We start from the raw sequence: 72,089 nt of genomic DNA, 5'->3' as shown, positions 1-72,089 counted from the left end.
TATGATCAATTATAAACCTGTTTCCTAAGGGATGTGCTTGACCAGTTACAAGATCCACTCAAATGACAGAATCTTGGAGCTGCAAGTAGACATGGTTTTTAGACCAATCATGCATGGTTTTTAGACCAATCATGCACCATTTTTGCTTTCCTCATGAAAGGATGTCCTAAGATCACCTCCGATGCCATAGTGTGCTTTGAGGAATCCATAACAATGAAGGTAATTCTTATTTTATGTCCAAAGACCTTGATCTTGAGATCTTCTAGCATCCCAATAGGTTTAACAATAGACCCATTGGCCATCTTCACTACTATGGTTGTGGTCGCAAGGTGAGGTCTTCCCATAGTTTCCTAGCAATTTTTAGTCACAATGCTAACCCCAACACCACCATCAAGGATTCCCTTCACAGTTAATCCCTTAGTAGTGATTGGTATGGTTGCATTGGATTCATCACCCTCAAAGTATTGTCCCAACTTGTTAACAGGTATTTCTACCACAAGGTTCTCATCTAGGTTGGGTTGTGGATCTAAGTGTTCCTCCTTTATTGGCATCTCCCAAACTCCATCCATCTGTGAAAATTTTGGTAGCCCAAACTTCAGTCCCCCATTGAGGAAAGCTCGAAAAGCTGAGACTAGCTCAGGGTCTTTATATAGTTTGGACATGATGGTGGTTCGAACTTCTGAAGACATGAAATCCATCAATTTGGCAATGTTTAACGGCACCTTTTGGGCTTTAGTACCTTGACGTGGGGAAGATGGGATCTCCATTTCTTCAAAAGGATCAGGTAGTCCCTCTGTAAACATTCTTTCCATCAAGAAGTGAATACGTCCACTTTCCCATGACTTTGAGTCACTTTCTTCTTGGATGACACTAGGTATGGCTAAGGGTCTATGGACTTGGTGATGTTGTTGTTGCGTAGGGAACACGGTGTTTGTAATCTAGATCTGCCTAGGTGCTGGTTCTAGATCCCTTTGGGTATCTTCTATCAAACTCCTTAATTGCTTGACTCGCTCGATCTCCTGTGTAGGGTTTGGATAAGTTCCTATCTCCTTCTTGGATCCTAGCCATTGTGGCTCATGAAGATCTTCCTTGTTGGTTTCTATCTTAGTGGTCGTTTTGGTCTCCATGGTTTTACCTGAATCAAAATCCTCTTCAGCGTCGTTCATATATACGGGGTCGTCACCAGTCCCTACGTTGGTCGTCACCAGTCCCTACGTTGGTCTTTTGAACTGAAGTCTGACTTTGCTGCTTTTTGTGATCTCTTCCTTCGTGTTTTCTTCTTTTTTTGAGATTGGGCAATTGATGCAGTGTTAGCAGCAAGCTAACGTGGACACCATTTTTCGGAGTTCTCCTTGTAAAAACAATTATTATTTTGATAAATCGGGAATATTGTAACTCTTGTTTACTTGATAAACCTTGTAATTAATGAGCCGGGGCTACAAGCTTCCAGATTGTATCAGCCATTCAATTCCTAGCTTTGGTAGAACTCCAGATTATTACTTTTGACCACCCAAAAACCTTGGCTAAGGTATAAAAGCCAATTTTTGTAAGTTTTTTATAAGTTTTTGGATCAGAAATACACAGCGTGAGTTAACGACGCTCACTTCTCTCCTTCTCGTGCTTCCTACTCACTCTTCGGTTGTCACATTGCGAATGCGTTTGTTGCATTTCAACCGCAGATAAGAGCTCTACGGATTGACGTAAGCCATTCACAGTATTTCGTAGCTTTTGGCGTCGCCGACCCGCAGCCTAATTTCATCATAACTAGGAATTTACACTTTTAAAATGAAAACTAAGCATAGCCGGGATATTGGGGCATCATTGCTAAGCATTTAGATGCAATTTGGGTCGGAAACGACTAGGTCAAAAATCCACTGCTGTTAATCATCGCGATTTTGGAACTTGACCTAAAGTGGGGTTTGAGGGCATAGGCATGTGTGCTTAGGTCTTATAAACTTGTCCTAGAAGTTTCGTTACGTTTGGATGTCATTTGATGCTGTAACGGATGTGATTTGCTTGCCGATGAGCGATTGGCTTTTGGTGATTTCAATCACTTGAGTGTAGCTTGAGTTAGATGCGAGTTAGTTGTTTTCCAAGAGATTGAAAACCTCTTGTAGCCTCTATACACTAGTCGAGTCAGCTTCATCCCATGGTTTGACAAATTAATCGTGGTTCTCGCTAATACTGCAATAAGATAGGATGGTGAGGTTAGACATGCGTCCCACATGCCGTGTCTCTTTACTCAAGAATATAATTTTCTTTTTGGATCATCGATCGTGTGAGTACGTTTATTGGTACCACAGGTGTACTTTGTGATGGCTCCTTGGTAACCTCAATCAAGTTTAATGGCGTGATCTTCAATGCATTTGGATTATTTGGACATTGGGCAATCAAATGATCTATGCCACATCGATTACACATGAGTATCAGCATTCTAGATATGCTCGCTTGATTGGTTTGCATTAGTGTGGTGTTCTTCTATAGCCTAATAGGACACTTAACCACACGATGTGGACCTCCACACTCATAGCATTGAAGAGGTGGTCTCTTAGCAGTGTAATTGATATTTTGGCTTCTTGTAGCAAGAGCAGCTGCTTGATAGACAGGTTTGACTTGTCCCCAATAGTCCTCCGTGTAGTATTGTGGATTTTCTTCAAGCGCATCCATCCCATAGGCAATATTAGGATCTATATCTTCCTCACAGCCTTCCAAGCAATAGATGACTCACAACCCACTTGATTCACATAAGTGATTCTCGGATATGGTGGTTGCGGTCCTAGCACTGGAGGTGGTAAGGATGTTGTTTGAACAACATTTTGGTCCATAGGGACCATGTGTTGTGACGTTTGTTCAAGAGGTGGGGCCGGCATCAATGCAAGCACTCGAGGTGTGTCTGTCCATGCTAAGGTTGGTTTATTGGCCATCGCGCACTTAAATACTATGCAATCCTTAGCTTGATGACCATACCTCCCACAGGCATTGCAGTTCCCATTGAATTTTACTCTAAAAGTAGGGCATTCACTGGTACTATGCGGTCCATAGCATACTAAACACCATTGTTGCTCCCTTCTTGGATACATATGACTGTTTTGCGGAGCACGATTGTCTCTAAGACTCTCTTGAATGGCCTTGGTGAGATCTGCTAAAGTCATCTCAGATATCCTTGGCTCCTTAGCAATAGACTTTAGGGTCATTGGTTGATGCCCCGATGCTTGCGAGCTAATAGATTTAGGCTCAACAGACACTCTTTTTCCTTGAATCATTAAATTATCCTCCAATTGGATCGCATTGGTGGTGACTGCTTCCCACGTGGTGATACCTCTAATGACTAGGCCATTGTAGATACTCTCATGTCATAATCCCCTAATGAATCTATCAAGCAATTGATTATTAGTGAAGCGCTCATTTGGATTACAACGAGAATTCAAATGCTTCAAGCGACTAATAAAGTCTCTCACCGACTCTCCTTCCTCTCGTTGGGCTTTTTGGAGCTGAGAGGCTACACCCCAAAGGACTCCCTCTTGTATGTATTTTTTCAAGAACATTCTCCTAAGAGTAGGGTGAATTGTTTTTTCTTCCACCCTTAGGGTTCTATACCAATCCCCTGCCTTCCCACTTAAGGTTAGGCTTAAATCATTACTCTTATGCAGGTCATTGTGTTCTCCTAGAGAATCGCATATTTGTTCAAACACTTTGATATGCTTTCTCACATCCCCGTCTCCACTAAATTTTTTTGTGTGAGCTTGGCTATTTGTACTGCTTTACTTCTAGGTTCTCTATCAGGCGTATTACGCATATTCTCAGCAATAGATCGATCAATAGCTTGAGCAAAGGTTGCCAAGTCACCTAAGTGAGCAGGAACCGTGGGTGGAGGTGCTCCAGAGACTACATGTGGAGTAGGTATTGGCATTGGGCTTGGCGCATAGGAAGCCCTTTGGTTCCACGTTTGGTACGGTGTTGTGCAATGTGGTGGTCCAAAGTTCATATGTGTGGCCCTAGGCATAGCAGACGTCGGATGTGACATGCTAATGCTAGCCAGTATGGTCCCATGGAAATAAGAGCTTGGGTGTTGTGGTTGTGGAGCATAGGTTGTTGAGACAATGGGAGGGCTAGGGGCTACATGAGTGCGATGACCCGTAGGTGCATACGATTGGTACACACTTGTAGGGGTCATTGTCGGTATTGAACTACCGTGTAGTGGTGCTTTACTAACAAATGAGGTCCATGGCATGTTTCTTGGCATGCCCATCACTGGGGTAGGCATGGTAGCCATGGTGTCATCAAGGGAAATATGAGCTAGACTTGGAAAAGTAAAGCTATCACTTGTAGGCTCAGATTGCACTGAGATCCCTGGCGAAACAACATATGGGAGATCCATCGGACTTACCAAGGGAGTCTCCATTTGCGATAAGGTTGGTTGTTTAGCCTTCGCTGTATCCAAGAATCTCATGAGACCCATTGAAGTCATATGGATCCACTTGTTCTGTCTCTTTAGCTCAATAACCCTATGGATGACCTCACAAACTCTTTGTTGTTGATCCTCCATGCTAGTAGCACCCGTTGTGGATTGTAGGACATCTAATCAACCCATGTGATAGGTGTGACCTGTGTATAGGTCGGTTAGAGTTTCCGTTTGTATTTTGTACTCCCAGATTCCGTTTAGGAACGCTCCATCTAGGCTTGAGGTGCTAGGGGTGTCCTTTGAACTAGATGCAATGTGGCTCTCTATGGGTTGACCCTTAGTGGTCGCTAATTCAAGAGCACTCGATTGCTCTCCTAGCAAAGATATTGACATAGGGGCTTTGTCTTTGAACTCTCTTCGTTGCTCCGCCTTGCGTAAGCTCTCAATTTCCTTTTCCCTAGCCACGATGATATATCGCTCAACCTCTTGCACTTCGGCAAGGCTTCTACCATCACGTAATATGACCTCGAAGCGGAATAGCTCTGAAGAGTCAGGGGGTGCGGTGAATGGAGTATTCATGTGCACACTCTCTAAGAGCATAGGGTCTACGTTGATCATGAATGGAGAATTTACTTTTCCACCCCCCTCATTTACAACATTAGCTCCATGTTCGAAGTGAGTGGCTCTAATAAAGGTTTTCTGCAAGCGGCTAAGCATGCTCGGCCCGGATTGTGGACCCATGGCCTGCATGTCTTGGCTTGAGCTATCGGGATTAGGCATTGGGTAACCCTCCATGACGTCGTAGTTAGAGAAAGAGTCACTAAACGCTATATGCGGGTCTTGAGTGGTACTACCTTGGGTTCCCGTTGAGGGCCCGGAACCTACGGTAGGTGGATATTGAGAACTCGCGTAAATCAAAATGCTCTCTAGTTGCTCAGCCTTTAACACACGACCAGAGCGCAGATGCATGTGTCTTTGGCACCCTACAAGCGTCGGCAAATAACCTCGAAGGTTAACCGCTTACTTTTTTAAGCGTCCGTTTTCAATCATTTTTTGATGTTTTTTAATGATCGGTTTTTTGATTAGAGCATGTGATAGCTCGAAACAAGCGTATCACTCAAGGGGTCGTGGTGTGATTTACAGCACCACGTTCCGTTATCTGAAGCTCCGTTGGTCCTCAAAAAGGTCGATTTTTACCTACGCGTGAGGCTAAAATACGTAATTTTAAAGGGGGATTGAGGCTTGAGCCTGAGCATGAGCTTGGGCTTGGATCTGGGGGATATTCCCAGTCCTACCTTCAATTTGTTTTTCATTTTTTTCATTTTTTTTTTTGGGGATAAGATCGTTGCGGCTGCGCTGTGCACGAGAGCACACACACACCTAACCTACCTACTTACAACTAATACAGCTATTGTTACACACTAACACACTACTACAGTAACTCATTAGGTAACAAATCTACTTAGTGTACTTTACACAGAACTAATATTATGGATCTACTACTTTAATTCTAACACCTTATCACAGAGAGAGAAAACACAGTACCTTTCAACACCTTATTAACAAAGAAAACACAATGCCTTTCAACACCTTATTAACAAAACAATACACAACAACAAAACAAACTCCTTCTCAACACACACACCTTCCTTCTCTACCTTTCCTACATATCAAATGCACCACAAAGTAGCATAGAGTGCTATCAAGCTTAATGCAAGGCATTTCCCCGGCAATGGCGCCAAAATGTGCGCGTCTATCGCACGTGTCAATGCAAGAGACTTGCCCATACACTGTGTGCGAGCCATAGATGGCTCCAAGCACGCAACCAGCTAAACTAGTAAGCTCAAAGATGACGATGGTGTGTCACTCACCGCTCTACGCTTGCTGCCGTGGAGGATTCCTCGCCGCGAAGAAGAAAGAGTTGCCACTACGCCGCGCTCAACTGCTTCACCGCTGTCGTGCCGTCGTTGCAATGCTCGATCACTCTCTCTCTCTCTCTCTCTCTCTCTCTCTCTCTCTCTCTCTCTCTCTCTTGCTCTCTCTCTCTCTCTCACGCATACACACACACACAAGGAGATGAAGAAGACAAAGATGGAGATGGAGTAAGAGCACTCTTCAATTGCACAAATGAAAGAATGAGGTATTTTAGGTTTAAATTGACTTTTATATGGGCTTGCCCGTTCACATTTGGGCGCCCACACTTAGCCAATATTACCCAAACATTATAGGTTCCAGTTTTAGAGTGCGCCTCTTATCGGTGATCACTTTTAACCATTCTTATTGGACCGACAAGCCCGATACCTAACTCTACCAAATAAATAATACGACGTCTATCGTAGGTGATAGGAATGTGCGTGAGGGTTAACAACTTTCTATTTTCATTAATAAGAATATTTTTAGATTTGGTTCCCTTTTCCCTTTTGCATGTTAATTAAACCCTCCCTCCCCCCTTGGCATGGTGAAGATGATTCTTGCAACCCTTGGATCGCAAGCTCATCGCGTGAGACTGATGCCTATGACTCCTACCCTCTCCCTTCTTGTGTAGTGCTTGGCTCTCAACAGGGAGTTTGAGACAGATATAGAGACATGGGGAGGGGGGGGGGGGGAGAGAGAGAGAGAGAGAGAGAGAGAGAGAGAGAGAGGCCCCTTTCCTGCCTAATCCTCTCCCTCGAAAGCCCCTTACTTGCAATTTGGAGGTGAACAGTGATAGAATGAGGGTGCGTCAAGGTGTGCTTTGCACGACAAAGAGACGTACAAGGACTCCTATCTCGTTGTGTGTGCGTGTGTGCGTGTGTGCGTGTGTGGGTGTGTGTGTGTGTGTGTGTGTGTGTGTGTGTGTGTGTGTGTGTGTGTGTGTGTGTGTCAGAGAGAGAGAGAGAGGTCCCTTCGAGGAAATTTGATAAAATTGGAACGATACAGAGAAGATGGTACTCATCAGATAAATCAGAGAAATCAGTGCCATTATCCCCAACATCACTAATGAGGATACCAGAGAAAGGAGGGAATGGTGGGAAGGATCACCTTCTATCATGAGAAGATTTATGGAGATGCATGGGAAGAAGCTTAGGAATGACCCTCTGGTGAGACAAAAGAAGAAGGGCATGATGCAGGGTGCCCCCATGTTCACTCTATCACCACCCTCTAACCCCATGAGCAACCTAATACCTGACGAATTGGATGAGGAGGAACAAGCAGCAGTCAAGGAGGAATTTGCTGTTACAGGGGCAGCTCTAGAAAGAGCTTCAAAACCTATGGAAGCATACACTGATCCTTTCATTCCACATAGACGATTGGAACCAATGTTACATGGTACTCATCAGAAAGTTTGGGGTTTTGGCAATTATGCCCAACTTTCCCCCATCAATGAGAAACTCCTACTTTCCCTTCTCAATGATAAGGACAAAGAGGCAGCAAGAATTGGCCTGCAGAGCAAATCCTCATGAAGAATTCTTCAAATATCATTGAGCCCTATCTTATTGGATGCCCCTTCACCATGGCACAATTTGAGACAGAGAGATGCCCCATCAACCTCGGGTGTGTCTTAGGAGTTAAAGGTGTTATATCCCTAACCGGGAGGGACCCTAGCTATACTACACAGCTATGGAACATTCACCGCCCCTTCATGAGTTGTGGGTGTGATTTCAATGGTGAAGGAGACCAATGCAGAGACGAAAATGTTCTTTGGTTTGATCATGCTCTATGGCTAATAATGTTTTAAGTTGCTTCATTTTTTCCAATTGACTCCTTGAAGAAATCCACCCTCAAATTCCTGAAATGGGTATCCACTGAAGGGCAAGAAGGAATCAAAGCACTTCTCATTCACAAATGTACAGAGAAAGACTCAAAGTATACATCAAGCAAGCTGCCTTATTCCAACAAACCCCTCTTGATGCTCCAAATAATGAAATGGAAGCCTTCCTTCAAAAAGTTGTGCTGCCTACCCGAGAGTCTAGCTCTGACTCTAGGCATGCCAAGAGAGGACGAGTTGACCAAGGCCGAGGTAGACAGAGGAAGGGTCAAAACCCGAGATACTTGACTCAACCACCTACTACCCCCCCTTGGAACCTAGTCTTCTCTCCCTCTGAATCCTCTGCTAGTTATTCTACTATTAGCTACCCTGTGGCACAAGCTACCATACCATCCCCTACTACCCCTTGCTTTACCCCTACCCCTACTGCTACTTCTCGTGCTCGCTCTGCTATCACCCCAGGATGTGCCCCAAGTGCTAAGAATCTGATGTATTTCTACTGATTGCAGGATGTTATCAAGGTTGAAGTTGGTAGATTTTGTATGGTATCAAATCAACCGCCAAGTGTTGTACCTTCGTGCATCTTACCTATAGAAATGCATTTATGGATGTAAGGTCTATCCATGCCTTTTTTGGCCTTTTTTTGTATGGAGTAGATATTCCAACTAATGAGCTATGGGACAAACTATGTTTTGCATGGTCTTTTATGGACCCCATTAAACTACAGATATGCAATGCAAAGGAAGTTTTTTCTACTACTGAACTTCACCCATGTCAGTGCAATGATGCTACACCCGGTTATTTGAGCAGTCTAAAGCATGTACTATTTTTTGATCTCAAGTACATTGAAGATCAGAATATGAGAAACATTCTCATGAAAGGGCTTAATCATATTCCATCCCAACTGTTGTGCAAACATATTGCCATAAATGAACTATGGATGTGTCTTTCTAACATAATTAAAAGTGGCATCTTACCCCTACCTCCCCATCTTCAAGAAGATAGGATCAAAAACCTATTTTGGGCATACTGTGAAACTACACTGCCATCCAAACACTCTACAAAAATGATTGCCTCTATGGATCGACATATTGATGCCCTCAAAAGCAAGTATTTCATTACATGCTTAGACAAAGCTGCCAATAACCCTGTATTCATATGCCCAACCTTCATGACTCAAGAAGAGGCTAGCAGAATCTGATTTTTTGCCCATTCATATGCCCCAAACTAACATTTTGCAAGCAATTGGTGATTTCCTCACCAAGTATCAGTTAAAAAACCTATCTCCTTTACCCTACCTAATGGCTATTTATAAAGCCCATAAAAACGCCTTTACATTAGGAGAAAATTGAACTCATTTTCGGGCCTTTTAGCTCTAGTGAGAGAATGCTCCTTAGCCAATAGGAAGAAGGCTAACGTTACGTTGAAAAAGCCTTTGTTCTTATTTTTGAAAATGTCCATGAAAACCTTTTGGGTGAAATTATCCGTATCACTAGAAAAAGAAGGCGCTTGATGGTGACATCTTGCACAAGCGCCGAATGCCTTTTTATGACACGATGTTGCTATCCTATAAAGTTTTGTACTTGTATGTGTGCAACTCGCACACGCATTAATCACCTTTTCATGAGCTACTTGCAATTTGAATTTGAATGGATCGTATTGGATAACGATTGATAGGTACTATCAAAAACTAAGAAGAAGTCAGAACCAAGTGAATAGAGGCCCCTGAGGGGTCTCTGGGGTCTCTACTCGCTTGTTTCTGACCTCATAAGGCCCCGAGGCTTAAAAATGCCATATCTTGAGCTAGAGACATCGGATTTCAGCATTCTAAAGTGCTATCCTAAGGTTTTTTGACGTTTTCGATGCATTCATGGTATTCTTTTTGTATTTTTAAAACTTCTTTGATGTGTTTTATCTCATTGTACATCACATCACTCATTAAGGTTCAGGAACATAGATTTTCGTGCACACTTAAGTTGGGCTCTCAAAAAGCATTATGTACGAGCATACATTCAAGTGATTGAGCAAACTTTTACGTATGTACTATGCAAAATAGAATTCTAAAAAACTACTTTCATATTTTCCAAGATTACCTCTCTCTATGCTGAGTTGGCGTTTCTTACAGGGCCCAAAATTGAGTCCAACTTTCTCCTGATGGGTGGATCACATTTGGGTCTAATTGTTGTTTTTCGGAGGTTTCTTTGCTCTTAGCATGTATTCTCAAAACATGTGTCCCTTGCCTAAAAATTAGGGCACACTCATTCAACCAAAAAGCCTTATTATGTTGCAATATCAAGATACAATCTTGGTGGGTTGTGGATTCACTATATGAGGTTATCCTAAATCTACCAAGAAAAAGTAGACTCTGTATTTTCAGGTGATGTCAAAAAGTGCTATGAGAACATCCCCCATCAGGGCAGCATTGGAATCATTACCATTATGAACTCCCTCATTAGCTATGTCGTTGATTAGTATGGACCTTTCATCTCATTAAAGAATTTCCCAAGTAAATGTACAAGTGGAAGCTGGTCGCAACAACCTTACAATAATCAGTTATCCTTTGACAAACGACAAGTCCTAGAACTAAAATCCTGGCTGATTAACAATATGTACATCGAATGTAATGGGAAGGTCTACAGGCATATCAATGGAATCCCCATGGGACTGGCGTGCTCTCCCATTTGGTGTAATCTTTACCTACATGCATTGGACTACAATTACATCAAATCAGTCTTAAAAGATCCTCTGCATCGGCATCATCTTCTCCATCTAAAAACTCCCTTCAGGTTTTTTGATGATATTTTTTGGGTTAATAATGAGCAACCCATGTATTTCACTATCTACCAACCCCATTTATCCCCCTTGCCTATCCATAGATGACAGTAATACCATTTTTTTTGAAGGCAAAGGTATCAGCACAACTTTTCTTAGCATGAAGCTTGAAGTACATCATGGGGAATTGCATAGATCCAGGATAGACAAAAGTATGGTGGTACCTGCCCATGTTCTAAAGTTTATCCACAGAGGCAGCAATAGACCATCTAATTGGTCTCACAAAGTCATATTATCCCAAATCAAACCCATCATCTTTTGTAACCACTTTATAGAACAAGCCTGCTTTGATATGAAAACCCTTGTACAAGCCTTTTGTCTGAATGGCTTTGAGAGAATTAGACTATGGGGAATCATCTACCAATACTTAGAAACCACAAAAAATCTGCAATCATGTACAAAATTCAAAAAAGTCAACTTATGCCTCAAAGGGTGGGCACTAGGTCCCTATTGGGGGCCTAGTGCCCCCATTAGTGGACTCTCCTACGAAAAATTGGACCTAGTGTAAAGAGGAGGGTTTTTTTTACACACACCTTGGATTTGTTTTTCCTATGGAAACTAAGGCTTAATGTGAGTGGTTTTAATATCATAAGGGTGATATTTGTGTGCCAGATAGGAAGTACAACAAATCACTTTTACACACTTCCACTAGACCACTACACTGACATGCAACCTTGCATGACGGGTACTGAAGCAAGACTATATCAAAGAAGGTGACCCTACCACCTCTCCCACGTCGCCCCTTACTCCCACCACCCCACTATGCATGAGAAAACCACTCCTGCCTACTTTTTCAAAAATGGAAACTCTACAGATCTATATGAAGGTTGCAGTGTGGGATGTTGAGAGCTTAAGTCTGCAAGACTTTGTGATTGGACCATACTTCCCTAACCAATTCAATATGGAGCTCCCCAATCAAGTCTAGGCTTTCATCATAGGATTACTTCCCCGTTAAATTTCTTGCCTTAAGCTATGGTGGACATCAATAACAAGCCTTCATTAATGACACCAGCCTACCACTTCTAACTCCTTTTTTGTTGTTGTCTTTGATAGTGGCAGGTAACATTTGAAGGACTTACCATATCTTGCATGCAAGTGGTGTAATGAGAGTGTTTTTTCTTCCTTGATTGTACATTGCCCAAGTTACATGATAAATATACAATTGCTGGACTTTTTTATCTATAGATGATTGGTTGTTTTATGCTGTGATGGTTAAATTCATCCTACACACACATGCACACCCCTTGGATGTCTCAAACCAAGGGCATGTTATAGGTCTATTTTGTTTGCTTCTTCTGCAAACTTCTCACCAATGTGATGCTTGTTATTCAAGCATTCCTTCACTAGAATAATTGGTAACCTTGCTCTTATGTGCCTTGTTGACATTGGGAATTTCCAACCATCAAGAGAATTAATCAATAAGCCCTATGTGTTATTTCAATATCAAATATCATAACAATGATAGCTAGAGTTGATTGGTTGTATTTGGTTGAGCTACTATTCTCAAAACTATAAGCACCAGAGGTAGCCATTGATTGAAAGTGAGAGGGAGGGAGGGTGGGAGAGGGGGGGGGGAGTTGGCTAACTGGCTAGGGTTCGAAATTCTTTTCCTGTAAGGGTCAATGACGACATCAAATCCATAGATTTGACCAAATCCATTCTTCAATTGTTCATTGTTATCTACATGATTTCAGGCCCCACCAATGTGCAAAATCGTCATGTGACATATAGAGTACAGAGTTCTCCCTGCTCAATTTGTTGCTATTTGAGTTTGTTCATGTAAATACAACTATCTATGTTGAGTGTATGGTTTGCACATGTGATCCTTTTGGTATTGATTTATGGAAAGTGACACCAAAATGTGCTAGCCTCAGATTCCTCTATCAACATTCAACCCCGCAAATTAACATGGAATGTCTATGGTAATCCTTTTGAATTGTTAATGTGCTATGCTCACAATATGAGGTTTTGAACAAAGGTTTGGTACCATTAGATTTCTATCATATGTGTCTTTTGGTTTTCTTGTGACATTGTTTTTTGACACTATTTTAGTACATAGGAAGTGGTCATTGACTTTTCTCTGTCTTTTTTGTGGTTTTGTGTTCAATACAAGTTGGAGAAAGGATACATACTTTAATTCCTCAATTTGGAAATGTATGTCAATAGCTAGAGTTTAAGATTCCTTTTGAAATTTTGGCTGCAACAGCATGGTGAGCAATTTTTGGTTCCCTATAAGAATCACTCCTTGCAAGCCTAACGATAGTGGCATTGAAGTTTCATTTGAGCAAAGAGCTTATCTAGTCCTATGTTTATTCACAACAAACAACTGAAAATGAATGCGGAGCTCAAGAGACACAACACATGAGAGTCTCCTTGGATTCTAGTCTATAACACAGGGTATGATTGCACTAAATTTCTAAAGGATCACCCTAGTGGCTTTGATAGCATTTTTATTAGTGCAAGCATGGATAACATCAAAGAGTTATATGCTATTCACTCTGCAAAAGCAAAGGCCATGATTGAAGACTTCAAAATAGGAGAGCTTGTTTCATTGGGAACCATATATTAGGAAATGAGAAAGAGATTGCTTCACTAGGAACCATATTTTAGGAAATGAGAAAGTGATTGCTTCATTGGGAACCATATTTTCGGAAATGAGAAAAAGACATGTATTAAAGAGCTAATACCTCCATAGTTCACATGTATGCCTGCTCATACGTGTTGGGATCGAAGAGCACACACACACAGAGCCAACATGAAGAAGGAGATAGACACAGTGTGTGGCGGGGCGGTACTCACACTACAATGTGTAGTTGGGAGTATAGTTATTATGAATGAGTAAATGAATGGCTGTACATGGGCGGGTCTTATTGTTTTGGTTTTGTATGTGGATGACATGCTGATCGCAGGGAAGTGTATTTCTGATGTGGATGCCTTGAAACATAGGCTACATGAGACCTTTTCCATGAAGGATCTTGGGGATGCCAGTCATATTTTGGGTATGCGGATCACTCGTGATCGTTCTCGCAAGATGCTCTTTCTTAGTCAGAAAGAGTACATTGACAGGGTGCTTGAGCGTTTTCATATGAAAGGGGGGAAGGCCATTAGTACCCCATTGCCTCCATATGTAAAACTCAGCCATGATGATTGCCCTCAGACAGATTTGGAGACTACAGAGATGTCTCAGATTCCCTATGCGTCAGCTGTTGGTTCCTTGATGTATGCCATGGTGGCTACGCGTCCAGATCTTGCTCGTGCAGTTGGTGTGGTTAGCAGGTACATGTCTAACCCGGGCAAGCGTCATTGGGATGCAGTGAGAGGTATTCTCAGATACTTGAGAGGGACTTCAGAGTTGTCCCTATGTTATGGTGAGAAGGATATGTCTGTTTGCGGATATACAAATTCAGACTATGCAGGGTCAGTGGACTCGAGGAAGTCTACTAGCGGCTATGTGTTCACAGTTGCAGGTGGACCGGTTTCGTGGGCATCACGTTTACAGCCATCCGTTGCTTTGAGCACTACAGAGGCTGAATATATGGCTGCCATTGAGGCTGCCAAGGAGGCCGTATGGCTCTCACGACTAGTGGGAGATCTTGGTATGGCTGGTGATGCTCCGATTCTACATTGTGATAGTCAGAGTGCCATAGCGTTGGCACGGAATCCTGTCTTCCATGCGAAGACAAAGCACATTGAGGTGAGGTATCACTTCATACGAGAGGTGCTAGAGGACAAGCGCATAGAGCTTGTCAAGGTACACACTGACGATAACCCTGTTGATCTACTCACGAAGTCGTTAGCCTCACAGCGGTTTGCACACTGCAGATCGCTGATGGGTATGGCTTGACTTCTTTTGCTGTACTTTGGCCACTTTAAAGGCACACTGCCTTTAAGTGGGAGATTGTTGGGTTAAAGGCCCGTGTGCCCGGCTGCCCGTTGTTCAGCCGCCCATGTACAACCACTCATTTACTCATTCATAATAACTATACTCCCAACTACACATTGTAGTGTGAGTACCGCCCCGCCACACACTGTGTCTATCTCCTTCTTCATGTTGACTCTCTGTGTGTGTGCTCTTCGATCCCAACAATACGAGCTTTTTGGAAGACAACAATCGTGTACGCCTTGCTAATGTTTGAGCGTTTTTAGCGCATTGTTATTATGTTTGATGCAAAAGCAATATGAACTTTGTAAATCTTGTCGCATTTGGGGTTGGCACTCCGAGCATTTAGAGGGGCTTATTTTCTTGTAGCAACAATCTTTTTGTACCGAGCTCTTGCAATAGGCTACCTTTAAGTTGGGCCTTAAACAAGAACTTTTGTAATACTCCTACATTTTATACCTCCTGCCTTTTAACTATTGCTATAGATCCAGATCCTTCTCTATAAGAATGCATCTTTGCAAATTTGTTCGATTCAATGCTTGGCTTTTCTCTTCTGAGACAAGGATTGTTCTCTCTCTCATTTTCTAAAACATGGTTCCCAGCGAGGCAAGCTCTTTCTCATTTCCTTAAATTGTTTTGAATATTTAGACATTGCACCATAATCTTCATGAAAAGCGAATTAGATTATACCAAGATCAATATCTCTATATTTTTTTTCAATGCCCCATTGGTGGCAAACTACACTTTTGAGGCTTTTTGAAGCATTAGAGACACTGAAGGCCCTTTTCCAAAAAACATTGGTCTCTAAATTGAGGGTGGATGCATCTCTAACTTTGGGGTCAATTTTTTTTCTCTCTAAATTGGCTTCTTTTTATCCTAATGCCCCAAGAAGCCTCAAAAAGTGAATGCAAATAGAGCATCGAGTTTATTTTTAAAAATTATCAATCTTTGTATTGTTTAATTCATCTTTCATGACAAATCCAAGAATGACTAGATTTGCAACTAAACTAATTTGCAACGGTGTCTCTAATATGGTTCCACTACCTTAGATCAATGAGAGGTCAAAGATAGATGTTCCAAATTTGTTTGAATTTGCTAAGCCAAAAGGTTAACCATGATAGCTCATTCAACCAACATAGGGTGAGTGGCAAGACATAAAACATCTCTATTACAAAATCGGCTAAGGATCACTGCCACCGGCAACCATATAAAATAACCATATCCACACAGAGCACAAAAATGGAATGGTGGCGAAGGGAGGTAAAATGGTGAAGAATTGCCATTCCCTACTAGTGACTAAAAACTTATGAAACCTACATATGGAAAGTATTGAGAGGAGGTAAATTTGCTATAATATTCAGTGGAAGATTTTATACTGAAATCTCCCGAATTTTAAAGGTTTTCTTACTCTCTAGTCTGAACCTTAGAGGTAAATCTCATATTTTGTAGGTGGGATTGCCCAATGGGGAGGTCGAAAAAACTGCAAGAATCCAAAACACCAAGAAGGAAATGGCACTGAGAAAAATTACTCGGATAGAAGCATGAACCATGCAATGAGCCAAAATTTACAGCAACCATATTTGAACGAATGTGTTCAATAAGGAAGATTGCAGAGGTAGGGCAAGGGGCTAATTGCAGGAAGGGCATCCTGAGTCAGTGGCTAGCATCCTCAAGTTCCAATTTGCAAGGCTACTTCAAAGAAACAATTGAAAAGCGTGTTTTCAAAACCAGTCTTAACGTTGATGAGACAAGAGGCTTGTTGTACATATTACAATGATGCCGCAACATAGGGCACTGACGAAAAGTAACCAAATTTTTACACTCATAATATAATCAGGGACATCAATAACATGATCATTGCTAATCAACATATTGAAAATGATGTAATACATTGGGTGTGCTTGCATGTAGGATATGTACATTAAAGTTGCAGTTTGCAAGCCCAAAAAGAGTAAAAGGAAGCTGGTTGCTCGTCCAGGGTCCCTCGATGACTCTATCGCCTGGCGATACACTAACTCTGGGACTTGGAATATTTTTAGGGTCATGTAAGGAGGTTTGAGATTTTGAACCCTCCATTTCTTTGTGATAATTTTATATATACGACCCTTTTGCATTGAGGTGTTGGTCGAATCTAGCATGACATGATTATTTCTTCGATATACCTTGCACTTCCATCAATTTGTCAAGGGTGTTGCTCATATTTTCTTGGAAATTGGCTTCGCTCGGTTTTCTTTGCTCGTTAATTGGAAAGCCTCTCTTAGATGGGAAAATAATCAAAAATTGGATTAATGGATGTCACTTAAGAAAGTACCATTTGCCATTGACTAATGATCTCTTGCAAAGAATGCACGTAGAAAAGGAACGACAACAAGTGATGGAGTAAGCTCAAGAGGAGGTGTGTATTCAAATATTGAATGGAAAAGCCGCAATCTCAATATGTTTGTGCACGGACTTTTGTGTCCACACATGTTTATCTGCATTCCTAGGGATGAGCATATGAACGAAGATATCGTACTGGGAGTTTCGTGGATGAGAACATATAAACCTCTCTAGGATTTGGATGACAACATTCTTGAGTTAACAATAAAAGGGGGATAGTTGAGAGTACCATTTTCTCATAGCCACAAAGAGTGGAAGGCCGCTCTCAAAACTTCTAAGTTTCCAGAAAGCACGGTCAAGTCACCAACAATGTCAACTATTCGACATTGAATTCATCCTCATAAGCAGGCATGCAAGGAACCAGACAATTTTGGGTACCAAAAGCTTAGCTATACAACAATCCTAAGCAGATTTGGGTATCCAAGCAATTGTTGATCACCACAAAGCAATCACCAGCACCTCCACAACCCCCGCCAAAAGGTCACTATAATTACATCAGCCTAAGTGGATGTGGATACCAAAGAGGTAGCCAGAAGCCAAGTCCCAACCCAAGATAGTGTACGAATGGAAACCTAATTTTGTTTTGAAGTCATTTCCACCCAGACAGGTGACTTACAAAGTGGGTACCAAAGCTTCAACCACCACCAACACAACAATCAACATCATTGCACAATGATTCCATGAAAGAAGATGGTTGTTTGTCTCGAACTATCAAAGAAAACGCGCAATTGCTCCAAGATCTACTCTTCAAGTGAGTTAACCAACAGTATGCTTCGTCGTCGAAAACCCTTGAGCTCTCAGCTCAAGACCCTCCACTTGCACAACATAATGTTTTGCACTGCATTGACATTGTTGGCATGGTAGAGCCAATCGTGGGTAAGCATAGACACGATTTGACTACTAATGCACTGCACTATCCAAGCTACACCGTGTCGTCCCGGAGGACTCCGACAACGAGGGGAGAGGCATTCTAAATGCGGACCTAGATAGATGAAATATACCAGGAAAAGGGCATTGTTTTGAAGTGCTTATATATTAAGTGTGTGAGTTTTTGCAATCCAAACAAGATACCCTTATAAGTAAAGAGAATGGGGACAATGTAATATGATAACTCTATGGTGAGTGTAAATAATGTAAATGTCATCAAAAAACAAAAAATATATATCAATTTTCACTCTTTTTGCGTGTTTTTCGACCAAAATAGTGATAAAACCAAGAAATCCACAAAAATATGAGGAAGTCTAGTGTTTCCTTGTGTTTAGGTGATTTTTGGATTAGTTTTTTAGTTTTTGGATTATTTTTGTATTTTCTTTCTTACATTTTTAATATAAAAAATTAGCAAACATGCTCCGATGGAGAAATGGAAGATACCCTAGTTATCAGGAAGGGAAGATGGACAAGCATGTCAAATCTTGTTTAATTCTGACAACGATGATAAAAAGCCTAAATTGAGCCCGCAACGGCCGATTTGGTGAAATTCTCAGAAAGAAGCAATCGATGTTAAAATGAGAAAATTTTTGAAACTAACCGAGGAATTTGAGAGAAAATGAGTTGGGAAGTCGAGGTATGTAAAGCTTAAGTAGGCCAAAATTAGTCTCAATTCTACTTTGCCTTCTTGGAGAAAACCTTCAAAACCTTGTTTCGTGCGAGCTTTCGACTGCTTCTACCGATTTTCGCACTACACAATTTTGCATGAGACATGAGGGGTAAGTTCCTAACCTACTAATGAGCATGTTTGAACTTACTTTCGAGGTCGGGGTAACTCAGAAAACCCTAGGTTAGCAAAACCTTCCTAGAAAAAAACAAAGTGTGGAAAAAATTTGACCAAACTTAAAGAGGGGAATAGTGAGGACTGATAGAACATTCCCATTGACTCATATGACGATTTAATTCAGGACTAGGGGATCTGTAGATATAATAAGCTGAAATTTGCCCCGAAGACAGAATCACAATCTGACTTCATAAAAGGCCACCACATGGGTTTCATAATCAATGTACCTAGGTGGAACCAAATGGAAAGCCTAGTTAGTGCCTTGAATAAAAGGAATCGACTCGAACTACCATAAAGTGTCATTTTTGAGTCAGAGCTTCAAAACCATTCCAAACTGGACCAAATTTGATGGGATCACTCCTCAAGGCATATAGGACACCATCCCAAACTTGGATGCAAGAAAAGTGACGTATATTAAGTGCAAGGAGAAAAACAGCCAAAGTCAGAAGACCAAATGCAGAATAACTCAAGGAGACGATAATGAGTTCAAATTAGGGCTTAAAGTTACTCATTACACCTGTAGGACAAGAAGTTGAAAAGGCTAAATTTTTGTAAGGTTAGATAATAAGCGCGCTTATTATTTTCTGACCCCAAAATGGTCCAACTTGACATTTGCTTGTCGTGCACTGTATCCTCATGATGCATTAAAGCCCTAAACGCCCTCACATGTCAAAAATAACTCATATCATGATCACACCATTAAAAAAACGCACCAAAGCTTCCAAATTCCAAAATTTAGCCCAAGGAACCCCCTTCCAACCCTGGAAAGAGTAAAACTACATTTAGGGCAACGAAACATCAAGTCCAAGCTGCCCAAGCTAAGAAGATGAAAAATGGCACGGTAAATAATAAGCATGCTTAATAGCTGATGTTACCAAAGTCCAAATTTGCAAATTTTTGTTTCCATCAGCTTTATCATGTCCTCACAAGCATTATCAATTTTTGGACACTCCAAAATTTTGTACCAACAATCAAGTCGATTTCAGAGCCTTCCAGTCAAAAAGTGATCCCCACTAGACATTCATGCATCCAAGTTTCCCTAAAGTTTAAAATCCTATATGTTTTCAATGCCTACAACCCCTCTGCACAACTTATTGATGCAAAAATCATGCGCTTATTATAATCATGCCCTTTATAATAAGCACACTTATTATCTCTGATGCAATTTTTTTGGCAGATTAGCTTTTAAATGCTTGCACTTTGTTTTAATGGGTCAAAGTAGTAATTATTTGGCTTTAATTGTGAAATTGTCTGTAAAATCTCAATTCCAACTTAACAACATATTTTTCGCTATCAAACCAACCTAATGTCAGTGTATGATGTGCTCACTTCAGGATCAATGCCGAGCTAAACGTCAACACCAAAAAGAAGACCCAAAGACAAAGACTTCTCGACCTTCGAGAATGCCAGTCGAACGAGGAGTCAATCAAAGAGGCTAAGAAAACTTTTGCAGGGGATCTCTTGGACAAAAACCATGTGGCCATCTTCCATGGCTGGTACAAAGCAGCAATCTTGAATTGCAAATGATGCCCAAGGAAATGTATAATGTGGTTCAGGCACGAGAGCTTCAAGAAGCCCACATGAAGCATGGTCTCCAATCCTTTTACCAAATGGAACCCTGATGAGTGGATTAACAGAGAGCCTACAAACTGCTCAACTGCATACATGAAGATGGTATAGAGTATAGAGTATAGAGTTCTCCCTGGTCAATTTGTTGCTATTTGAGTTTGTTCATGTAAATACAACTATCTATGTTGAGTGTATGGTTTACACATGTGATCCTTTCTGTATTGATTTATGGAAAGTGACACCAAAATGTGCTAGCCTCAGATTCCTCTATCAACATTCAACGCCGCAAATTAACATGGAATGTCTATGGTAATCCATTTGAATTGTTAATGTGCTATACTCACAGTATGAGGTTTTGAACAAAGGTTTGGTCCCATTAGATTGCTATCATATGTGTCTTTTGGTTTTCTTGTGCCATTGTTTTTTACTCTATTTTAGTACATAGGAAGTGGTCATTGACTTTTCTCTGTCTTTTTTGTGGTTTTGTGTTCAATACAAGTTGGAGAAAGGATACATACTTTAATTCCTCAATTTGGAAATGTATGTCAGTAGCTAGAGTTTAAGATTCCTTTTGAAATTTTGGCTACAAAAGCATGGTGAGCAATTTTTGGTTCCCTATAAGACTCACTCCTTGCAAGCCTAACAATAGTGGCATTGAAGTTTCCTTTGAGCAAAGAGCTTATCTAGTCCTATGTTGATTCACAGCATACCCGGGAGATTCACTCTATATACAAAATGGGACGCCACCTGCGAGCGAATAACTTTAATAAAACCCCTATATACGACTCATATTAGGGAATATGACCCCTTTTTTTACACTTATACGACAATCAATGAAGAAAACTATCATATCCCTATCTTAAATATAAAATGTAGGTCTCACATTATCTAATTTAGTAAAACTAGTCAAATAATATGTAGCATAGTTGCTAGCAATGTACTAAGGAACCACTTATGTTGATAAATAGATGTACCCTCAATGTGTCTTAGTTTGACTTTCAAACTATGTGCCCTATTAGCAGGCACTCTAGCTGCTCTTCCAATTTTGACCCATCCAAAGATGATGTAAATCAATCCTTTACTTGTTCCAAATCAGCCCTTATCTATGACCGGATTCATCCAAAATTTAAATCAACCTGAGTCACTTCCCCCCTCCCCCCCCAAATATGATACCCCCCCTCCCTTAATTTTAAGCTTGCGAGATAAATTATTGGGGGCCTATCCCTAACTTATACGCTTATGTAACTTGTACAAAAAAACCCCCTCCCCTGCCCTTACGTGGTGCGGTAAGTTTTTCGTGGTGAATACCCCGAGACAGCATACAACTGAAAATGAATGCGGAGCTCAAGCGACACAACACAGGAGAGTCTCCTTGGATTCTAGTCCATAACACAGGGTATGATTGCACTAAATTTCTAAAGGATCACCCTAGTGGCTTTGATAGCATTTTTATTAATGCAAGCACGGATCACATTAAAGAGTTTGATGCTATTCACTCTCCAAAAGCAAAGGCCATGCTTGAAGACTTCAAAATATGAGAGCTTGTTTCATTGGGAACCATATTTTAGGAAATGAGAAAGAGCTTTCTTCACTAGGAACCATATTTTAGGAAATGAGAAAGTGATTGCTTCATTGGGAACCATATTTTAGGAAATGAGAAAAAGACATGTATTAAAGAAATAATACCTCCGTAGTTCACATGTATGCCTGCTCATACGAGCTTTTTGAAGACAACAATCGCGAAGGCCTTGCTAATGTTTGAGCGTTTTTAGCGCATTGTTATTATTTTTGATGCAAAAGCAATACGAACTTTGTAAATCTTGTCGCATTTGGGGTTGGCATTCCGAGCATTTAGAGGGGCTTATTTTCTTGTAGCAACAATCTTTTTGTACCGAGCTCTTGCAATAGGCTACCTTTAAGTTGGGCCTGAAACAAGAACTTTTGTAATACTCCTGCATTTTATACCTCCTGCCTTTTAACTATTGCTATAGATCCAGATCCTTCTCTATAAGAATGCATCTTTGCAAATTTGTTCGATTCAATGCTTGGCTTTTCTCTTCTGAGACAAGGATTGTTCTCTCTCTCATTTTCTAAAATATGGTTCCCAGCGAGGCAAGCTCTTTCTCATTTTCTAAAATCGTTTTGAATATTTGGACATTGCACCATAATCTTCAGGAAAAGCGAATTAGATTATACCATGTCAATATCTCTATATATTTTCAATGCCCCATTGGTGGGAAACTTCACTTTTGAGGTTTTTTGAAGCATTAGAGACACTGAAGGCCCTTTTCCAAAAAAAAATTGGTCTCTAAATTGAGGGTGGATGCATCTCTAACTTTGGGGTCAATTTTTTTTCTCTCTAAATTGGCTTCTTTTTATCCTAATGCCCCAAGAAGCCTCAAAAAGTGAATGCAAATAGAGCATCGAGTTTATTTTTAAAAATTATCAATCTTTGTATTGTTTAATTCATCTTTCATGACAAATCCAAGAATGACTAGATTTGCAACTAAACTAATTTGCAACGGTGTCTCTAATATGGTTCCACTACCTTAGATCAATGAGAGGTCAAAGATAGATGTTCCAAATTTGTTTGAATTTGCTAAGCCAAAAGGTTAACCATGATAGCTCATTCAACCAACATAGGGTGAGTGGCAAGACATAAAACATCTCTATTACAAAATCGGCTAAGGATCACTGCCACCGGCAACCATATAAAATAACCATATCCACACAGAGCACAAAAATGGAATGGTGGCGAAGGGAGGTAAAATGGTGAAGAATTGCCATTCCCTACTAGTGACTAAAAACTTATGAAACCTACATATGGAAAGTATTGAGAGGAGGTAAATTTGCTATAATATTCAGTGGAAGATTTTATACTGAAATCTCCCGAATTTTAAAGGTTTTCTTACTCTCTAGTCTGAACCTTAGAGGTAAATCTCATATTTTGTAGGTGGGATTGCCCAATGGGGAGGTCGAAAAAACTGCAAGAATCCAAAACACCAAGAAGGAAATGGCACTGAGAAAAATTACTCGGATAGAAGCATGAACCATGCAATGAGCCAAAATTTACAGCAACCATATTTGAACGAATGTGTTCAATAAGGAAGATTGCAAAGGTAGGGCAAGGGGCTAATTGCAGGAAGGGCATCCTGAGTCAGTGGCTAGCATCCTCAAGTTCCAATTTGCAAGGCTACTTCAAAGAAACAATTGAAAAGCGTGTTTTCAAAACCAGTCTTAACGTTGATGAGACAAGAGGCTTGTTGTACATATTACAATGATGCCGCAACATAGGGCACTGACGAAAAGTAACCAAATTTTTACACTCATAATATAATCAGGGACATCAATAACATGATCATTGCTAATCAACATATTGAAAATGATGTAATACATTGGGTGTGCTTGCATGTAGGATATGTACATTAAAGTTGCAGTTTGCAAGCCCAAAAAGAGTAAAAGGAAGCTGGTTGCTCGTCCAGGGTCCCTCGATGACTCTATCGCCTGGCGATACACTAACTCTGGGACTTGGAATATTTTTAGGGTCATGTAAGGAGGTTTGAGATTTTGAACCCTCCATTTCTTTGTGATAATTTTATATATACGACCCTTTTGCATTGAGGTGTTGGTCGAATCTAGCATGACATGATTATTTCTTCGATATACCTTGCACTTCCATCAATTTGTCAAGGGTGTTGCTCATATTTTCTTGGAAATTGGCTTCGCTCGGTTTTCTTTGCTCGTTAATTGGAAAGCCTCTCTTAGATGGGAAAATAATCAAAAATTGGATTAATGGATGTCACTTAAGAAAGTACCATTTGCCATTGACTAATGATCTCTTGCAAAGAATGCACGTAGAAAAGGAACGACAACAAGTGATGGAGTAAGCTCAAGAGGAGGTGTGTATTCAAATATTGAATGGAAAAGCCGCAATCTCAATATGTTTGTGCACGGACTTTTGTGTCCACACATGTTTATCTGCATTCCTAGGGATGAGCATATGAACGAAGATATCGTACTGGGAGTTTCGTGGATGAGAACATATAAACCTCTCTAGGATTTGGATGACAACATTCTTGAGTTAACAATAAAAGGGGGATAGTTGAGAGTACCATTTTCTCATAGCCACAAAGAGTGGAAGGCCGCTCTCAAAACTTCTAAGTTTCCAGAAAGCACGGTCAAGTCACCAACAATGTCAACTATTCGACATTGAATTCATCCTCATAAGCAGGCATGCAAGGAACCAGACAATTTTGGGTACCAAAAGCTTAGCTATACAACAATCCTAAGCAGATTTGGGTATCCAAGCAATTGTTGATCACCACAAAGCAATCACCAGCACCTCCACAACCCCCGCCAAAAGGTCACTATAATTACATCAGCCTAAGTGGATGTGGATACCAAAGAGGTAGCCAGAAGCCAAGTCCCAACCCAAGATAGTGTACGAATGGAAACCTAATTTTGTTTTGAAGTCATTTCCACCCAGACAGGTGACTTACAAAGTGGGTACCAAAGCTTCAACCACCACCAACACAACAATCAACATCATTGCACAATGATTCCATGAAAGAAGATGGTTGTTTGTCTCGAACTATCAAAGAAAACGCGCAATTGCTCCAAGATCTACTCTTCAAGTGAGTTAACCAACAGTATGCTTCGTCGTCGAAAACCCTTGAGCTCTCAGCTCAAGACCCTCCACTTGCACAACATAATGTTTTGCACTGCATTGACATTGTTGGCATGGTAGAGCCAATCGTGGGTAAGCATAGACACGATTTGACTACTAATGCACTGCACTATCCAAGCTACACCGTGTCGTCCAGGAGGACTCCGACAACGAGGGGAGAGGCATTCTAAATGCGGACCTAGATAGATGAAATATACCACGAAAAGGGCAATGTTTTGAAGTGCTTATATATTAAGTGTGTGAGTTTTTGCAATCCAAACAAGATACCCTTATAAGTAAAGAGAATGGGGACAATGTAATATGATAACTCTATGGTGAGTGTAAATAATGTAAATGTCATCAAAAAACAAAAAAAATATATCAATTTTCACTCTTTTTGCGTGTTGTTCGACCAAAATAGTGATAAAACGAAGAAATCCACAAAAATATGAGGAAGTCTAGTGTTTACGTGTTTAGGTGATTTTTGGATTAGTTTTTTAGTTTTTGGATTTTTTTTGTATTTTTTTCTTACTTTTTTAATATAAAAATCTAGCAAACATGCTCCGATGGAGAAATGGAAGATACCCTAGTTATCAGGAAGGGAAGATGGACAAGCATGTCAAATATGTTTAATTCCGACAACGGTGATAAAAAGCCTTAATTGAGCCCGCAACAGTTGATTTGGTGAAATTCTCGAATAGAAGCAATCGATGTCAAAATGAGGAAATTTTTGAAACTAACCGAGGAATTTGAGAGAAAATGAGTCGGGTAGTCGAGGTATGTAAAGCCTAAGTAGGCCAAAGCTAGTCTCAATTCTACTTTGCCTTCTTGAAGAGAGCCTTCAAAACCTTGTTTCGTGCGTGCTTTCGACTGCTTCTACCGACTTTCACACTACACAGTTTTTCACGAGACATGAGGGGTAAGTTCCTAACCTACTAATGAGCATGTTTGAACTTACTTTTGAGGTCGGGGAAACTCAGAAAACCCTAGGTTAGCAAAACCTTCCCTGAAAAAAACAAAGTGTGGACAAAATTTGACCAAACTTAAAGAGGGGTATAGTGAGTACTAATAGAACATTCCCATTGACTCATATGACCATTTGATTCAGGACTAGGGGATCTGTAGATATAATAAGCTGAAATTTGCCCCGGAGACAGAATCACAATCTGACTTCATAAAAGGCCTCCACATGGGTTTCACAACCAATGTACCTAGGTGGAACCAAATGGAAAGCCTAGTTAGTGCCTTGAATAAAAGGAATTGGCTCGAACTACCATAAAGAGTCAATTTTGAGTCAAAGCTTCAAAACCATTCCAAACTGAACCAAATTTGATGGGATCACTCCTCAAGGCATATGGGACACCATCCCAAACTTGGATGCAAAAAAAGTGACGTATATTAAGTGCCAGGAGAAAAATAGCCAAAGTCAAAAGACCAAGTGCAGAAACAACTCAAGGAGACCATAATCGGTTCAAATTAGGGCTCAAAGTTACTCACTACACCTGTAGGACAAGAAGTTGAAAAAGGCTAAATTTTTGTAAGGTTAGATAATAAGCGTGCTTATTATTTTCTGACCCCAAAATGCTCCAACTTGACATTTTCTCGTCTTGCACTGTATCCTCATGATGCATTAAAGCCCTAACCCCCTCACATGTCAAAAATAACTCATATCATGATCACACCATTAAAAAATGCACCAGAGCTTCCAAATTCCAAAATTTAGCCCAAGGAACCTCCTTTCAACCTTGGAAAGAGTAAAACTACATTTAGGGCAACGAAACATCAAGTCCATCCTGCCCAAGCTAAGAAAAAGCAAAAAAGATGAAAAAATGGCACAATAAATAATAAGCATGCTTAATAGCTGATGTTACCAAATGAGTCCAAATTTACAAATTTTTGTTTCCATCAGCTTTATCATGTCCTCACAAGCATGTATATCAATTTTTGGACAGTACAAAATTTTGTACCAACAATCAAGTCGATTTCAGAGCCTTCCAATCAAAAAGTGATCCCCACTAGACATTCATGCATCCAAATTTTCCTAAACTTTAAAATCCTATATGTTTTCAATGCCTACAATCCATCTGCACAACTTAAATCCATTTTTGGTGCGAAAATCATGCACTTATTATAATCATGCCCTTAATAATAAGCGTGCTTATTATCTCTAATGCAATTTTTTTGGCAAATTAGCTTTTAAATGCTTGCACTTTGTTTTAATGGGTCAAAGTAGTAATTATTTGACTTTAATTGTGAAATTGATCCGCAAAATCTCAATTCCAGCTTAACAAGAGATTTTTCGCTCTTAAATGGACCTAATGTCAGTGTATGATGTGCTCACTTCAGGATCAAAGCCAAGCCAAACGTCAACACTAAAAAAAGAAGACCCAAAGACAAAGACCTCTCGACCTTCGATAATACCAGTCGGAAGAGGAGTCGATCAAAGAGGCTAAGAAAACTTTTGCAAGGGATCTCCCGGACAAAAACCATGTGGCCATCTTCCATGGCTGGTACAGAGCAGCAATCTCGAATTGCAAATGATGCCCAAGGAAATGTATAATGTGGTTCAGGCACGAGAGCTTCAAGAAGCCCACATGAAGCATGGTCTCCAATCCTTTTACCAAATGGAACCCTGATGAGTGGATTAACAGAGAGCCTACAAACTGCTCAACTCCATACATGAAGATGGTACAACCCATATATCAGATTCAGCAGGCCAGCCAACATTTTCATGCCTCACAGATTACCTTTGGCACACAATGTTATCAGTAGTGAAGTCTCAATTCAAGATGCAGGTTAAAATGATTGCATCTGGAAAGCAACCTTCACTTTGCATCTATGTGAATAGCCCACAGCTTCCTAGCCCGCAAGCACATCGTTTATAATCCATGCACTCCAAGGCAAAATAATCTGGACAGGAAGCTTGTTCAGCACCTTTTATGCTTTTGATCAATCACCACCACATCTGGCATAAACATCGCCCAAAGCACTGCCAAGCTCATATTACTTTACTAGAGCCCCCCACTCATAATTTCACCATGCATTTCTTCACCAACAGCTGTTCTTGAAAGATGTGCATGTTGTGGAAAGAGTCCCTAATTGACCCTCACCTCCTCTCTGGTCCCTCTATGCATGCCAGTGGTGTCGAGATGCCAAAGGCTAATGTTCAATCTTCTACAGTGGTCACAGAGAACGACGACACTCTATCTACCCATTGAAGAAAGGTGATACCCATACCAAGGCATGCATAAAACACAAGGCATGCTTGGTACACATCCTTGTGGTCAGGGGTTGTTGCCAAAACATTTTGTGCTTCGCAATGCTTTCGTGGTCATGTCTGCCTACTGCGGCATCCTCACAAAGCATAAAAAGCTCTTGATGAGTGCTCTCGGCCATTTCTATTGTATGCAAACGTGAGGTTCTCCCAAGATGCAATCACCAATCCTTTGCACCTTTAAGGCCTAATCCGACCTATTCCGAAATCTTAAAAAGGATCTTTGCCATGAGACACCACTTCCTGCATTCTTGTTGGTGTTACAATCATATCAAATAAACCATAGTCCATAGAATGCAAAAACGCAAACAAGGCAAATGGGAACCGGACTGGTCAAGGATTGCCATTCACTATAACTACATACGGCTATCATAAAGAAGCTGGACCGGAACCAGTGCTTGAAAAAGCTCTCCTAGAAATTTAGAAAACCTACAAATGGAAAGTTTAATGGGCAAATTTACTGTATTTGAAGGAAGAGTCGAGTTGATTATGATATGACAAAGAAAATGATCATGGGCCGGCTCATGCTCAGGAAACCACCTACAAACAAGCATAGTTTGTGAGTATTATGTCGAATATACACCAACAGAAAGCAAGCTATATTCCAACTCTTTATGCAGTAGGCCAAGCAACCTTTACCATACATACATAGATTTGTGACAGAACTCCATATTTATATTGCGCAAACACAAGGCAAGCTGTATAATGGATTCTCTACTTTTCACCCTTAAGTGCGATAGCCCAAGCAAGCTTTGGAGCAATTCCCTTCCCTTCTTGGACAACGTTGTAGCCCATGTGGCCAGCAAACATGAGAGTCTTATGCTCTTCCCCATTGTCATCCACAATGACATTCACGGTTATGTAGCCTGGAGGTATGTCAGACGTGTCAATGACAGGAAAATCCAATTTCTGTTGCTGGCCATAACTTGAAAATTGAGATCCAGGAATGGAGAACTTGGTTGCCTGCCAATTGCCTTCTCCATCAAATACACAAAATGTGGTGATCCATCCACTTAGATAGCTTGGCCCAGATTCCCCCGACATGTAATGGCAAATTTGAGACCAAAACTCAGTGTCAATGCTGTTCCTACTCGTCTCAATGAATTGCCCAGTAATCTTCTTGAGCATCGAAGCCCAATCTGAACAGACCTTGCCATAACCCCCTGTCTCAAGCCTGTTAATGCGCGCATGGATCTCTTCCCAGTCCTGCACTGTTCCTGCCAGAGTGACTTGAGGAATTCCACAAGGCAAATCTTGTAGTCAAAATACTTCTTCATGGTTGCCATGAGGGCAACGCTGGCAACGATGGTGTCGTTGTGAGTGGTGGTGGAGAAGCAAGGAAGGACCCAATCGCAGAAAGTGAGATCCGTGATGTTGGCCCGTAGCTGGGAGACCATGCCATGGGCGAGACGTGCATAATCTGCTGTGTGAAGTGACGCAGCCTGACAGACTGTAAGCTCCTTCTTGCCTTCATGAGCGACGAAAAGGGAGACATCGTCGGGGCGGATGACAAGATTGTGATGAGAGCAATAAGCCTTGACAACGGCTCTGGCGAATCCATGAGCGGAGGGCTGGAAAGTGGGGGTCGAAACAGGAGAAGCCTGCAGAACAGTGTGGCAAGCCTCCTGCTTGTACTCACGTAAGCCGGAGCGCATACCGTCAGAATGAGATGCAGGGCGGAATCCAGGAGGAGTGAAGGGTTGAGCAGGATGTGCGGAAACTGTGAATGTGATTCCTGCGGGGGAAGCCATCGCTATGATGAGTCTCGCTGCGGAGTTTTCAAGCAAATTTCCCGACCCCGGGGATCCCAGTTTTATACGGCGATGCACTGACCAAACTGGGCGATAATGACCCTAAGGCGGGTGGGATCGACGGTGTTGAGTGTTTAGGGCGACGAGAGCTTGGAAACCATTGATTGATCCACCCCACCCACGCCTGAGATCAACAGTGCTGAGATCGACAGTGCTGAGTGTTTTGTGCGAATCTCGAGGAAGACGAGAGCTTGGAAAAAGTGAACATGTTGATCCACCCCACCCACGCCTGAGACTCAATCCCAAGATCTTGCCGCTTAGTGAGTCCTGACCCATCACTTTAACCACGTGCCCCTTACCCAAGCCACTTCCCCCATCACTTTAACCACGTGCCCCTTACCCAAGCTACAGTCCCCTTCTTGGTAAAGTGAAGTCGGCAAAGAGAAAAGTAACTAGAGTGCTTCGTCAACCTTAATAACCGGAAGTGGATAACAAACTGGTATACAAATACAAGCCTTCAAGGCGATTGCAATTAGAGAGAGCAAGCACTGAATAAGAGTATAGATCCGTAAAGAAGATTGTCGAAATGAAAGGTGAGAGAGAGAGAGAGAGAGCACGTATTATTTGTTTTGCACAAATCTTCTTACGCCAAGTGAGTGTAAGTGACTGAAACGATTTGATGAAAATAGTATGCCAAAAAGTTGAGGAATTATGAACGGAACATTGTATGTAGCATGCAATGATTTCTTTACAATGAAATGGACAAATCTTCTGTGGAGAAGAGGAGGAGGACTATATCGGTAAGATGCTCTTCAGAGTTGCGCGTGTGGGAAACTGGTTGACAGAAAAATAGCGCGAAACGAATTGTTTAGCTGACTGAAGGTGGCTGGGGACCACGTTAGAGTAATTTAATTCTATAATCTCGAGTAGGCCGAACACGTCTGCAATCTGTACGAACAACATACAATGGTGTTTTGGAGCAACTAGCGAGCACGCCGATGTCAATGGTGATTTGTCGACTGAGTGTATCCCAAGTGATGTAATGTGAATGCCATGGGGTAGGTGGTTGAACTAGCCATGGAATGAACTCGCTCCATTTATGCATGTAGTGTTTGAGCACCCGCTCTTGCAAATGTGGGTAAAGACAGTATTGGAACTTGTACATTGCAGTCTCAAATTCTCGCTGCTGCTCAATCAGATCAGCTGGAATTGGCCTACCCATTCTAAACTGAAAAGAAAAGGCATTTAAATCAAAACAGTTGATAAGTTGTCATGTCTGCCATAGTTTGAATGGAAACAAAAAGACATTGTTGTAGGCAATGATCAAAGTTATGTGACAAAGACAGTGAACAAAACAATGAAATGAAGACGGCAGAAGTTCACAGCTATACCTTCTTGTTTTTTTGCAAAAAATAATATTTTCTCAACCTTGGTGGATGTCCACAACAAACGTTATAACCTAATGCAGTTGTTGTCTTGTGTTGTTTAATATAGAAATATTCTAAGTTTCTAGCTTTATGGATATTGGTACCGGTTGCTAAAGTGGTAATTTCAAAATTGTCCTCGAAAGGAATGTGTTCTGCATGTCCGCTCGCATTCTCTTCGAAGGATTGCGCTTGTGCTGGCCAATGCGTTTATGGATGTTATTCGTAACTCCGATATATCTCCTATCGTTCTTCGTGCAGCGTATACTGTAGACTATGTATTCTTCCCGCGACGCTGCTTTTTCTGGGGTGGAAGGCCGATGCTTGTCTGTGGTTGTTGATGAGTGTCTAAATCTGTAGTACATCCAGATTGGTTAGGTCAATAAGAAAATGACATTGCTACGGAGAAGTGAATGGAAGCTAGTGATACTTGTTATCCATACTTGCCTTGGTCTGTTGCAACTGGCTCGTATGGGGAGGCTGGTTGTCCATAATTTATTGCCTTGTGTTCGTTGTAGTGCCATGCTACCTTCTGGATTGTGATAGGTGGATTGATTGCGTCGTGCGTGTGGTTTGCCGAAGTCATGAAATTTGTCAAGATAGCGGCACATTTTTCTTGAGTAGCTTTTGAAAGTTCAGCCAAGTCAATGTTGTAACCAAACCGCAGCTGCTCCATCGCGTACAATGTAATTCCTTCAGTTTTTGTGTCGAGGAGTTGTTGTGCTTCAACATTACGCAACATACTCTCATCATCCTCGTACTAGATATCAAGCTCTTCAAGTATTTGCTTCATGAGACCTGCAGGATGTAGGAGCAAGCTTGTTAGCACGACAGATAGAAGGCATTATATTTTCCTTTTCTAATAGTACCTGTTGTCATCCTTTCTGTGTTTGGTGTGGCCATCGTTTGGTCTAGAGCTTTATATCTTGCATTGCACTTATTCATGAAGTTGCGACGTTCTTGAAAAGTATGGAACCCCTCAATATACGCATGGGGTTCTCACCTGCTGAGTTTGCCAATCTCATTTGCTTAGTCGTGAGGTAAAATCTCTTAGGTTGTATCGCTGGTTGCGTTTCCTTTGCGTTGTTCGTGTATTGCTTGAAGAGCTGCACAGTAAAACGAGTGATTGATTTGCATGTGTATACACAGGTAGATGCAAGATCAAAGAAGCATGCAAAATGTACCGTGTTGTGATCCATTGTTTGATTCAGTTTCCTGCACATAAAAAAATTTATTTTGATGACCTCTTGCAGTATTTCTGAAGCATAAGATCTGACAAACGTTTAAACACAAATGAATGAAGTGAAAAAGGGAAGAGCATTAAATTTACAAAAGGTGGATAAGAGTGAGCAGGGGTGATAGGGAAGGTGTCTCAGCAGTGCAACATATTGAACATGAGAAGTCCACAAAAGAGAAGACAAGCAGTTAAACAAAACTTCCTGCTTTATATAGAAGGCAGTTACGACGATTTCATCTGTTTAATAGAAACAGGAATTGATACTGAAGAGGGCGTAGGAAACATTCCCGGCTAGAAGTTCAAAAATCTAGATGGTGTGAACATCTCTGGCGTAGGTAGCTCTAGTAAATGTAGTCGAGTTCGCTCAGTGACGCGTGATAACATCACGTATAGAAGGCCAGGGGCGAAAACTTCTTTTACAATGAGCAAGACGTTGGAGTTGATTGTTGGGCCTTGGGACTTGTGTCCAGTCATAGCGTAGGCGAGAGCTAGTGGGAATGTGGATTTATGGTACCAGTGCCCATCGAATGTCCGTCTACTATGCTTTGATCGTCGAAGTGTAAGTTCCTGTTTGGATGTGTCGAGTGTGACTTTGATTGCTTTGACGCCTCCTTCATCTTGGAGGATTTCATCTACGCGACATAGTGATCCATTGGCTGCTCCAATTGTTAAGTCTATGTTCTCTGTTATCAGCGCCTTTGCTCCTTCTACTATTCTGTCAATTGCGTGGAAGTCGGGATCTTCAAGCCATGCTTGGAGCTCAGGGACGTTGTGTGCGTTTGTCTTGAGGCCGATTTGGATGATGTGACTATGGCGATTGAAGTGTTCGAAGAGAAGGTTATTATAATATCGAGCATCACTCTTGTGTGTGCAAATGATTGTCATATTCCTATCCATGTGTTGCTCTATTTGATCCTGCGTTATGATGTGATCACCGAGCGCATCGTGGATCTCTTTCTTTGTGGGGAGCCTGACTCTTATTGTATTGAGGAACTCTATGAAAGAGATATCTTTTGCATGGCGCACTGAGCAAGACATAATGTACGTAGTAGGAGTGGACCAATAAGTGGATCTTGTGATGTGGCATGAGTAGCAATGATCACTTTGATGCCTGCATACCGGCGACAACTGTGCCAAATCACCGAACAAGAAGAGCTTTTTATCTTTGAATGGGTCTAGCAGTGTGCCGTTGGTGACATTCACAATTTGTCGTACTATGAGATCAAAAGTTTTCTTTGTCAACATAGAAATCTCATCTATGATAATCGTGTCTGCTTCTTTGATACTGACGTATCTGTCATCAGTTTCGGAGATTGACAGGGGATACTGCTGTGTGCGCACTGGTATCTTGAATTGGTAATGGACAATTGTTGCGATGCTGCTTAACCTCGTGGCCGCTGCACCAGTCGAAGCAGCGAGTGTGACATTTTTCCCTTGCATTATGAGTTGGCTTGTGATATATCTTATGAGGAAGCTTTTGCCACTGCCAGGAGTGCCTGTGATCACATGCAGACCACCCTTTGTTGTTGTGAGCTTCTTGTAGATCTCTGCTTGTTCAGATGTCAGTGACACGTTCTGGACGTTTTGAAGCTCGTTTAGAAGGGCAGAGATTCGAGAAGTCGTGTCCTGTTGCTCGTAGTCTGTTTGCACATCTGGAGATTGAAATGAGGTAGCCTTTGTTGAGGATGTCTTCTGTAGTATCATGTTGTGAAATTGGTGTGTTTGATCTGTCGTGAGCATATTTCGTTGTGTATACTCTGTGATGTACATCTCAAGGTCCTCATCTGTCAGTATCAAATTTCTAAGTTTGCACTCAAGATAGTATGACCTGGACGTGTTCTCCGGTGAGAGCAGCTGGGATTCGTTTCTAAAGGTGATCCTCTTTAGCAGCACGTTGTAAAAGAAAGCCTCCAGATGATGCCCTGGGTGGAAGTCTGTGAAACTGACCAGTCGGTGTTGCCGCTCCAGCGATTGGCCGTAGGTGTTCGCCTCTGAAATACTTTTTTTTTCTCCTTTTTTCCCCTTCGTCACTGTGTAATTCTTGTGGAAGTCGTAGAACGTAAGATTCTCTAGACTTTGTGGTCGTCCGCCGTACAGATCGACAGGGTGCAGCACGACATCATTGTTGTGAGAAATGATCCGTTGTCGTAGTGCCGGGGGTGATGAGTAGACGTATTGGACAGTGTCACTCTTTGAAATGATTGGGATTTGCAAACAATTTAATGCCACTTCTGTTGCTGAGATAGGCTTCGACAGTAAAGAGGTTGAGATCAGCTTCAATTTCACAGTGTCAAGGCCACCTAGGCCTAAGCGCTCTGCATCTTCTGGGCGGATGTTGAGATGGCCCATTGGTTCAGTTTTGAGTGCATACTTCAGGAGGTAATAGGACAATGATGAATTGGTGACCCGCTGTATATTCAAATGTGCACCCCATAGCAGAAGCAGTGTAGGGTGGTATGGTACGACATTTCTGTCTTCATGCCGGGGCCTGAAGTATTGCCATCTGTGATTTTGTTCGTTGAAGACTGGGTTCGGATTTGGCTGCGCATGAAATGGAAAACCGTGTTTACATACTCCATCTCTTTGACCGTGGTAACAACTTGTACGACACTTGTGAAGTTGTTTCCTGAGCATGAGTTGTCGGAGGCGGCTCACTTCTGGCAAAACCATAGTGCTGGTTTCTGGCGGGATGTATGCAGTTATCTCAGTAGATAGTTGCTCTTTGTCTTCTTCATGCATCCACAGTATGACATGAGCATGCAGTGATCCTCTATTTTGGACCTCATATCTAACCAAGTGGTGTTGCACACGGCCCAACACACCTTTCGCAAGTATATATTTGGACATAATCATTTGGAAGGTGAGGGCGCATTCAACCGGGCAGTCTGTCCAAGTGAAGGAGGCGTTCAAATGACGTGCAATTAGCTCGATCGTGTCAATCTCAGGCCATCTTGTTTCTGTGACCTCATCGGCAGTGAAAGTCAAGAAGAAATCAGGCATTCCCCATTCGTCCACCATTGCTATCAAGTCATTTAGGTTCTTGCGGTGCCATGAGCAGGAGCCTGGCATGCTGAAAGGGGTGCTGTACCAAAGCACATGTCTCACAGTGTCCTCGTCAGTTGCTGTACGATTGGACTTCTTGTAGTTGTCATGTCCCTTTGCAACAAGATCGTGTGTGTATTGTTAGCCAACATAAGAGCCTGCTTTACTTGGTACATTATGAGCAAGTATGGCTTGTACAGGGTGTAAACGGAGAACAAAGTCGATGCACGTATCTTTACATATATACTGAAGTTGATTTTACCATCATATTGGCCTTTCCCGAAAGGAAATAGGAATGGAAACGCTGCCGTCTCTATTGTGATGTCGTTCACGGAGCTTGATGCGGCAGGCATGCCGTTGGGCTTGAAAGTAATTGTTCTCTCAAGCAATTGTTGACGGCCATGGAGCTGCAGAGAAGCAAATTCGTAAGTATCGCTAGCATTGAATGCTCTTCTCCTGGCTGGTTCAACGATGTTTTCGATGATACCAAACATCATGTAATGGAATTTGCCTATTCAATTTGAGTGTAGCGGAATTTAATGAGAGTACTTTCAAGAAATGATTTTGTGAGCATAGCGGGTTGACATAATTGAAGATAGCAACATAATCATAGTAATTAGTTAACTTGGCATAGACAATACTTTTGCAAGAGAGAGAATTTAGAGAACATGACAACAGTTGAGGACCGGATTTATGTGGAGCCGGTCCCCCCTCCAATAGGCATTTGTATTATGATTTCTCCCATAAAGAGAGACTTGTTACAATACATTCTTTGTGTTCCTTGTGACCTAGGTGAAGCAATGAAGATGGAAAGCTTCATGCATCACCATCATAGCATAACCTAAACTTGAAGAAAGCTTTAACTATACCAAGCCTCAGTCCCAAGACCTCAAACACCTTCGAAGGTGGAGAGAGCTAGCAGGGAATGAGGGTAGGGAAGAGGAAGAAGAAACATTTCATACGAGAAAGAGCTAGTTCCTCACTTATCATAACTCTTGTGCTAGCATACATAATAGCATAGTAATGAAGAAGAAATAGATGGCAAGCTCAAGCATTGAAGCATGGCTCTTGGATGGATTTGCACTCCATAGCCAAGAGTGTTGGTGTAGGCTCTCGACCTCTACTTGCTTGGAGAAGGAGAGGGAGTTCTTGCACTTTGCATAGTACACAATGAGAGTGTTTGTGAGTGTGTGTGGGTGAGTATACCCCCTAAGCACCCCCCTAGCTTGCTTGGGTCGACCCCCCCTTGTAGCTCATGCTTGAAGCTCATTGGACCCCTCCAGGTCTAGCCAATCACAAGCAGGAGCCATTACAAGCAACATGGGTAGCCTTGGGACAAGTGTCCCCCTTTCCCCTTTGAGAGAGAGGACTTGATAAATGCAAAGTCAATTAATTAAATATCCTAAATTATCATTGGACCCCTTGGGTGGCCAACCAATAGGCTTCAGGCACACCATGAGGGCAACATGAGGAGGAACTTGACAAGTGTCCTTGCTGCCTCTTCAAGCTGGGGCTTCCATTGTGAGTGTCAGTGTGTGTTCTCTCTCTAATCCCTAGGAAAAGGGATCGCCCCCCCTCTTGTAGGGATGCTTTTGACTTTAGGAGCTCAAGCACCTTAGTCATCAATCATGACAAAGCACTTGGACTAGGGGGTATTCCCACAAGCATCTCAGGCAAGCATGTCAAGGCACCTCAAGCACCTTAACCAAGCGGCAAGTCAAGCACCTCAAGCATGGAGTAAGTCAAGCACCTCAAGCACCTCAAGCAGGACAAACACCTCGAGCTTGGGCCGGGTTCCCACCTCAAGCTCAGCCCTAGCTTACCTAAGGTCAAAGGACTTTTACACACATTATTGGAGGTCTTCAATGAAGCTAACCCTAAGGTCTTATGCTCCATTGGTTAGCCTTGCTCTTGATAGACCATCTCCCATTTGGGCCCCTTTACTATTGGCCCCGTGTTGAGATAGATCTATAAGCACATATCTATATCTTAACACTTGTTCCCGATTATTCTCCCACATTAAGTGATCAATTTAATATGAGAAAATCATTTGGGTTGGTTAGATATTAGATTTTATGACATTACCTCTCTCTTGAAATCATAGTCGTCCTTGACTATGAGGTAGAAGAGATAAAGGCTTAGTCATTAGTCAATCGTACTTAGCGGGTAGAGGATCCCTTTTTTACCCTACGACATCTTTCCAAGATGGATGACTAATCCATTTGGTTCTTGGGAGACATAGCTGCCGCAAGCATGTCTGCTCTTTAGTCCATTTCATTCTCCCAAAGTAGAGTGACAAATTCTACTTGGTGTTTGAGAGACGTCGTCATCACAAACATGATTCTAAGCATGCATACTAGTTAAATTTGTGCACAATTAAAAAGAGGATTAGTCTTATAAGACAAAAACATGAGTCATTTAAAAGAGAGTTGTACATTTGCTTACTCTAATGTAGCATTGTAAGCATTGACAAGGTTCATACTATCCTTAAGTTGTACTCCTTGCATCCATTTAGCATCTTCAAAAGGATAATTTTTGAACTTAATAAGATACCGTCGGATTATCTTACCATGTCGTAGTACCTTGTCTTCATGCCGAAGGACAGCTTCGGGTTGTAGTATCTCTTCTTGGTCTTCAACTTCGGGAGGGTCTTCAATAATTGGTTCAGTTGGTGGCTCTCCTTTGTAGGGCTTAAGTAGTCTTACATGAAAGGCATTGTGTTTAAGCCAATGGTTGGGCAACTTGAGTTGATAAGCCGTCTCATTGATGGGCTTCAAGATTTGGAAAGGACCATAGTATCTTTTTGCTAGTTTAGCATAATACTTTTGATGGCCCGTAGTATTTTTGCCCGTCGTTTGCCTTAATCGAGCCTTAGGAAACTTGAGTAAGACCCAATCATTTTCTTTGAACATTAAGGCTCTTCTGTGCTTATCAGCAGCAGCTTTTTGCCTTTGTTGAGATATGGCTATAGCCTCCCTAATCTTTTGAAAAGATTCTTGTAGGTCACGGCTATACTCATCGGCGGCGAAGATCTTCCCATGTACTTTGAGTAGCAAGGGACTTTTAGGTCTTCCCTCTATGATCTCGAAAGGTGCTTTCCCCATAGAAGTATGTACAGTATTATTGTAGGCATACTCTACTAGAGGTAAATACTTTTCCCATTGTGAGCGTTGATCTACTTCGGTAACATAAGTCTTGAGTAGATCGAGTATCGTAAGATTGGCTATCTCACTTTGGCCATCCGTTTGTGGGTGATAGGCCGAAGAGAAATTCAATCTTGTTCCTGGATTTTCAAAGAGACCTTTCCAGAAATTACTGGTCATTCTAGGATCTCTATCTGACACGATGGATGTGGGTAATCCATGGTGCTTGAAAATCTGTGATATGAAGAGAGTTGCCATTTGATGTGCCTTAATAGTCTTTTTGACAAGAATAAAATGTGCTTGCTTGCTAAACCTGTCGACTATTGTCCATATTCCTGTATTCCCACGGAGAAGATAACCATCCTGCAAGGTGAATGGTTCCTCTTTCTTCCCCAAAGCAAGGGCTGACATTATGTCTCTAAAGTCAGGGTCAGTAGCATACTCATCTATCATAGATGATAGATCATTGTGAGTAGCTATAGACACCGCATTAACTTTTGGTCGTCGTGAAAGTGCATCGGCAACTTGATTGTGCTTACCAGCTATGTGAGCAATATGAAAATTAAATTGCGAAAGAAAATTTTCCCACCTCATTTGTTTGTCAGAAAGCTTGGTTTGCGTCATGAAATACTTGAGACTTTGGTGGTCGGTTCGTAGGATAAATGGAGTCCCTAATAGGTAGTGCTTCCACGTGTCTAGGGCATGTAGAACAGCTAAAAGCTCTTTCTCATAAATTCCCAAGACTCGTTCATCACTATTGAGACTTCGGCTCTCATATGCTATGGCATGCCCTTCTTGAAGCAAAACCGCTCCAAGGCAATCACCACAAGCATCACATTGGACCTCAAATGGTTTTGAGAGATCCGGAAGCACGAGGACTGGTTGGGAAGTAAGCTTCTCTTTGAGTTTTTCAAAGCATTTTACTCCTTAGCAGTCCATACAAACTTAACGTTCTTCTTTGTTAAGTCGTGTAGTGGTCCTGCTACTTGAGAGAATTTTGCTATGAAGCGTCTATAGTATGCACACATACCAATAAAGCTTCTTAGCTCATGTAGATTCCTTGGGTTAGGCCATGATTTTATTACCTCTAACTTTGATGGATCCATACGAATACCATCGTGAGAGATAATATGACCTAGATATTGAATCTCTTGAAGGAAGAATTCACTTTTCTTTTGGTTGAGAAAAAGTTTGTTCTCCCTCAAGGCTTGAAAAATCACTTGGAGATGTTGCTTATGTTCCTCCAAAGACTTGGAGTAGATGATGATATCATCAAAGAACACTCCAGTGAATTTATGATATGGTCTAAAAATTTTCTCCATGAGACGATTGAAAGTAGCTGGTGCATTAGTCAAGCCAAAAGGCATGACTAGATATTCATAAAGACCAAATGTTGTGCGAAACGCGGTCTTTAGGATATCTTCATCCACTATTCTTATTTGATGATAGCCACTCTTAAAGTCAATCCTACTGAAGTAGGTAGAGCCTTGTAGCTTATCAAGCAGATCTTCTACCCGAGGCACGGGAAATCTGTTTTTGATAGTGATATGGTTTAGTGCTCGATAGTCCACACACATACGGTATGTACCTTCTTTCTTTTGCACTAAAAGGACTGGAGAACAAAAGGGAGAGGAACTAGGATTCACCATCCCTTTGTCTACCAATTCCTGTACTTGCCTCATAATCTCCTCTTGTTGAGCTTGTGAAACTCGATAAGGAGGTTTGTTAGGCGGTGAGCTTCCTGGAAGGAGCTCAATACGATGGTCATCATCCCCTCGTTTTGGAGGTAGGTCCATAGGGATATCATCGATGAACACATCTTGGAATCCTTTTAGAAAAGTAGACAAGTCTAACTCTTCTTGATTCCTATCATTTTCATTTGATGAAACATTATTAGCTTTTAGAGACTCTTTGACATAAATCATGTACGCAGAAACTGAGCTCTTCATTGATTTATCAAAAGAAAGAGGATTTACAAGTGGAATAGTGCGACCACGCTCACTAGCATCTATATACATGTTCTTTCCCCTGTAGGTGAAGTAAATTCTCCTTTCAGGGAACTTCATGTTGGCAGCCATGCGATCAAACCATGGTGCCCCTAGGATAACATCCTGATGTTGGAGAGGAGAGATGAAGAAGTCTTCTTTGTCGACATAGCTTTGGACATGAAGCCTCAACTTCCCAATCAAGGGAGTAACGGAGGCTTGTTGTCCCTTGAAAGCTGCATCAGCTGTTACTATATCTCCCATCTCAAAAGCTTGAATGCCCAACTTGGTGGCCAACTCTATTGATATGAAGTTGAGAGTAGAGCCAGGGTCAAACAAGATGAAGGCATCATGCTCTCTTACCTTTCCCCAAGCATAGGAGAGTGATGATCCTTTGCAATGAGCATCCTCTTTTGGAGCTTCGATGGTGGAAGCCCTAGGAGTCTCATTGTGAGTATTCTTCTTGGGGCAAGAACGATAGCCATGTCCTTGCTCCCCACACTTGAAACATTTATGGTCCTTGCGAAAAGCTTCAAGCTCTTCAGGAGAGAGTTTGTTTTTACCTTTGTAAACTCCCTTCTCCTTGGACCGATTGTTGTTGTTGTTATTGTTGTTGTTGGAAGTGCCTTGGGAATTATTTTGAGCATTGGATTTCCCCTTTGCATCATTTTTATCTTTGTTTTCCATGGGCTTGACATTACGTCTAGCCCCTTGATGGAAATTGATGCGTGAAGCAACCATGGTGTGATGGATTACTTCGGTAATAGTACCAGGCCGTTGAGAGTTGATGTATTCGGCCATCTCTTCAAGTAATCCCGCACAGAATTGTTGTCTTTGCTCGGCAAAGTCTATCTTTTGAAAGACAGTAGCTTTGAGATATAAATCCCAAAACTTGTCTACATACTTGTTGATAGACTCATGAGAGAGAAGCTTCAAGCCGCGCCATTCGGTAAGAACTTTATCTTTAGTATCGCTTGGAAGAAATTGCTTCATGATGGAAACTCGTAGAGTTTTCCATACGAGTTTCCATGTCTTTGGGGCTTCTCCATTGCCACGAAGGCTAGCCCACCATTGACGAGCTGATTTTTGGAAGTGCATAGCTACATGGCGTAGCTTGGAGGACTCTGTGAAGCCCTCGTCCCCAAAGACCGCATCAAATTGCTGGATGAAGGCCAACACTTTATCGGTAGCACCAAAGGTGCCATCGTAGGTGAGAAAAGAGATACTCTTTCCTCCCTCCTTGAACTTCTTTAGCTTTTGTGACCTTCGCCATGCAGGAAATGATTTGCGATGTCCTCCCCTCTTGTATTCTCTAGGAGAATAGCCATAACTTTCATCGGAAGAGGAGGAAGGTGAAGAAGAAGGAGAAGAGGGTGACCTCTTCCTAGCCCTTTTCTTCCTTTGTTTCCTCTCTTGCCTTTCAGAGTGATGAGGAGAAGGACTATAGGTTGCTCTTTTACTCTTGGGAGGAGTAGGCGATCGTCTAGACCGCCGTCTTCGTGGAGCCACATCTTCAGAAGAACTTAGACTGTCATTGCTTTCTTTCTCTTTGGATTCCTCCTCTCGAATGGGAGAGAGTCTTCTTTTGGGGGTCTCTTCAAGAGGCCTCCTAAGCTCTCTCTCCTCTGGGAGAGGAACGGAAATTCCATAAGCACGAAGTTGTTGAGTAACTTCGGCTTGCAAAGCAGGGTTGCCCATAGCTTGCTGCAACCTAGTGACGAGATAACTCACACGCATGGGAGCATCATCATTAGCACCTTCATGTGCAAAATCAAAGCTATCAATGTTCATTCTACTCTCTTGATTATTGTCAGCCATGTTAACAAAATTTATGTTTATACTTAGTGTATGCTTTGGCAATACAAAACCTTAGTTGCCACTCCTCTTAGCCTTTGAAAATCGGCTCTTAAGTATCTACACCCACAGCTCAAAGTGGTTAATTACAGAGAGTAGAGGAGTAGGTCTAACATAGCAGAGTTGCCAAGGGCTAGATCCTTTCGGACTTCTTATGGCTCAATAATGGTAAAGCCGTAGGCAAGTCTAAAAAGACTCCATTATTAAGTCCAAAGCTCCCGAGGTGTGCACCATCCCCCACATAGTGGGCTTAACAAAACCGATATTAGATCCCAGTTCCACTTACTCTATTATAATTAACAACATCAAACATTTGTAGGCTACTTAAGGACCTCTCTTCTTAAGCAAGAAAAGAGAAACCAAATGCTCTGATACCAATGTAATGGAATTTGCCTATTCAATTTGAGAGTAGCGGAATTTAATGAGAGTACTTTCAAGAAATGATTTTGTGAGCATAGCGGGTTGACATAATTGAAGATAGCAACATAATCATAGCAATTAGTTAACTTGGCATAGACAATACTTTTGCAAGAGAGAGAATTTACAGAACATGACAACAGTTGAGGACCGGATTTATGTGGAGCCGGTCCCCCCTCCAATAGGCATTTGTATTATGATTTCTCCCATAAAGAGAGACTTGTTACAATACATTCTTTGTGTTCCTTGTGACCTAGGTGAAGCAATGAAGATGGAAAGCTTCATGCATCACCATCATAGCATAACCTAAACTTGAAGAAAGCTTTAACTATACCAAGCCTCAGTCCCAAGACCTCAAACACCTTCGAAGGTAGAGAGAGCTAGCAGGGAATGAGGGTAGGGAAGAGGAAGAAGAAACATTTCATACGAGAAAGAGCTAGTTCCTCACTTATCATAAATCTTGTGCTAGCATACATAATAGCATAGTAATGAAGAAGAAATAGATGGCAAGCTCAAGCATTGAAGCATGGCTCTTGGATAAATTTGCACTCCATAGCCAAGAGTGTTGGTGTAGGCTCTCAACCTCTACTTGCTTGGAGAAGGAGAGGGAGTTCTTGCACTTTGCATAGTACACAATGAGAGTGTTTGTGAGTATGTGTGGGTGATTATACCCCCTAAGCACCCCCCTAGCTTGCTTGGGTCGACCCCCCCTTGTAGCTCATGCTTGAAGCTCATTGGTCCCCTCTAGGTCTAGCCAATCACAAGCAGGAGCCATTACAAGCAACATGGGTAGCCTTGGGACAAGTGTCCCCCTTTCCCCTTTGAGAGAGAGGACTTGATAAATGCAAAATCAATTAATTAAATATCCTAAATTATCATTGGACCCCTTGGGTGGCCAACCAATAGGCTTCAGGCACACCATGAGGGCAACATGAGGAGGAACTTGATAAGTGTCCTTGCTGCCTCTTCAAGCTGGGGCTTCCCTTGTGAGTGTGAGTGTGTGTTCTCTCTCTAATCCCTAGGAAAAGGGCTCGCCCCCCCTCTTGTAGGGATGCTTTTGACTTTAGGAGCTCAAGCACCTTAGTCATCAAGCATGACAAAGCACTTGGACTAGGGGGTATTCCCACAAGCATCTCAGGCAAGCATGTCAAGGCACCTCAAGCACCTCAAGCATGGAGTAAGTCAAGCACCTCAAGCACCTTAATCAAGCACCTCAAGCAGGACAAACACCTCGAGCTTGGGCTGGATTCCCACCTCAAGCTCAGCCCTAGCTTACCTAAGGTCAAAGACTTTTACACACATTAGTGGAGGTCTTCAATGAAGCTAACCCTAAGGTCTTATGCTCCATTGGTTAGACTTGCTCTTGATAGACCTTCTCCCATTTGGGCCCCTTTACTATTGGCCCCGTGTTAAGATAGATCTATAAGCACATATCTATATCTTAACACTTGTTCCCGTTTATTCTCCCACATTATGTGATCAATTTAATATGAGAAAATCATTTGGGTTGGTTAGATATTAGATTTTATGACACATCAAACTTGTGTCAAGCTGCGCCATCAGTGCAAACGGTGCGTTGTCTTGTTGGTGCTGAATGATCTTTCTCACACTATCTTGAATTAGTATGCAGAGGCCAAGCTTCTTGTTCGGTCGTTCAGCCATTGACATGTACTTCTGTAGTACGAAGTTGTTCTCAAGATTGAATGCAAGTATGTATGCCACTTGTGATGTAGCTAGGTCTTGCTCTGTGAAGGTTGTTCTATGCTCTTTACTCCATGATAGCAGAGGGTTATCTAATATTAAACGTCTGTCTAGTGTACCACGTGCAATTGTTGTCACTGTTGAGATGGTGTTGATAGATATGTCAATGACGCTCAGTAGCTGTATGTGAAGCTGATTTCCGTTCAGTATTCTTCTTGTGTAGTCTGGAAGTAACGATACACAATATCTGCGACGTGCACTTGAGTTCTCACAAGCGGAGCACTGCACCCATTGTGTTTCTATTTGTGTAGCCTCTAAGCTGGATACCAGTAGACTGCTAGCAAACATTGCAACCGATGTCTCATCTGGAGCTTGAGTACAATGAAAAGAGGCACTTCTTTGGATGAAAACTACACCACAAACGAAGCATATACTTAAAGGTCTGAATGTCGTTGCTATTTTTGAACTCCATCGGTGTACTAAATTGACGATATCAATCCATGATTGTGAGCATGGTAGAAATCTAGCCTTCTTCTTGATTGAAGTGCGATGTCTCGCTTTCGATTTGCTGAGGTGTATCCTACGCTTTCGGTGATGGTCCATTGAAGGCTTCAGCCGGACTCAATCTTAATGGTTCAATGCGATCAAAACCTTGTGATATTTAGTTACTAGTCACGGCTAAGCAACGCATAGTTCAAGTGTTTGAAACAACTATGTACCTGGTGCTAGATTGCGTTGTTGTGGGGTTTCGGACTGAGAAGAGGCAAGCGGTAGCTAATTTCTTGAATGTCCCTTGCAAAGAATAAGTACGAAGCGTTAGAAAATTAATAGCACAATGTTTAGGTTCTGAGAGTAATCTCATTATTTGTATGTGTTCTTTATCTCTTATGTTATAAAAAAAAAAGAAAATGTGCTGGTGTCCCTGCACAGGGGAGTTTGCACAGTCCTCCCCAATTTTTATAATACGAGGGAACGTGCCATTCCCACAGCAGCATGCAATTTTCGGTGTGTTCCTTTTTACTGTGTCCTCAACGTTCAAGATTAAAATGTGGCACTTTGTACTCACCGCACGTTGGAATATGTCGCCGTTGCAAATGTAGAGGAGTTGCGTCCAAGTTTCTCTTGATCTGTCTGCAATGAAACACGGTAGAGTTAGGCCATTAGTAGTTGCGCCTGCAGAAATGAGTTGAGTAAAGTAGTTGAAGGTGGACATACACACATAGCTGCTATAATTGCTAGTGAGACCCCTTTATCCTCAGCATGGACACCCCCTACCCGTGCATAATAACTCTCCCCTCCTAGACGTTGCACAAGGTGGACATGGTCTCAAAACATCAAATTAGTTATCCATGCAAGATGCACTAGCAAGTAATGAAGATCTACAGCACAATTGGCAGCATTGTGAAACGAGGAATCACCAACCAAACAATTAGAGTTGATAAGAGGGATTTGCTAGTAGTGTTGTCCGCTGTGACTAGCCTTGGTCTGCTAACGCCATCTGTGTACTCCATGGCCCTCAAGGTCCTCCAACTACTCTTACCGACAACATGCAGTAGATCGTATTGCCCCAACGCTACTACCACACCCTGCATCATCGCCACAAACCCTGGAGCATTGAGTTTTAGGGCACCACGGCTCTGTCTAGTGGGTATGGTGGGCCAAGGTGGGCTCGGCAAAGAGACGCTCTTGGCTCACATTTTAGAAGAGATGCAACAATCGCAATGTGCATTCAATCATGTGGCACATGTGGAATTTGTGAATGAAAGCCCTGATAGTATGGGGATCAGAGAGACGCAATCATCCCTGTTGTGGCAATTAGGAGGTCAAGCCACATACTTCCAAAGTGTGCTGGCAGGGAAAGGAAGGTTGGAAACTCTACAAACATCAGGAGCATCTGTATGCATCGCCATCGACAATGTCTGGAGAGCACAAGACTTGAAAGATCTGCTTCCTGCAAGATTTTCAACTCTTCTGCCATCACTCCATATTTGCATCATAATCACATCATGAGAGACGAGTACAGGGGACATGCTGAGTTCTCACTGAGGGGAAATCCTCAGGTTCTGACATTCAAGCACCATATCTGCAGAGCCACGTGCACTCAAAAAAGAGGCGATTCCCCTCTGACTGCATCGTATCAATTCCATGTACGTGGCAACAAGATCAGCAAACATCTTGCATTTGATATATGATGATTGCCTCAGACAAACAAATTACCCATAGCTACTGAGAAAATCGATCTCGCAAATACATAGCAGCACACTAGGAGTTCATGTTAAGGCCGATCAGAGTCACCCACTAGCATAAGTGAAGTGGTGTGACTTAACTTTCCACATTTGAGCAACAGAGACCAACATTAAATCTCAGAAAAGCAACACACATACATACTTTGGAACTTGCATACATATACGTTATTGTATGCACAAAGACTCGCAAGCATCCAGCCATATCCAAACTTGTCAAAAACGACGACGTCTCGTGATGAATCAGATGTATCCAATGCAAAATTGCTCAAGAGATTTTACAACAGACTTGTAGGCAGTCAATTTCGCTACCAGATCTGCTTCTGATGCAGATCCTTACAACCTTACAAAATTATGACTAAAACCAAGAAAAGAGGCCTTAATAGCTAAGCAACAGATCGAGATGCATAGATCTTGCCTACAACGTGGAGGAGTGCGACAGCTGCAATGAAGAAGACGCTCATGCCGAGGACGAAGGTGGGGTTCATCTTGAAGCCAGGGGCGTCGTCTGTGTAGAAACGCAGCATGTTGCTGCCGCCGGCGCTTCCATTGCCAAGGGACGTGCTGCTGGCACCGCTTCCCCCAACCCTTCTCCTGCGAGCTCCCACGGTTCCTCGTGGTCCAGCTTCTGCTGGCGCAGACATGGCTGATGAAGAAGGAGAAAGGAAAGGAGACGATCATGACGCTCCCACCTTCCATCCCGTTTTGTGGAACGTGGTGCTTCAGCCAGCGGGCGTAGAACTGCCCCAGACTGTGGAGCTTGTCTCTGGAGAAATCCTGCGCACTGTCAACCTCCGAACTGCTCCGCTGTTTACTTTTATTCCGTGTAGCTTTTGACGGCACATGAGCTTTTGAAAGGAGTCTTCCTCCTCTACCGCAATTGATAAGTGACTTAAACTCATACACATAGCCCCAAAAGTGTAGGAAAAAACCAGGCTAAAGGTTTTTTCTCCTCCTTGTGATCCTTGCATCTAAAGTGATGCTTCTCCATCTTGTCAGACCCATCTGCCTTTCTTGTTAGCATGTGATGGGTATTCTAAGCAATCTTTTTAGGACTCAGACATGCATGGTGCACACTTTGTACTATCATAGAGCATAGAATTTTAAGTCATCCATAGCAAAATCGTTGGGCCTACTCTATCAGTGTCTCTTAATGGGATAAGTCACCGAAGGCGAAGTAACCCAAAACTTCTTCAAGTAGATGTCTAGGTTCTAGCAGGCTTGGCATGAAAGATGCTTCGCGCAGCCAACACAAAGTTGGGAGGCAAGTATAGAGAGAGAGAGAGAGAGAGAGAGAGAGAGAGAGAGAGAGAGAGAGAGAGAGAGAGAGAGAGAACCTGAGGCCTTTTGAACCGATTGAAAACAAGGAATAAAGTGGTGAGTAAACAAACGCATGGTGAGGCCGCCGTCGAGGAGGACAACCATCAGACAAAGCAAGTAGCAAAGAACCTGAGACCCATGGTACCCTGTAAAACTGTGGAAGAGAGAGAGAGAGAGAGAGAGAGAGAGAGAGAGAGAGAGAACCTGAAGCTGAGAGAGAACCTGAGCCTGGCTGCGAACTCTGAAGTGACCTGCGCGACGTCAATCGTGGTGGCAAATTTCTATTCAATACCCTACGCACTGTGGAGATTGTAGTCGATGTAACTGTTTTTATTACTTCGTTTAGCTTTTGACGATGTAGCGTTTTTTTTAGCGCTGTAAATAGCTGCCACGTGGGTGAATGGGAGGGGAGAGATATGAAAATTTCCACTATGCTAACGAAGTAAACATGGACAAAAAAAAAAGTAGACATCGACAAATTGCACGATGTCCAGGTTTTCAAAAATATGTCCCACTTATGCATCGTTCATCCCATTGCTTGCACTTCATTACTACCTCGTGTCATATACCACCAAACCCCCCCCCCCCCCCCCCCTTCTCCATCCAACACTATTTGACACCTCCTTTTTGGCTTTCTAAAAGAAGCCTTAGTGTTGAGTCCAATTAAGCATCCTTCCAATGTTTTCAGTGCCAACGATGGAGACTCATCTTAATGGAGACTCATCTTAAATGTTGATGGATTCATAGCCTTACAAGCTTTTTTTTTTTTTTTGAAAAATAGTTTTGAATTAGATACAAAGAAAAAGTACAAGGACCCTAAGGTAGGATATCTTTCCCCGTATATCTTTCTCTCTTCCCCTCTTCTTAATCGTTCCTTTGGGCTCTCCCTTTTGGAGCCAGGATTGACCCTATCCTTACATGACTTTTTAAGACTTTGCCTTGTTTATTTTTTTTTTTCTTCCCCCCTTCGTAATCCTTCCTTTGGGCTCTCCCTTTTGGAGCAAGGATTGACCCTATCCTTACTGGACTTTTTAAGACTTTGCCTTGTTTACTTTTTTGTTTATCAACATGAACTGATTGGACCTACATGAAATCTTCTATTGTTTAGTTGTTGATGGGTCTTTTCATTTTACACAGCCTTGAATGACTTAACTTTTCTTCCATTTTATTCTTTTAGAATGCGAAAGTGAGCTTTCACGTTGTTTAGTAAGGGCAGGTTCAAACTCCACCCAAGCGAAGAAGTTTTGCACCTTTTCCACCGTCATTCAATTCACACCAAGAACAAGCCCACTCAAAGTTAATTTTCGACACCATATTAACATCGAATGAGGTTTAGCCTCGTGGCTGGTGGCTACGTCATCTTTTGCGTGGGGTCTTGGGCTCAAGCTCTAGCCAGGATCCACGCTGAAAAGGTGAAAGACATGGTGAGTGTCCAGGGGTATGAGGCTGCCTGTTTTGTGGCGGGTCTGGAAGCCAAACTCTTTTTTGTACCTTTAACCACCATCCGCTATGGTGGACGTGCATGCAAAGCTCAACTGCTTCGCTCGACAGTCTGAACCCAGCCTAAGACAAATGCAGAAGAGTTTTTAAGTTTGTTCTTATTTTCTTTGGTTGGGAAAAAATGTTTTTGGCAAGCCCTAGCTAGGTTCAGACAAACCCATCAATAGCTCTCTGACTTTTCTATTCACAAGAGACAATGGTACATTCTTCAAGAAAACTAACAGTTCTAGCTTCAATTAATTAGTGATGGCTTGGTGGTGATCATAGCTGCAAATTTGTGTTCTATCTGCATGCTCCACGTTTAGTGTTGCAATGTGCCCCAAAGTTCTTCTACCGAGAGAGGGGGCTTGCCCGTGTATTGGTGCATCTTGCATTAGCCTTCTCTTCTATTCTCGCTTCGAACTTATGCAGCTACTGTCCCAAAACGACAAAAAGAGGGCCCTCTTATATGGGATGGATTTTCCTTTTTTTTAGCAAACTTGCTCTCCTCCAGACACCCATCCAATTTCTTGCATGCTCGCACATGAACTACAACTTTCAAAAGGCTTGCTTTTCTTATCATTGCACACGGGTAAGCCCTCCTTTATATATAGGGGCGGCTTACGGCACTGTGGGGCCCATGTAAGTGCCCATTACTCCTCAACAAAAGGGGGAGGGGCCCATGGCCATCCCCCTTATGAACCAACCCATGCATGCCACATCATCGATGCCACCGGCACCACACAGAGCTGCCCAATGCACCACCGACAACAACATATGGCTGCCACCGACACCTATGAACGACCACATCGTTCGCGAGCATTTTTTGGCCCAACTTTGACAAATCCCTGTGCCTTGCTCATTTATCAGATGGCCATTTTGTAAAACCGCATTGAAAGCCCATCTTTTTGGTTCCATCCACCATCATCGGCTCTGCATTCTGGACCTCCCATGCCCTGGAACGATGCACCGCGAAATGACAAAAAATCCTATGCTACCACCATCATTGGCTCTGCATTACGGACCTCCCATGCCCTCGAACGACGTACCGCAAAACGACAAAAAATCATGTGCTACCATTCCGCTGCAATTAAGCCCCGATTTGTGATCAAAGTGGCCTTTGATAATAAAGCAATGCTTGCTTTTGGCAATTTTGATACAGTACTTTGTTTGCAATGACCTTAGCTAATAAGATCTATAGACCCCACCTTCCATCAAAGCAATACAAACTTTGTAAATCTTGTCGCATTTGGGGTTGGCATTCCGAGCATTTAGAGGGGCTTATTTTCTTGTAGCAACAATCTTTTTGTACCGAGCTCTTGCAATAGGCTACCTTTAAGTTGGGCCTGAAACAAGAACTTTTGTAATACTCCTGCATTTTATACCTCCTACCTTTTAACTATTGCTACAGATCCAGATCCTTATCAATAAGAATGCATCTTTGCAAATTTGTTCGATTCAATGCTTGGCTTTTCTCTTCTGAGACAAGGATTGTTCTCTCTCTCATTTTCTAAAATATGGTTCCCAGCGAGGCAAGCTCTTTCTCATTTCCTAAAATATGGTTCCCAATGACATTGCAATGTCTTGAAATATAACTCTTTCTCATTTCCTAAATCATTTTGAATATTTAGACATTGCACCATAATCTTCATGAAAAGCGAATTAGATTATACCAAGATCAATATCTCTATATTTTTTTTCAATGCCCCATTGGTGGGAAACTTCACATTTGAGGTTTTTTGAAGCATTCGAGACATCGAAGGCCCATTTCCAAAAAAAAATTGGTCTCTAAATTGAGGGTGGATCCATCTCTAACTTGGGGGTCAATTTTTTTTGTCTCTAAATAGGAAGCTTGTTCAGCACCTTTTGTGCTTTTGATCAATCACCGCCACATTTGGCATAAACATCACCCAAAGCACTGCATTGTTTTCCTGGAGCCCCCAACTAATAAATACACCATGCATTTCTTCACCAACAGCCGTTCATGATGCCTATGAAAAGACGTGCAGGTTGTGGAAAGCCGTCCTCGACCCTCACCTCCTCTCTGGTCCCTCTATGCATGCCTGCGTATATAAGGGTGTCGAGATGCCAAAGGCTATTGTTCAAACTTCTAAAGTGGTCACAGAGAATGACAACACTCTGTCCACCTGTTGAAGAGATATCAAGGCAGGCCTGGAGCATGCATAAAACAAAAGGCACGCTTGGTACACATCCTTGCACCTTGGATCTAGCCAAAAACATTTTACCGCTCAGAGCTCTGTGTCATTTCTATTGTATGCAAATCAGAGGTTCTCCCAAGATGCAATCACCGATGCTTTGCACCTTCTAGGCGAAATCTTAAAAGGATCTTTGCCATGAGAAACCACTTCCTGCATGATTGTTGGTGTTACAATCATATCCAATAAACCATAGTCACATGGAACCCAAAAATACAAACGAGGCAAATGGGAACTGGACTGGTCAAGGATTGCCGTTCACTACAACTACATTCGGCTATCATAAAGAAGCTGGATGGAACCAGTGCTTGAAAAAGCTCTCCTAAAAACTTCGAAAACCTACATATGGAAAGTTTAATGGGCAAATTTACTGTATTTGAAGGAAGAGTCCAGTTGATTATGATACAACAAAAAAATTGATCATATATGTGACAGCTCATGCTCTGAAAGAAAATAGACCATCTACAAAAAAGCATAGTTTGTGAGTATTATGTCAAATATACACCAACAGAAAGCAAGCTATATTCCAACTCTTTACCATACATACACAGACTTGTGACAGTATACCATATTTATATTGCACAAACACAAGGCAAGCTGTATAATGAATACTACTCTACTTTTCACCCTTAAGTGCGATAGCCCAAGCAAGCTTTGGAGCAATTCCCTTCCCTTCTTGGACAATGTCGTAGCCCATGTGGCCAGCAAACATGAGAGTCTTGTGCTCTTCTCCATTGTCATCCTTAGTGACATCCAGGGTTATGTAGCCTGGAGGTATGTCAGACATGTCAATGACAGGAAAATCCAATGTCTGTGGCTGAACATAACCTGACAATCGAGATCCGGGAATGGAGAACTTGGTTGCCTGCCAATTGCCTTCTCCATCAAATACACAGAACGCGGTGATCCATCCACTTAGATAGCTTGGCCCAGATCCGCCCGACGTGTAATGGCAAATTTGAGACCAAAACTCAGTGTCAATGCTGTTCCTACTCGTCCGAACGAATTGCCCGGTAATCTTCTTGAGCATGGAAGCCCAATCCGAACAGACCTTGCCATAACCCCCTGTTTCAAGCCTGTCAATGCGCGCATTGATCTCTTCTGAAGGAGTACGAGCGGAAGTGCGACGCGAGAGAGAGTGCGAGAAGAAGAGCACGACGATATGGTGAACTCGCTCTACTGTAATGTGTAGAGCATAGTGAGTTCTTATTAGGTTTTTACAAAAGAATATGTGTACATACCTGGTAGCCCGCCCACTTACCTGGCGACCACATTGGGCTTTATACCCCAACAACCTCCCACTTAAAGTCCAATGTGGTACTTTAAGTGTGAGAGAAGCTACTATACAAGCTAATATACAAGAGATGTAGAGAAGTGATGTACTACCCTACACCTAACTGCTTGCGAAAATGCGCAAAGCTCTCTGAGGGAAGTCCTTTTGTAAGTAGATCAGCAGGATTTTATGTGGTGTGAACTTTGACAAGCTGAAGTTGCTTATCCTCGAGCATTTCCCTGATGAAATGATACTTCACATCCACATGCTTTGTCTTTGAGTGATAAACTGGATTGCGAGCCAATTGTATAGCACTTTGACTATCACAATATAACACAAGCATCTCTTCTTTGATTCCCAAATCTGTTACTAGTCGATTAAGCCAAATTGATTCTTTGCATGCCTCTGATGCTGCAACATATTCAGCCTCTGTAGTAGACTGAGTAACACAATCTTGTAATCTAGAACGCCATGATACTGCTCCACCAGCCAATGTAAAGACATACCCTGACGTAGACCTTCGGTTGTCTAAGTCACCTGCATAATCTAAGTCTGTAAAACCCTTTACACTTAGCTCCTGACTCCCATAGCATATACGCATACTCTTTGTAGCTTTCAGGTATCTCAATATTCCTATCACTGCCTCCCAATGTTTCTTACCTGGGTTTGACATGTATCGACTTACTACTCCCACTGCAAATGCAATGTCTGGGCGAGTAGCTATCATTGCATACATCAAACTACCCACTGCAGACGCATATGGAATCTTATCCATTTCAGCCTGTTCTTCCTCAGACACAGGACAATCATGTTTGCTAAGTTTCACATATGGTGGCAATGGAACACTCAGTTCCTTTCCCTTCTCCATATTGAAACGTTGCAAAACCTTGTCAATATACTCTGTTTGAGATAACCAAATCAACTTCTTTGATCTGTCTCTCTCAATGCGCATACCAAGTATATGACTTGCCTCACCCATGTCTTTCATGTCAAACGATTTTGCCATCTTTGACTTCAAAGCTGAAATTTCTTCCAAGTGCTTGCCAGCAATCAACATGTCATCCACATACAAAATAAGGATCAGCCAACTACCATCCTTAGCCTTCTTTGTATATAGACAGTGATCGAACTCACTACGTTTGTAGCCTTGAGAAAGCATAAACTTGTGGAATTTATGGTACCATGCCCTCGGTGATTGTTTTAAGCCATAAAGACTCTTTAACAACTGGCATACCCAATCTTCCTTGCCTTTCTCAACAAACCCTTCTGGCTGCTGCATATAAATTTCCACATCTAAATCACCATGCAAGAACGCTGTCTTGACATCCATTTGGTGCAACACCAAATCTAATATGGCAACCAATGCAAGAAAGCATCTCAATGTAGTCATCTTGACCACTGGAGAGAAGACTTCCTCAAAGTCAATGCTTTGTTTTTGCTTAAAGCCCTTGGCAACAAGCCTTGCTTTGTACTTTGGCTGACTATCATGAGCGGTGATCTTATACCTGTAAACCCATTTACAAGGTAGAGCCTTTTTTCCCTGTGGTAATTTAACTAGCTTCTATGTCTTGTTTTTATGCAGAGCTGTCATCTCTGACTGCATGGCCAATTGCCAATTCCCGGAGTCCGTCATTTGCACTGCTTCCTTGTAACATGAAGGCTCATTGCAATCAGTCAACATGACATAGTTCATAGATGGAACAAACCTATCAGGAGGTCGCGTGACACGTCCAGATCTACGCACAATAGGTGGCTCAGGCTCAGCCACAACCTGTGGTTCCACTCTATCCTGTCCTTGCTCCTCTTGAGCCCTGACATTTTGTCTTACACGTGTAGGTCCATCTTCTTGGAAGACAACTCTTCTAATCTCCTCAACCCTCTCTGGTTTAGAATGATATTTGGATTCATTAAAGTGAACATCATTGCTGCGGACAACCTTTCTGGATTCGGGATCCCAAAGTCTGTACCCCATCTCACCAGAATTACCATAGCCTGGAAAGATGCACTTTCTACTCTTTGGCTCAAGTTTGTTCCTAAATTCCTTTGAAACGTGAGTATATGCCTCACAGCCAAAGACTCTGAGATGCTTGTATGAGGGCATTTTGCCTGACCATACCATCTCTGGCACTGAATCCTTCTGCAAAACCTTGCTAGGAGATCTATTTACAAGATGAATAGCTGTTGATACAGCTTCAACCCAAAACCCATTTGGCAGCTGTGCATTAGACAACATACTTCTCACCTTCTCTTGTATGGTCCTATTCATCCTCTCAGCAACACCATTTTGAGGAGGATTGTAAGGAGCAGTAAGTTCACATTTTATACCTTTTGACTCACAAAAGTCCTGAAAGGCCTTTGAAACATACTCTCCACCATTATCAGTGCGTAAGCATTTAAGCTTCTTGCCACTCTCATTCTCCACAAGTGTCACAAACGTTTTGAAAACACTAAACGCTTCATCCTTGTGCTTGAGAAAGTAAACCCATACTTTCCTCGAGTAATCATCTATAAATGTCATAAAGTAAGAAGCTCCCCCTAGAGATAGGTTAGACATAGGTTCACACAAATCACTATGAACAAGTGCCAACTGTGTATCTCTTCTACTGCTTCTATGCTTATGTGGCTGTTGTGTTTGCTTACCATACAGACAATGTTCACAGAATTCAAAATCATTAAATGAAAAGCCAGGCAAATAACCAGAACGAGACAAGATTTCCATTCCCTTCTTGGACATATGTCCTAACCGGCTATGCCACAAAGAAACGTTCGGCTGCTCGGTTACATTGATTACATTTTTAGAGACATTTGATACATAAATCATGTAAAGTCCTCCAGACTTTACTCCATGTGCTACTGTCATAGAACCCTTGGATATCTTCCACATGTTCTGTCCAAAAATGGTGACGTAGCCAGCATCATCAAGTAAACCTGTGCTGATCAAGATCTTTGTAATTGCGGGAACATGTCTCACATTCTTCAACGTGAAAGAAGAGCCATTCTGAAACTTCAATTGAACATCTCCAACACCTAAGATCTCACATGTCTGCCCATTGCCTAGCCGAACATGATCTTTAGTGGTCACATAAAAGGTAAACCACTCCTTGTTTGGAGACACATGAAGTGATGTCCCTGAGTCTATAATCCAGTCACTCAGTGCATTTCCATCAGATGCTGTAAGAAGAGCTGAGTCCATTGTATTATTCAAGAAGTAGATGTCTCCTGACACTAGACTGTCATCCTATGCAACAGTGTTTGTCACATTTATTTCTTGAATCTTCACTGAGGACTTGTTCTTCTCACCATGGTCTTCAGCTTTCTCTTTGCCTTTTTCTGCTTTCCATTCTCTGTAGTCTCTTTTCATGTGACCCTTCTTGCCACAATGGTAGCATTCTATGTCACTCTTGCCTTTAGCACTGCGGGACTTGCTACGAGACTGATTCCTCTTTCCACCTTTGTACTTTTCTTTGGTCCTTCCCCTGACAACTAAGGCTGTTCCTTTGCTTTTGTCCATTGTCTTTCTGTTGGTTTATTCAGTAAGTAGACTTTCTTCTACACCTGCTATGTTCAAATCATCTGGAGGTGCAGAATTACTCAAAGCTGTGCGAAAAGTGTCCCAACTTTCTGGCAATGTGATCAACAGGAACATAGCTCTAACAGGTTCATCAGACTTGACACCTTGAGCTGACAACTGACTGTAGATGGTGTTGAATTCATTCAGATGATTGGACATAGGGGTCCCTTCTTTCATCTTCAAGTCAACAAGCTTCTTAAGCCAGTATACCTGTGAAGCTGCACTCTGCTTCTCATAAAGATCACTCAGCTTTATCCATCCTTGATAAGCCGAAATCTCGTCTGCTACATTGAAGTAAACGCTTTCTGCCAAAGTGAGCATAATGGTAGAAAGTGCCAATTCATCCATTTCGCTCCATTCATCTTCGTCCATATCTTCTAGTTTTATCCCCTTGAGCTTTATAGGTTCTATCTACTTCTTTTGTACCAACACGTGCCAAATCTGCTTCTTCCACAATGGGAAATTGGTTTCATCCAGCTTCTTGATATTGTAAAGAGCAGTGTCCTGTGATCCAGCCATAGCTACGCTTCACAGTGGTTTACTTTCCTGGGAAAAATTCGGCAGAGTTTCCCCTGGAAACTGACCTCTGAACCAATATCAACCTGTCAAATGAACCAAGAAAGCTTCAGATTCTGCATAAATTTTGGCAGAGTCTCCTTTGTAAAACGGCTCTGGTGTACTCAAAAAACAGACCAAAAACAGCTCAAAAAACACTGTCTCTCTGACACTGTAAGCTGCGGGTAAACCTGTTCTGCACCTTTACTGTCTCTCACTATCCTGTCACTGTCCTGTAAGCATAGACTGCGACAATGCCTCAACGGCAGTAAAGCAAAGATGCAATCCCAACTGTCTAACTCACAGTCAATACATCCTAGCTGCCTATCTTATAAGGGTGCTCGAGGGATCGCTCCAAGACCTGTATCACCGAAAGGATCTCAACATTCGAGAATCCCCCAGCTCAATAAAACCTCACTCGACCCTCAACAAAGCCTGTAGTAAATCTGACAGTACATAGACTTCCCACAAAGTCATACATCCACAAATTTCCCATTGTATGCTGTAACCGCTGCGGCGGTTGTTTGCTGCGTGACTCACAGCCAGCAAACCCTCAACAGACATACATCATCTCTGACAATACATCCCATGTGGAAGTACCTGCAATGTCAGGATGAAATCTGGAATATCAAGCAACAAACACAAGCTACCTGATGAACTAGTGGATGTCGGCTACAGTCTGTGTGTAGATGCGCCCGTGTCGTATGTGACACGCCTCCAAGAACTGTGAGCCGTCCTTCGATGTGTAGACAGCCACAAATCAACACTCTGGGAGTGTCGATATCCTCAGCACCTGCAGTCGTAGGCCGAAAACCCCAAATTTGCAGAGTCGGATCTGCACCCTTCGAGACCACGTAGTCGAAAATGGCCTGCGCAGACCTTTGTCGAAGCCGAACGGTGGCCGAGATGACCTCATAATGAAATTCTGAGAACACCTAGCCCTACGGGTTTTCCCACAAGATTTGGGGCCGTGTCTTCCCCTGTCGAATTTCACTCCAATCTGAGCTGGTGACTCTAGCCTCCTATAGTGCTGCCCCGAGCCTCGATCTGAGCTCTGATACCAGTTGAAGGAGTACGAGCGGAAGTGCGACGCGAGAGAGAGTGCGAGAAGAAGAGCACGACGATATGGTGAACTCGCTCTACTGTAATGTGTAGAGCATAGTGAGTTCTTATTAGGTTTTTACAAAAGAATATGTGTACATACCTAGCGGCCCGTCCACTTACCTGGGCGACCACATTGGGATTTATACCCCAACATCTTCCCAGTCCTGCACTGCTCCTGCCAGAGTGACTTGAGGAATTCCACAAGAACGGCAAAACTTGTAGTCAAAATACTTCTTCATGGTTGCCATGAGGGCAACGCTGGCAACGCTGGTGTCGTTGTGAGTGGTGGTGGAGAAGCAAGGAAGGACCCAATCGCAGAAAGTGAGATCTGTGATGTTGGCCCGTAGCTGGGAGACCATGCCATGTGCAAGGCGCGCATAATCTGCTGTGTGAAGTGACGCAGCCTGATAGACTATAAGCTCCTTCTTGCATTCATGAGCAACAAAAAGGGAGCGGAAGGCCTCTGCATTGGCGTTGACATAAAAGTCGAATTGGACAAGGATGGCGAGCCAGACATCATCGGGGCGGATGACAAGATTGTGATGAGAACAATAAGCCTTGACAACGGCTCTGACGAATCCATGAGCGGAGGGCTGAAAAGTTAGGATCGAAACAAGCGAGGCCTGCAGAATAGTGTGGCAAGCCTCTTGCTCGTACTCACGTAAGCTGGAGAGCATAAGCAGGGGACCGTCAGAATGAGGGCGAAATCCAGGAGGAGTGAAGGGTTGAGCAGGATGCGCGGAAATTGTGAATGTGATTCCTACGGGGGAAGCCATCGTTGTGATGACGAACCAAGTCTCGCTGCGGAGTTTTTCTCTCTGGCCCCAATTTTTTATGGCGATCCACTGACCAAAATAGGTCACAATGACCCTAAGATGAGAGCTTGGAAAAAGTCTTGTTCATCCACCCCACACACGCAAAGTGAACTCGGTTACTCGACAAAGAGAAAAGTAAACATGGACCCAAAAAAAAAAGTAAACATCGACAAATTGCACGGTGTCCAAGTTTTCGAAACATATGTCCCACTTATGCATCGTCAATCCCATCGCTTGCACTTCATTTACTACCTCGTGTCATATACGCGCCCCCCTCTTAAAAAAACATTTTTGGCCTGCTAAGGAAAGGCCTTAGTGTTGGGCTACCTTGGGCGTCCTTTAACAGATGTCCTCCACGTGGACGGCCAGCTCTTTTCGAGGTGAGAAGGGCATGCAGAAACCTCCTTGGAGCCGTCTGCAGTTGCGGTTGCAGAGAGTAAGCATGTCACGTAACAGACTCACGTTTCCTGACGATGGGAGGCTGGACGGCCCGAGGTGGAACGCAGAGGACGCCCTGGGGCTTGTCAGAGCTCAGCATGAGTATGCGCGCCATCGCTCGCCTTGTTCTCCACGTGTAAGGAAGTCAAACCTGCTGCATTAAAACGTGCGAGCTTCAGTGCAACCTGTCCAGACGTCGACCCATCGTCTTGAGGCTGGTGCGCTGCACTAAATGCAGCCATACTCCTTGTGAGCTTGAAGTGTGCTCAGAGCCTCAGGAGTTTGAGCACCTCGATTTTCTGCAACCTGTCCACAGGAAGACATCGACGCGTCATCTTGAGGCTGCTGCGCTTCAATAAATGCAGCAATTCTCATGCAGAGTCCAGACCCTCGATTGCCTGAGAGAGAGAGAGAGAGAGAGAGAGTGAGAGAGAGAGAGAGAGAGACTGTGTAGTGACTTGTTGTAAATCCAATCCAGCCTGTGTATCGAGGATGTAGGTAGAGAGAAGGGAAGAGAAGACGAGGTCTCGTCACGTTCGAGTTCGAAACGGGTGGGTTGAGCGAGATAGCTAGACACAACAAGTGAAATGGTTCTCTGGTAGACGGTGAACGGCAAGCGAGAGCCAGGGAGAGCTTCCTTCTGCAGTTGATCGCGTCCGTGGCAGGGCTACGCGTGGTATGGATCGCCCAAAGCATGGGCAGAAAGTTTCTAGGGCCCCCCAAGGATCCCGTCAAAAGGAAAGCTCTAGCTCGACAGCATTTCAGCAAGGCCGTGCAGCTACTAGTACACCCAAAGCCCTCTCCCTTGCCAAGGACGCGAACTCAGAGATTGATAAGGACATAGCGTTTGATCCAAAGGACGTTTCTTTCCATGTATTGAAGTCCTATGCTCTTGAGCAGCAAGGGCTTTTGCCTGGTGCCATTGATTCTTTGAACATAACCCTTTCAGATGATATGGAAAATGTCATGATTCCTTCTGAGATGTGTGATGCTCTCCTGCGGCGTGCCAACCTCCTTCTCTCCTCCTCCAAAGACCGGCGGAATGTGGATGCTGCCATTCCTGATTTGCAGAAATGCCTCCAAATCATCCCAGATAACCTGAAGGTTCTTTGCAAGTTGGGTCTTTGCTACGAAAGGAATATTGCTCTTGGAATTTTCTGTCCTCTCTTGGAATGTTCTAGTTGTTTGATTTTGGTTTTTTTTTTTTAAACTTCAATCTCATTTTTAAAGTAATGTTCTGTTGCTCATGGGGATACCTTTTGACAGTATTCTTTGGATTGTGCTTAGGTTGCCTGCTTCCTAAGCCTTTGCATCGCCCTCATACCGTAGCAAGCTCACTGTCGGTATGGAGGGTGAGGATGAAGAGTTTGAGAAGCTTTTAGGGGAGATCCCTCAAGCTATGGAGAGCAATACTCAGCTAGATGATCTGGAATCAGCAGAGGTTGTGGATACTGGGGTGGACAATTACATGATGCGATCACACAGTATCGAATCATTACAGGGCATCTTTCAAGCTTTCCAACCAACCCGAGACGATGAAGAGTGCATGTATTCCATGCATTCCTCTCATTCCGATGGGGTATTGACCACAAATGCCTTTATGGATTTCCACCCCCCTTCTGAGGCATCGGATGTGTAAGCGTAGACTTTTGGATTTGTAAACAAAGAGGTACCTGCAGATGCTTCTCTTGGTACTGTGTTTGCGAATCTTAATTTGGAGGCAGCTGCTCCCTTGCAGTCAATTTTTGTTGTGCATCATTGCGCAGAATTTTCTCTAGATACACCACGCAATGCCAGCTCAACATGGGTAGCTGATGCGAGTTCCTTCGAGTCTGGTATGAAATACTCAAGGCCAATCACACAGGCAATGACCGATGAGCATTTGCGAGGCGTTCCTAAGAATGGTGGTTATGGACAAGCCTATGGCAGACCTGTGGGTTTGGAGCATAGAGGTTCGCCACTCTCTCAGTGCAGCGGTGACAAGAATATGACAAATTTGAAGCCTATGGGCCTTGACTCAGGCATTGATTACGTGCATCAGGTTTTTGGGGTTCGAGTGATGACAAATCAGCCTTCCATGTGTCAAGCACCAATGCCCTCCTCTGCTCAAGATGAATGTGTGCCTAGGATTTATGTTGATGGAAAGGATGGCTGGTACTCCAAAGTGCTTGCCTACCTTCAACCTCAACAGGTGCACAAACTGAAGCTTTTACAGCAGGTGAGAGAGGGAGAGACAATTAATGAAGTTTTGGCTCATTACCCTCGGGACTTTATAGATGTTGAACATAATAATGGTATGTCAGCATTTCCTGCTGGTAGAGACCATGGATATGCTCGTTTTGGCATTGGAAACACATGTCCTATAAACTGTGGGTACCCCCTTAGGCAAAAGCTTGTTAACCCTTATGTAGATAACTTTTGCTCATGCTGTACACAAGACGTTTGCGGCGGCAGACGAGATGATTGTTCAGCTTTCCAAAGTATGCTAGGAGGTTCTAGAAAGAACAAGCCTTTTCAGGTCGAATCGGAACTCCTCAACAATGGTTTGCTCAAGGCTCCCACTTGTTCTCCTCTGTATGAGGAGAAGCCACAAGTGAGAATTTTGTTAAAGAAAAGCTCGAGAGTATCTGCACGTGCCTCAACTCCATTGGTGGGATGGTGTCGCAACAACAAAAACGCGTGTAATTTCCGAGAAAAATGAGCGTGCAATCAATGTTCACTAGCTGAACCTAACAAATCACCAGGGCAGGAAAATTTGATAAAGCCTGCTTGGGAACTGTGTAAAGCATATCAGGCCACGGATGCAACGCAGCAAGGCCCCTTCTATAGCACTTTAGCTGACATTGAAGGGCGCATACTTGCTGTTTCCAAAGACCAACATGGATGCCGTTTTTTGCAGAGGAAATTTGATGAAGGTTCTCATGAGGATGTTCAAAAGATTGTTGCTGAAGTACTGGGTCATGCAGTTGACCTAATGGTGGACCCATTTGGTAACTACCTTATTCAGAAGCTCTTGGAGGTTCGCACCGACGATCAAAGATCAAACTTGCTACAATCCATTACAAGCAAAGGGGAACTTGTGAATGTGTCTCTTAACATGCATGGGTATGTAATACTCCTTGCTATCAAGCTTTACAATGTAGTTGTTGTGGTTCCAGTCGATAATGGCTTCCTAATTTTTAGTGATTTTTGAACAGCACTCGTGCTGTGCAGAAGTTGATAGAGACATTGAAGTCCCATCAGCATGTGGCTATTGTTACGGCTTCTTTGAGGTCGGGGGTTGTGACCTTGATCAAGGATTTGAATGGCAATCATGTCATCCAGCGTTGCTTGCAGCACCTCAGCAATGAGGACAATCAGGTCCTCTTACTACCACCACCATCCCCCCACAACTTGTATTGTTTTGTTGTTCTTTTGTATGTGACAGAGCTATGTGTGTGTGCTGGATGGTGATGTACAGTTCATTTTTGAGGCTACTGCTCACAATTGTGTCGAAATCGCCACCCATCGCCATGGTTGTTGTGTGCTGCAAAGATGTATAGATCACTCAATAGGAGTTGCGAGGCAAAACCTTATCTGCGAAATTGCTTCAAATTACTCTACAACTTGCCCAAGATTCTTTTGGGTATCTTTTTTACGGTTTAAAAGTGTCTGTGTTCTCGTGTTGAACAAAAGACAGTGGGCTAAGGGTATGTTTTTAAGGTTGATCGGATTTATAGGTGCATGGGGTGGGCGCAATGGACAGTGGGCTGAGGAAGAAACAAAGAATGAAAGAATACTTATTTATTTCTCATTCAAACAACCAATTGGGCAGCTAGATAGTTTAATTTAGTTACGTTCCACTTTGGATTACCATCTCTCTCTTTCTTTCTTGGTACCCTCATTTCTTTTTATTTTTATGTTCCCTAGGCATGGATGTAACCTTTTGGTCTCATAGGTCATTTTGGCATTTTGAAGACGTTCATATAACATTTCATTTCATCTCTCTCTCTCTCTCTCTCTCTCTCTCTCTCTCTCTCTCTCTCTCAATGAGTGTGTATGTGTGTCGAAAAGGAGCTATATAGTGTGAACAAAAAACCTCTTGGGATGCTCATGGGCCTTTCTCCTAAAGAACGTACAAATTGGAGGAGTACAATGTGAGTGCTAGCTATACATCATGGCTGCATATAAGAAGAGTGGAGTATAAACCATCGAGGATGTGCATGGTTCCATGTAATGTGTCCCTGATTCAGATTGAAAGATATTGAAGACTGCATCCATAGCCAAAGGAAAGAGTATTCATGCATGATGCTCCTCTCCTGTCTTGGAGGAGCTTGCTGATGTATCCCAATGGCAAAGCAGAGTATGCACCAACTCCCACCGGATAGCAGTCAAGGTAGTAGTTATTTGGGAAGGCTGTGGGCCCATGATGTGAGCACACAAAGCCTTCCGCATAATCCATAACGTAATGCAACAAATTATTGCAACAGTTGTTTCCCACGGATGTAGATCAAACTAGTCCATAGTGGGTGGAAGCATCTCTAGACCGCCTCATTTGTAGCCTAAAGACGTGAGCATAAAGACTGGATTTGTAGGAGAACCCTTGAATAGAGTATGTAACCAAGAAATCACAAAAGCCATGCAACAAACACATCATGAATGCCAACTTTGATAAGCAAACAACATACTACCCGCCAAACCATGGGCATATTCAAAAGCAATGTCTTAGGGACTCATGTGGCTATGTAGTAAATCATTGACATGTCAGGTCATGGCCACAATGTGCAGCCCAAGTGTCAACAAGGAGTCTTGCATGTGCAGTCATCACATGAAGGAAGATGGCTCTAGATGCATGACCAAAATTGGAACCAAAAAGTAGGAGAGAATTGTTGCTGAGACTAGTGCTGCAACTAGCGTGGGCCACCGGTGATATGGGGGCTAGCGTTGTTGGATAATCAAGTGCACACCACCATGGGTTTCATTCCTTAAACCATGCATCCAATATAGAGGCCAAGAATACATGTGGATAGTCGTGTTTGGAGACCATCCTTTCTATCGTAACCTTCACCTTCAAGTATAATATTTAGAGATAAATTTCAAAATTTGTAGGTGGGATTACACTAAACCTAGGTTTTTTTCGAGCATTGTGCCCCCCCCCTCCCCCCTCCCCCCCGAAACACCCCATCCAATACTATTTGACACCTCCTTTTTTGGTAAGGGCGGGTTCAAACTGCACCCAAGTGAAGAAGTTGTGCACCTTTTCCACTGCCGTTCAGTTCACACCAGGAACAAGCCCACTCAAAGTTAATTTTCGACGCCATAGTAGCGTTGAATGAGGTTTAGTCTCGTGGCTAGAGGCTACATCATCTTTTGCGTGGGTCTTGGGTTCAAGCTCTTGCCAGGAACCACGCTGAAAAGGTGATAGACATGGTGAGTGTCTATGGGTATGAGGCCGCCTGTTTTGTGGTGGGTCTGGAAGCCAAGCTCTTTTTTGTTCCTTTAACCACCATCCGCGATGACGGACGTGCGTGCAAAGCTCAACTGCTTGGCTCGACAGTCTTAACCCAGCCTAAGACAAATGCCTTACCACTACGCTTGTTGTCATGCCAAGGGTAGGACTAGACGGGCACGGCCCGGGCAATGTGCCGGACACACATGCAGTAAAGGGGTCTATATATGGAAGAGGGCCAGGGGCCTATATATAGGATGGTTGGGAGGTTATTCGCATGTTTGTCTACCCGTTGGCCTTTCACTGGTATCAGAGCTAGGGGAGAGGAAATCCATGGAGGAGGGGAGGAGAAGGGTCGACTTGCTGTTTGGAGGTGATTGCATCTCTCTCTCTCTCTCTCTCTCTCTCTCTCTCTCTCTCCCGAAGTTCCATAGATATGGGTCGTGGGCAAGTTCCCTTGGAGGGAGGAGAAACCCGAGAGGAGACGACCGTGTGCAGGCCCGCTTACGAAGGGGAGCACCATGCTATTGATTTGCACAAGACCATGAGGGAGCCGGCTCGTTGAGGTCGCCCTGTGAAGCTACGTGTTTTTCATCACAGGCGGATGCCCCGAATCAGGATACAGGTGCTTCATCCGAGTTCTTTCCCTCGGCGCTGTCCGCCATGCAGGCTGCAGACCTTCTTGCTTCGTTTCCCATCTCGGGCGCCCAAGACCCCAAAAACCTAAAAGCACCCCAAGGCCAACGGCCTTAGGGTTTTAACCAGTTAAGGGAGGGTCCTCACCGGGCACACCCCTTTTTCCATTCCGGCTTCGACGAGCAGCACGAAGCGCATTGTTTTTGGGAGGTGAAGTTGATTGCTGCAGTCACAGTGCTGCCAGGCTGCATGCAAGCCTCAAAGGGAGGCAAAGACGACTTTTCATGCAAGCCTCAAAGGGAGGCAAAGACGGCTTTTCCACGGTATGCATGCTCATGCACGGTTTTGGCAGGGCCATAACGTTAACGGCTTGGACACAACAATCTACATTCGAAGCATGGCTTCTCCCTATGAGGGGCATCCGACAGAGTAACTTGACAGAACATGCTCGTCAGGCAAGGCCTGTTGTTCGGCTTGGCGAAGGGGCAAAGCTCCTAGGAAAAGACGATATTGTTGCTCGAGTAGCGGATATGTTTGCTGCGTACACGGACAAACACCATGCTCATCAGGTTGGTCTTTTCATACTTCAAGGATTTTCTTAATCCCTATGTGATGATATTTTGCAAACTTATACATATCGAATTTCCAAGCTTCATCTTTGATGCAACGGCAAGGCCGATGGCTAATTCTGCTCATGCGTGCAAAGTTGTTTTGCATGGTTGGATCGTTGATTGGCATGGCCGATTTCAAGGCGACTGGCAAGAGCCCTGAGTTTGGACTTGCAAAGAAGCAAGGCTTCTCAACCTATAAAACATTTAACCACACTATGTGGTGATGCAGACACTAATGCTAGGGGTGGTGATTGTCATGAACAATGGCAATCAAACCTGGCAGGTAAGAGCATTACAGTTCTCACATGATACCACATTGGTTGTGAAATGGGCAAGGCCCTTGACAACATGAAGTGGAGTACTTATTGTGCATGTGCTTCGTAACTCTCGTATGCAATGGAATGAATGATCACGGCTATCATTCATAATGCCAAGTAGGTCGACTCTTTTTGCTATGTCATTGATTGCTAATAGCATTTATTGGCAATGAGGCCAGACATACTTATATGAAGCATGGCTTCTCTTGAGTATCTTAATGGAGCACGCTCGTCACAAGATACTTTTTGCTTCAAAGGCAGGGCCAAGGGCTAGTTTTTTAGTATCTCAAGGTGACACGCATGGCCTATTACTGGATTTGTTGAGGGCAGCAAGTTGCTCGGCATGGCCGACTCCTTGTCACTGTTTTTACAAGCCGACATAGGATGCTTGCCATACAATACTGGTTAATTTCACTTGAAATTGCTCGACAAGGTCGATTATGTTTGTCATGCTATTGGTAGCCACATCAGTTGGCTATTACCACTACCCGATTTAGGTGAAGCAAGGCTTCTATTTATGCATCTTCCATAGCGACTCACCACGTTTGGCATATGCTATGAGCATGCAAACTTGGGAAGGCTTTGGCAAACGGTTTGCAGATTATTTCATTCCGTATACGACGGATGTATATGATACAAGAGGGCGTATATCCATATGTGACAACTCTTTCTCGCAAGGCCGATTTGGCTATGAGCCACCTTTACGCGAGCTTTCCCTTTGGAATCTCATAACAACCGGTTGCAGCAACAACTACCAGGTTAGCCAAGTTTACATTTTTCTTGTTTTTTTTTCATGTTTACACTTTACTTGGCAATTACTGTTATTGTGCAAAGCAAAGTGCTTTGGCAATTTTACATGAAGCACGGCTTCTCCCTTGTGCCGAGATACTGCCATTGATTTGGAATCAAGGGCTTTGGCAAACAAGTTTGGGGAACTGCAAATAGGGAATGTCAGCTCACAGAATCCCTACCACTTTATTCTGTGCAAGGCACTTATGGTTTCGGTTCTCACGTTATAGTAGCCAAGGGCTTACGTTTTTGCATGCAAGGCATGCTAAGCAGGTGGCATGGATTCCACCACTTTATGCATTATGCTTCTGCTATCACACTCGCAACTCTGTCAAGGACAGACTAAGTGATGGATTGTTGAACCTGATGGTTGGTTGCTATCAACACCCAACAACACTAAAAGGAACCTAAATCTAGGACTTATTTCACAGGCAAAGTGCCAATGCTAAGTAATTTTCATACAATCACGACCCTGCAAGGCAGGTAGATCAAGATGTGGTTGTGTTTTTCTGTTACCTCTCTCAATGAGAGAGTCATAGCAGAAACTTGTTGCATGCTTATAGGATACGCTGCACGTTAGGCATAAGATGGGCACGAGCATGGCAATCAACTATACACGTCATAGTCGTTCAAGGAACGTTCCGCAGCCCAGCATGCTCTTCTTCTCTCTCGTTCTCTCTCTTTAAGGGAATAATGAAAATCTTCTAAGAAGCTTTTGATACGTGTTTTGCTCGTGAGTCAGCCCGAGCCAAGTTGCTCTAACTCTCAGCTAGCACGTGGCTAAGATGCTACTCAAATTAGCCTTTATCGGTTTGTCCATTGAACACTAATTTGCACAAGGGCTATGAGCCACACAGGCTAAGAGCCATTGTCAGGCCAAGGGTAAGACCCAACTATTGGCATTCTTTGGGTGATTGTTTTCAAGAGTGAACAGATCTAACCAGGGAAGTATACATCGACGTTAATGGACAAGCAAGGGTCTTGTCATTCAAGATGTTTACAGTGTCATTTTTGCACTACATGTTTTCAGTGCGACACTCAAGTTGAGTTTTGATAAATCTTCAACTCATAGCAGCTGATTTCTACAAGGAAGTATAGATGCAGCAATTAGTTGAGATAGCATGGCTGTCGACAAGAGCTAGGCAGTTCACTTGTGTGGATTTCTTCCTCTCTCTATAGCACTACGGAGTGTCTATGGACATATTGTTTGGGGTACGACCGGGAGGTGATTTAGCCATGGAGAGAATTCCGCAATCTACCACACGGTAGCGGATGAATTCAACTTTTTGAGTTGATTCCAATCATTAGGTACACGGTTAACTATGTTGGTTACCGTTGCTTGCTAGTTGAGCAGTTTCTACAGAGGGTCTTACCAAGGGGTTTGACTACGTAGATGTTAACCAAAGGGGTTGGATTGCGCAGGCAACACCCACGGTTTCCAGTGCTAGTCGTATAAATACGCTTGAATGTTTCAAAGCCATGCCAAGGGCATGTTGGAACAGCGTATTTTGGACCGTAGCGTCCACTATACCTTATGCTGTTACGAACCTAGTTGTAGGGTTCGATTTGGCACATGTTGTCACATGGGATACAACATGGTCTAGGAACTCAAGGAGTTCAGTTTAGCCAGTGTGGAGCATGATAATGAGGGTCCCTCTCACTCTTGTCGCGGAGTGTTTACAGTTACCTCCACACACAAGTACCAGCTCGTACTTGATGGATGTCGCTTTTCTTGATACCCTTGTTTGAGACATATTCCACATGTGGAGAATATGAGTCTCTTGGACTGACACTGGCGCCAATTTTTTACCAATGTGTCGCGACGACGTCCCTAGGTGCTAGTCGCATCCATTGGTTCGACCATTGTAAGCACACAGTATCAGGAGCAATTTCAGTGGCCAGAAATTGTCGGGTACTAAGTACAAAATTGTTACGATTACAAGTGTTGTGAAACCACCTTAACGGAGGGTCGTTTCTACATATAGCTAAGTATGCTATGTACATGAGAATGTCTCATGGTTGGTGCCTAGGTGTGACTGGGTTGTCACATTCTATTATGGTCCAAATTTGTTGCAAGACTTTCACGTACGTACCGTGGAAAGTCTCGTCATGGAATTGCGGTTAGGATATGTTTGTGTTAAATGCATGCACACTAGGTGTTATGGGCCCTAGTGTTTAACACAAATTTATTCGGAGTGGCATGCAAATTCATGGACATTATTGTTTCTGCAATTTTTTGCACTACCAGTGCAATCTCTCTTGCAGATTTAGTGTGAGTTTACACCCTGCCATACAAGGTGATGGCTGAGTTTGGTGTTTGTGATTGGCTGCTTGAAACTCCAATCTACTTTCAACCTAGTTGGTTGTCTCCATTCCATATCGAGTATATGGTTGGATAATCAATGATTGAGTCATAGTTGTCGTCAGTCGTGGGCGACTGTCTGTAAGTGGTTGGGGGAAAGCACCTCACTCTTACTGTTGCTATTCATCCCGCGTAGGATGGACAGCTTACAAGCATTCTATTTAGTACTAAAGGATATGCAAAGTGCATACATTAGTAAAGCACGCTAAAGGATATGCTAAGTGCATACGTTAGCAAGAAGTGAAACAACTAGATCGGTTACCTTTCTGGTTTGGAGTTTGCTTCATATGATGAAAGGCATGTTACGGCTAGTTCTAGTCTCTGTCTATTATTCTCAAGTTATCAACCTTAATCATTAGTTTGGATGAGGTTGACTATTGGCAAGAAACCACCGCAAGTCAAGGACTTGGTTGTTGCTGATGAGTATGTCAGCATAGTACTTTCATGGAAAGATGAGCCGAGGTTATACTGCACATTCCAGTACCTTCAGAAAGTTTGAAACTTGGGTATGCATTTAAACACCTCTTAGTTGTGATAACTCGTTTAGCATTCTCAAGTGAGTTCTAAATGGAGCCTTCACGCTCTTTTGATTATGAGTTGGTTAACCAAGACGGTTGCACAGGGACAACAAGGTAGAAAATCAAGATGTTACTCTTAATTTCATTGAACCTCCCAATGAACCGGGTTCCGATTCAACGAACCGTTGGATCCATGAGGGATGCCATGGTGGAAAACATTAGTGTTCTTATGAAGATACCACCACTTGTGTTTTCGAGGACGAAAATGCTTCTCCAAGGGGGGAGTAATGTCATGCCAAGGGTAGGACTAGACGGGCACGGCCCGGGCAATGTGCCGGACACACATGCAGTAAAGGGGTCTATATATGGAAGAGGGCCAGGGGCCCATATATAGGATGGTTGGGAGGTTATTCGCATGTTTGTCTACCCGCTGGCCTTTCACTGGTATCAGAGCTAGGGGAGAGGAAATCCATGGAGGAGGGGAGGAGAAGGGTCGAGTTGCTGTTTGGAGGTGATTGCATCTCTCTCTCTCTCTCTCTCTCTCTCTCTCTCTCTCCCGAAGTTCCATAGATATGGGTCGTGGGCAAGTTCCCTTGGAGGGAGGAGAAACCCGAGAGGAGACGACCGTGTGCAGGCCCGCTTACGAAGGGGAGCACCATGCTATTGATTTGCACAAGACCATGAGGGAGCCGGCTCGTTGAGGTCGCCCTGTGAAGCTACGTGTTTTTCATCACAGGCGGATGCCCCGAATCAGGATACAGGTGCTTCATCCGAGTTCTTTCCCTCGGCGTTGTCCGCCATGCAGGCTGCAGACCTTCTTGCTTCGTTTCCCATCTCGGGCGCCCAAGACCCCAAAAACCTAAAAGCACCCCAAGGCCAACGGCCTTAGGGTTTTAACCAGTTAAGGGAGGGTCCTCACCGGGCACACCCCTTTTTCCATTCCGGCTTCGACGAGCAGCACGAAGCGCATTGTTTTTGGGAGGTGAAGTTGATTGCTGCAGTCACAGTGCTGCCAGGCTGCATGCAAGCCTCAAAGGGAGGCAAAGACGACTTTTCATGCAAGCCTCAAAGGGAGGCAAAGACGGCTTTTCCACGGTATGCATGCTCATGCACGGTTTTGGCAGGGCCATAACGTTAACGGCTTGTTTGTCTACCCGCTGGCCTTTCACGTGTACCCAAATTTTGCCGCGCAAGGGAGATGGTAGCATTAAAATGAGTATTTTGGCCTGCTCACGATCTTAGTTCACATCGAGTTGACACCGAGTTCAAATCGCAGTGCACATAGCTCGCAGAGTTCACATCTACATGCCAGTTCACAACGAGTTCACATTTCCTGAGT

At 42.9% G+C, this 72,089-nt stretch overlaps 4 protein-coding genes and 2 pseudogenes across 5 annotated transcripts; 2 read left to right on the top strand and 4 right to left on the bottom strand.

Moving 5' to 3' along the window:
* Window positions 1-28,967: 28,967 nt before the first annotated feature.
* Window positions 28,968-29,655, bottom strand: LOC147439076 (uncharacterized). The gene is made up of 2 exons (XM_086484244.1): window positions 29,170-29,655; window positions 28,968-29,061 (listed from the first exon to the last, which is right to left on the bottom strand). Exon 1 carries the CDS (start codon window positions 29,647-29,649, stop codon window positions 29,236-29,238), a length of 414 nt encoding a protein of 137 aa, XP_086340370.1. The 5' UTR covers window positions 29,650-29,655; the 3' UTR covers window positions 28,968-29,061; window positions 29,170-29,235.
* Window positions 29,652-30,272, bottom strand: LOC147439075 (uncharacterized; the record flags this gene model as incomplete). The annotated part of the gene is made up of 1 exon (XM_086483964.1): window positions 29,652-30,272. A coding segment is annotated over exon 1 (621 nt), but the record flags the coding sequence as incomplete, so codon positions are not given.
* Window positions 30,273-32,746: 2,474 nt separating this feature from the next.
* Window positions 32,747-47,105, bottom strand: LOC147439074 (uncharacterized; annotated as a pseudogene).
* A 5,844-nt stretch (window positions 47,106-52,949) lies between these two features.
* On the bottom strand, window positions 52,950-59,618 carry LOC147439073 (uncharacterized). Its single transcript, XM_086484242.1, has 2 exons — window positions 58,989-59,618; window positions 52,950-53,429 (listed from the first exon to the last, which is right to left on the bottom strand). Exons 1-2 carry the CDS (start codon window positions 59,610-59,612, stop codon window positions 52,950-52,952), a joined length of 1,104 nt encoding a protein of 367 aa, XP_086340368.1. The 5' UTR covers window positions 59,613-59,618.
* Window positions 59,619-59,997: 379 nt separating this feature from the next.
* On the top strand, window positions 59,998-61,513 carry LOC147439072 (uncharacterized). The gene is made up of 3 exons (XM_086485007.1): window positions 59,998-60,191; window positions 60,755-61,193; window positions 61,377-61,513. The coding sequence occupies exons 1-3, from the start codon at window positions 59,998-60,000 to the stop codon at window positions 61,416-61,418; spliced, it is 675 nt and encodes a 224-aa protein (XP_086341133.1). The 3' UTR covers window positions 61,419-61,513.
* LOC147439071 (uncharacterized) lies at window positions 61,435-63,827 on the top strand (annotated as a pseudogene). Its single transcript, XR_015184548.1, has 2 exons — window positions 61,435-63,194; window positions 63,287-63,827. The product of XR_015184548.1 is annotated as an uncharacterized LOC147439071 (transcript).
* The last annotated feature ends 8,262 nt before the right edge of the window (window positions 63,828-72,089 follow it).

The sequence above is a fragment of the Adiantum capillus-veneris genome, chromosome 16 (assembly GCF_014529385.1).
Source record: "Adiantum capillus-veneris isolate H3 chromosome 16, ASM1452938v2, whole genome shotgun sequence".
Lineage (NCBI taxonomy): Eukaryota > Viridiplantae > Streptophyta > Polypodiopsida > Polypodiales > Pteridaceae > Adiantum > Adiantum capillus-veneris.
This window is presented reverse-complemented; position numbering and strand designations above follow the sequence as displayed.

Excerpts from the sequence above, each read along its gene's own strand:
- LOC147439072 (XM_086485007.1), top strand. The coding sequence starts at position 59,998 with ATGTCCTCCACGTGGACGGCCAGCTCTTTTCGAGGTGAGAAGGGCATG. Across the intron at positions 60,192-60,754 it reads CTTGTCAGAGCTCAGCATGA|GGCTACGCGTGGTATGGATC; the intron begins GTATGCGCGCCA and ends CGTCCGTGGCAG. Across the intron at positions 61,194-61,376 it reads TCATCCCAGATAACCTGAAG|GTTGCCTGCTTCCTAAGCCT; the intron begins GTTCTTTGCAAG and ends GATTGTGCTTAG.
- LOC147439073 (XM_086484242.1), bottom strand. The coding sequence starts at position 59,612 with ATGGCTTCCCCCGTAGGAATCACATTCACAATTTCCGCGCATCCTGCT. Across the intron at positions 53,430-58,988 it reads CAGTGCAGGACTGGGAAGAT|ATCAATGCGCGCATTGACAG; the intron begins GTTGGGGTATAA and ends CCTTCAGAAGAG.
- LOC147439076 (XM_086484244.1), bottom strand. The coding sequence starts at position 29,649 with ATGCTCAAGAAGATTACTGGGCAATTCATTGAGACGAGTAGGAACAGC.